This window comes from Aegilops tauschii, chromosome 7, assembly GCF_002575655.3.
Source record: "Aegilops tauschii subsp. strangulata cultivar AL8/78 chromosome 7, Aet v6.0, whole genome shotgun sequence".
Taxonomy (NCBI): domain Eukaryota; kingdom Viridiplantae; phylum Streptophyta; class Magnoliopsida; order Poales; family Poaceae; genus Aegilops; species Aegilops tauschii.
The window spans coordinates 61,412,866-61,484,954 of NC_053041.3; the positions used below are offsets into that span (position 1 = coordinate 61,412,866).

At 46.1% G+C, this 72,089-nt stretch overlaps 1 protein-coding gene across 1 annotated transcript; it reads left to right on the plus strand.

Moving 5' to 3' along the window:
* Positions 1-26,495: 26,495 nt before the first annotated feature.
* Positions 26,496-28,466, plus strand: LOC109770884 (uncharacterized). Its single transcript, XM_020329602.4, has 2 exons — positions 26,496-27,681; positions 28,064-28,466. The coding sequence occupies exons 1-2, from the start codon at positions 26,611-26,613 to the stop codon at positions 28,139-28,141; spliced, it is 1,149 nt and encodes a 382-aa protein (XP_020185191.1). The 5' UTR covers positions 26,496-26,610; the 3' UTR covers positions 28,142-28,466.
* The last annotated feature ends 43,623 nt before the right edge of the window (positions 28,467-72,089 follow it).

The following is a 72,089-nucleotide window of genomic DNA, read 5'->3' on the forward strand; positions in this document are numbered from 1 at the left end:
TCATAAACAACAACATATAATCATAATTTATAAACTACAACACATAATAACATCAATACATACTTATAAGCAACAACACACCATAAACAAGAACACATTCTATAAACATCAACACTTTCAATACATAGTCATAAACACTAGTGCAACGTCATATATATTAAATTCACAAACTCATAACGAAGTGTAAAGGTAACTTTTCCGTACTTGTTAGATTTTATAAGAGTACATGTGTATGCGGATATGGGTTATATAATCTCATACCCATACCCGCTCTACCCAATGGGTTTGAGAATTTTCTATTTATATACTCATGGATAAATTTTTGTCCCATACCCTTTCCCTAATAGGGTTTTTACCTGCAGGGTACATGGGTAATGGATACCCATTACCATCCCCATTCTTGATGGCCAGAATGACCCAGCTTGCCTTGAAGCTGTAGCATGCAATGAAGGCCTCGCACTAGCTCAAGATCTGAACATTGGTACCGTGTGTTTGGCTTCGGACTGTTTAGAGATGGTGACAAACTACCACAAGAAGGCGGTATGCCCTTACTTGGCGATCTTACGGGAAGTGGAGCAGCGAGCCTCGCATCTTCGTCAAGTTGACCGTTGTGCATGAGAAGCAGGAGACCACTGCCGAAACTCATATTTTAGCTAAGGCAGCATCATCTTTGGACGCAGGCTGTTATGTATGGTTGGTTTTTGTACCTGATATTTTTTGTATTCCCTTGAACGTTTCAGTTGAATAAAGAACCCTATTCCACTCCAAAAAAAGGATAGGGGTCAAATCGCCTGAAGGTCCTATATTCAAAATAAAATTCCCCTCTTCTACAAAAAAATGCAATCAAATAATCATTGAGTGATTAGAAAATGTTCCTGGATAAAAACTATTTATGTATTTAGAAAAAGAGTTCGCGCTCTTTGGAAAAGGGTTATTTGCGCATATATCGTTATGTATGTTCACATACTTTGGGAAAAACGTTCATGCTTTTATCCCAAGAAAGAAAGGAAAAAAAGAAACAATATACCAGAAAATAATTAACAAAAATTAAAGTAAAACAGAAAACTAGAAACACATAGGAGAAAAAATAAAAGAAAATAAACAATGAAAATTACAAATCACGCGCCACTACTTTATGAGTTCATGTAACTATCATGATTTCGAGACCACGATCCTTGTCCTACATTAATTCTTGTGGGCTCGCCCGACGGTCCGGCCTCGAAAGCCCGGTCACCAGTCTAGGTTTAGCCTTAACTATCCCGCCAAGGCATAGCTCAAAACTCTAAGAAAAGTTGAAATGGGTGAAACCTATTTTACTTGAAATTATATATTGTATAATAAAATATTTTTATATCCTAAAAAATATTACGTCAAATGAAAAGGTATTGTTTATTTTGTTTTGTGATTGGCTTGATATTATTTTTAGACCGGGCTTTGGTAAAAGCATCTACAACCGGACCCCTCAAACCCTCCCCAAACATCCACGTCGCAAGCCATTTGACAGAGAAAGAGAAGAGTTGTTTCTTAAAGTAAAGACGGGGATGTGGCGGACAACCCTGCCTGGTCACGAAATTGCCATCCAACCGGACCCCCAAAAGCTAGTCCAAACTTCTAAGTTGTCCAACGCCCATCAACCCCGAGCTCATATGTGGGGCAGATTTGGGGCCGCTCTAGCGCGTCTGCCACGTTGGACTGGCCCACCCCGACCCCACATATATCATATGTCCCTATCCACATTCCAGACCAAACCCTAGCTACTTTTGCCAGTCCACCCCACTTCCAGTTCGATCCGCCCAGCTCCTCTCCGGTGATCTCCGGCCATTTTCGGCATGACGGGCAGCGGATCAGAGTCCGATAAATCGAGATCCGTCGACTGGGACCTCGTCCCCTGCATGGACGAGGAGGGGATGGCTATCCCATTGGCTCTCCACCGGCCCCAGGAGGATACCCAAGCTCCAACGTCGGATCCGTTCTAGCTTGAATCAAATGTCGAAAGCTCGCGATGAGTCAAGCAGCAGGCATGCGCCGATTGGAGGGCCAGACATTCCCTCACCCATGCCTCCGTGAAGTACGATCCAGTGGGGTTTGGATTCGGTGACGTCAATGAGTCCATCGGTGGCTTGAGGCGCGTGTCAGCTTCAGAGCCAGAGCAAGCGGTGATGGCATCGGCCGAGCAACCCCTACGATGGTCCTTGTCCCCACGGTCCCGGGCTTCGAGTCCGAGGAGCGTTGTGCCCGCCGTGAGATGGCCAAGGGGCATCGTGCCGCGAAGGGCGAGTTGCACCGGGCCACGTCGGACAAGCCTGCGGAGGACAAGGCCGTGGATGATATCTGTGCTCGATTCTTAGCGAAGCGACAAACCCAGTGGCGCGTGTGCTCACGGTGGAGCAAACCCGGGCCGTCTGTGCCCTCATCGGCTTGCCTCCCAAAGAGGAGGTGGAGGATACTGGTGCCACATTCGACACCTCCAGCTCCGGCGCCAAGCAGATCTGCCTCGACCTCTATGTCGTCTTCAAGCGCTATAATCTCTACCAACCAGACAACGCAATGGCAAGGGCATGAGTGAGCAAGGGCGGCGCTGGGTGAACTTCCTTTATAGCCCGAATTTAACTAGTAGACCGACGGCAGGTACGATGAACTTCCCTATGCTATACCATATAGTTTGTTATGTCTCTTATAAACTATGTGCTATGACTAATTTGTGTCATTTGATCTACGTTGCATGATATTGTATGGATTTGAAGGTTTGTGTACGAGGGAGATGATTGTTGACGCGGACGAATAAGGGGTGATCGGGCACTTGTAATTAGAACATTGTGGTTGTAGACGATCTAAGCCCTACATTGAGTACGATCAGGTGTAATATATTCTTTTGCGAAAAAACTTTCAATTTATTCATCATCAATCATGATAATACAACGAATACCGAAAATAATAAAAATACATCCAGATCCATAGATCGCCTAGCGGCGACTACAAGCACTAAAGCAAGCCGAAGCCACGCCGCCATCATAGCCCCTCCCTCACTGGAGCCGGGCAAAACTTATTGTAGTTGACAGTGGGGAAGTCATCGTGTTAAAGCCATAAAGAACCAACGCACCAGAACAGCAACCGCCGCCATTGAAAAGAAGTTTAGATCAGAAGGATCCAACCTGTAGACACACGAACAAAGAGCGAATCCACGCGGATCCACGGAAGACAAACGCCGACCGAATCCCGCGGAGACAAATGTCCACCCACCCTCCAATGACAATAGAAGCACCACGAGACGAGGGCTAGGAGGGAAGAAACTTATTCCATCTTCAGAGAGCCGCCGTCGTCTCGTCTCTCCGAGCAGGACACAAACACTAAGAAAACTCAGAAAAACATCCAAAAACAAAGCCTCCCGCCCGCAAATCTAGTAAGAAAAACAGCCATTTCAGCAGACCTACAGCTGCCTAGGTAATGCTCGGAAAGAAACTGTCGGTGCAGGGACGGGACTGAACGATCGCCCGAACTTACCTCCTCTGGGTTGCTAGATTATCGCACGACAGTGACGCTACGCAAAGACGTGCATGCAGTCCAAATCATACGATCAATCAACAACACAACAAACAAACCAATATTTGGACGCCGGTCCATCCTTCTTCTGCTGGATGGAAAGCGACGCTCCTACTCCCGCTGCGTCCGTTGCGACTCACCGATCCGGTCATTCATCGAGTCCATAAGATCAAGGCTGCCGTTTCAGAGTAGACGTCATGCGTAGCTGTTGGAGCTGCAGGTTGAACGAAGCTCTCAATCCACACGCTGTGGAAGGGGCCCTTCTCAACTGTCCAACTTGATTAGCATGCATGCGTGCATGCATCAGTGTGTGTTGTAAGATCCGTGTCCCTATGTATTATTTTATTCAGCGTATGTGGCGAGAAGCTCTTGAGAACTGCACCGAATAGTTAGCTCGATCGATCGGATGAGCACCTAACTCCTGCGGTTGGGCACATAACTACCCTAACGATCAAAAGAAAATGAACAGGTAAGACACGAGGAGGAGCTCAGTATTATCTTGTCTTGTAATCTGTCCGAGCAATTACAGTACCATTATAGTATTATCTACTTCCTCCGTCCAAAAAAGCTTGTCCCAAGCTTGTCCCTTAAATGGATGTATGGTGCTAGATACATTCATTTGAGAGACAAGTTTTTTCGGACAGAGGGAATACATCAGAATAGCATAGGTAATCCCTTCAGTTCAAGATAATAAGTCTTTGCATCGCATCAAGCAGAAGGGGCTAGCTAGCAGATGCATTTCACAGTCAGTTGGTCCTGCATGCACAATGTTGAACAGAGCTTTTGTTGGGAAGAAGAATTGTGGCTCTTAATTGGGAATGTAGGTAGGGTCGCATATGTTGGGGCACGAGACGAGTGATCCTTCTTTTTGACCACATGTCTTCATTCCATTTACATATTCCCCGTTGACAGTAACGGTTTAACGACTACCGCCGATCCTTCTAGCGGGTCTTCTTTTTGGCCCTTTTGATTTCCACTTTAGTCCACATGGTAATGATGCGTGCAACAACTACCCTAAGATCAGTTTTTCTACGGCTAGAGCTTATGTGGATCATTATTATACAGTTTCCTCCACGGTGACTATCTTTTTCCCGTAACATTGACGTTTCACCCGACCAGCGGCTACTACTATTTGATTATGACTAGCTCTGGTCCATTTGAAATGTGCCTAGCCAGTAGCAGTTGTGATGAGGCATGGCCGGCCATGCCAACTAAGAAAGCGCCCTACTTCATTAAGCATCCCCTGATTGGAATCGGAGCCAAATCTCCTCTGATGGACACAAGTGCGTTCGTAAAAGTTCTCCAGCTAGTGTACGGTAGATCTCAGAATTTGATCAGAAGAGTGTGGACCGGCAGCAAAGCTTGCCCTTTTTGTGGGAGGGCTGAGTCGATTGATCATCTCTTCATGCAATGTTTTATTTCCAGGATGCTTTGGAATATTTTTCAAATGTGCTTTCAACATGAGGGATGTGCCTGATAACATTCAGGATTTGTTTGATAGTTAGATCAAAATTCTTAGTAAAACTGAGGAACAATTGATGATGGCTGGTGTTTCGCCCTGTTTTGGACAATTTTTGGAAATTAATCCCTGCGTTCCTAAATATAAGTCTTTTTAGGGATTTCAATACAAACTACGTACAAATGTATATAGACATACTTTAGACTGTATATTCATTCATTTTGCTCCGTATGTAGTCCCATATTGAAATCTTTAAAAATACTTATATTTAGGAACGGAGGGAGTAAGGAATAGTGTTGTGTCTCATAAAAACAAGATAAATGATCATTGTGTTTCAGTTAATATGATTGCGAGGTGACTTAATGATTGGCTGATTTTGCAGAAAAAACAGAAAAGTCAAGAAACTTTGAGGTGGGGAGTAGGAATGTTCAAAATGATAGCAAGTGAAGTCTTCAAAATGGTGCATGACTGGCAGGTGGGGGTGAACATGGATCATGGCATTCAACAGTGTTGTTTTCCCCCTGCTTTGCCGATTACAACACCATTGCCGTGGTGTTCTCCTTTTGGGTTTAAGTGTGGACGATGTATGTAGCAGTATAGCTTGTCATGAAGGTTGGTAAGAGGTAGCTTACAAACTGGGATTTCCTAGTGAAAATGCTTATCTCTAGATGTTTGGAAGAAATGGATTGGGTGGATCCTATCTCTTCTACAACAGATGTTCTTTTGTGTTAGAATTGATGATGAAAATGCCCTTTGTTTGCAGGAGGGAAACAAGGGGACCCTCTGTCACCCAAGCTTTTCAACCTGGTAGCTGATGTGTTTTCACGAATGCTTGTCAAAGCTGCTATAGCTAATATCATTTTTGGGATTATTCCCCTATTATCCCGGGTAGGTTAATCAGCTTGCAATCACGAGATGGTCTATGGACCTGAATATAATTTTGTTACTTTTGTTGTCCTTTGTAGTGTCATGATATTTGATTAATAGATCAGAAGTTCCTCTCCCCCCCCCCCCCCCCCCCCCCCCCCCCCCGCGTGAAAAAATAGAGTTGAAATGCATGATTGTTTTTTTTCACGAATACACTAGATGCGTATCTTTGCATTGATAGAAGGGGTGAAAACACTGAGTGCAATCCTCAGGCAACATACATAGGGAGGCGTGACGCACCGAGGATGCAAAGTGAGCGGGAAGAAGGGTGTGCTCAGACCCGAAGGGGTACGAATGAACGGTTCAGTACAATCAATTGCACAATTTACCACTACTTCCTCTGTATCTAAATATAAGAAATTTTTATGGTTAAATTTAAACTGCAAAACTGCCATACGGAGGGAGTAGTTTTTTATGGAGTATATAAAACGTGCACCACGTTTTGCGACGCCGATCGAGCAAATGCGTGCATATCTATTTACTCCCTCTGTCCCATAATATAAGAACGTTTTAACACTACACTAGTATCAAAAACGTTTTTATATTATGGGATGGAGGGAGTATTTGGTAACTCCATGTCGTACCGACAAACAACATGCATGAGACACGAGACATGATCGGCTGCCACTAGTAGAAAAGAGGGCTTTGGTACAGGCCGGGTCAGCCCATTAGTCCCGGTTCAGTCCAGAATCGGGACCAATGGGGGCACTGGTCCCGATTCGTGAGGCTAGGGGCCTGCCGGGCCTCGTGGGGGCATTGATCCCGGTTCGTCTGGCCCCTTTGGTCCTGGTTGGTGGGACGAACCGGGACCAATGGGCCTTGCTCCTGGCCCACCACCATTGGTCCCGGTTGGTGGCTTGAACCGGGACCACAGGCTGCCCTTTAGTCCCGGTTCATGCCACGAACCGGGACCAATGAGGTGCCTATATATACCCTTCGCCCGTGAGCAGAGCACTCCAGTGCTCTGTTTTTCTCTGGCTGGCGAGGGGAGGGCTTTGTGGTGCTCTAGCTCACCTCCTATGCACATGAGGTGTTCGATGAAATGCCCGAGCCACACTAGTTAAGCTTTCTCCTCTCGAAGCTCGACCTCAAAGCTCCATTTTCCTCGAGATTTGTCTAGGTTTAGCGGCCCGTCACGTCCCATTCCCGTCTTCACCGCCGTCGATCGCCTGCGCCGATCTCGTCGCCGGCACCACCGTGGTGAGCCTCTTGTTCTTATCTTATTTCTGAAAGAAAAAAATTCTTACTTTATATAGATACTTGTCTAATTTTCTTACTATTTTATTGCTTGTTATTATATAGTGCGATGGTTTTGGTATCCGCCCCCGTCGGCCCTCGTCCTGTCTATGATTCGGATATGGTATATATTATCTTTATAACTATTGGTTCATTTATTGTTTATGAAAATTATGCCGACCAACGTGACATAGATTTTATTTATCTAGGAGGTATGTGAACCGGAAATTCCAACCGACCCTATTGTCGAGAGGTTAAATTTAGTTGAAGAAGAAAATAATTTCTTGAAGGAAAAAATAAAAAAAATTGAGGAGGAGAAGATGATATTGGAGTTGCATGTTGCGGATGTCGTCGATGATCACAAGATCAAGATGGATGCAATGCGCTTGAAGATTAGAAAGATTAGAAAATATGCCATTCATACCGAGGCTTGGTATCATTATGCCGTTGGATCAATTGTTACCTTGGTTGCGATTATGATCGCATTTGTTTTCGCATTGAAATGTTTTACATAGTTCCAATGTATGGTTTAATTAATTAGATGCTTTGGAGAGCTATATGTTGTTAGATGAGTACTATGTATGTACTTTGGTTTTAATGTGATGATGAACTTCTATTAATTTGGTCACTTAATTATCTATTCATGATGTTCTGTAATGGTTTTTGACACACTTAATTATATATAATGCACGCAGATGAACCGACAATGGATGTACGGTGACAGACACACCTCCGAGTACATTAAGGGCGTGCATGATTTTCTCGAAGTGGCTGAGGCAAACAAGCAGAATGGTTTTATGTGTTGTCCATGCCCTAAATGTGGGAATACGAAGTCTTACTCTGACCGAAAAATCCTTCACACCCACCTGCTTTACAAGGGTTTCATGCCACACTATAATGTTTGGACGAGGCACGGAGAAATAGGGGTTATGATGGAAGACGGCGAAGAAGAAGAGGACGATGACAACTATGTGCCCCGTGAATACGGTGATGCTGCAACGGGGGAAGCTGCTGAAGATCAAGAGGAACCAGACGATGTGCCCAATGATGCTGCAACGGGGGAAGCTGCTGAAGATCAAGAGGAACCAGTGCCCGATGATGATGATCTCCACCGGGTCATTGTCGATGCAAGGACGCAATGCGAAAGTCAAAAGGAGAAGCTGAAGTTCGATCGCATGTTAGAGGATCACAAAAAAGGGTTGTACCCCAATTGCGAAGATGGCAACACAAAGCTCGGTACCGTACTGGAATTGCTGCAGTGGAAGGCAGAGAATGCTGTGCCTAACAAAGGATTTGAGAAGCTATTGAAAATATTGAAGAAGAAAGCTTCCAACGGATAACGAATTGCCCGATAGTACATACGCAGCAAAGAAGGTCATATGCCCTCTAGGATTGGAGGTGCAGAAGATACATGCATGCCCTAATGACTGCATCCTCTACCGCTGTGCGTACAAGGATCTGAACGCATGCCCGGTATGCGGTGCATTGCGGTATAAGATCAGACGAGATGACCCTGGTGATGTTGACGGCGAAATAATATGCAGGGACGGGCATTCTTGGTCTCAAGCGCACTACACAGTTCTACAGAACTCTACCTTGGTGACCCCGTATGTCGATGAACACAAGAACAATCTGCGCTCCAAACACCCGGAGCAGTGCGACGACTGGATTACATGTGAACACATCAGGACTTTCAGCAGTTGGTTGGAAACACGTCTCAGAGGTGACACCACTGTTTGTGATGAGTTGTACTCGTTGTCCAGGGACCATCTTCGACTGTATTGACTTACAAAGGATACGAGAGAAATGGGAATACATTTTACACGATCGCCCAAGATCAAAAGAGCACCAACCAAAACACGGTGTCCGCTTTGATGCAGCAACCGAGAGGGGAAAGGACACATATTATGGTTACATAGTGGACATATGAGAACTTGACTACGGACATGATTTTAAGGTCCCTTTGTTTAAGTGCAGATGGGTCAATCTGTCAGGAGGCGGGGTACAGGTAGACCCACAGTACGGAACGACAACAGTGGATCTGAAAAATCTTGGGTACACTGACGAACCGTTCGTCCTAGCCAATGATGTGGCACAGGTTATCTATGTGAAGGACATGTCTACCAAACCGAGAAAAAGAAAAGATAAGGAAGCGAATACATCATACGATGAGCCAAAGCGCCACATAGTTCTTTCAGGAAAAAGGGACATCATGGGAGTGGAGGGCAAGACAGACATGTCTGAAGATTATGAAAAGTTTCATGAAATTCCTCCCTTCAAAGTCAAGGCTGACCCAAGCATCCTGATAAATGTGAAGATTATCCATGGTTACGGCGCAATAAGCAAATGACACAAGCGAAGAAAAAGTGAAGACTTTCTCCCGCAACTATTATGATGATACCATGCCAACTTTGTAACAGACGAGTATGATACCATTGTCCGTTTTGTACACGAAGTGCATCCAGTTTTTGCTGTAACCCTCTCAACTTTCTTGCACATGCTATGTGGATGAAATGATGATACCATGCCAACTTTCAACCTTTTCAGAGTTCATTTGAAATGCTTTTCAATTTCAGGGTCTTATAGCTCAAAATAATCAATAAATGCATGAAAAATAAGAAATGAAGTCAGAAAGGGTTGAAAATTGATGATGTGGCTTTGAATGGTGCATTTTGAACACACAAAAAGTCAGGAGTTCAAATAAGTTTAAAAAAATAAAATCCCTTTGTAACAGACGAGTTTCTGTATGAAATCCTGATACTTCGAAAGAGATTGTCCGTTTTGTACACGAAGTGCATCCAGTTTTTGCCGTAACCCTCTCAACTTTCTTGCACATGCTATGTGGATAAAATGATGATACCATGCCAACTTTCAACCTTTTCAGAGTTCATTTGAAATGCTTTTCAATTTCAGGGTCTTATTGCTCAAAATAATCAATAAATGTATAAAAATAAGAAACGAAGTCAGAAAGGGTTGAAAATTATGATGTGGCTTTGAATGGTGCATTTTGAACACACAAAAAGTCAGGAGTTCAAATAAGTTTTAAAAAATAAAATCCCTTTGTAACAGACGAGTTTCCGTATGAAATCCTGATACTTCGAAAGAGATTGTCCGTTTTGTACACGAAGTGCATCCAGTTTTTGCCGTAACCCTCTCAACTTTCTTGCACATGCTATGTGGATGAAATGATGATACCATGCCAACTTTCAACCTTTTTAGAGTTCATTTGAAATGCTTTTCAATTTTAGGGTCTTATAGCTCAAAATAATCAGTAAATGCATGAAAAATGGTGCATGAAAAATAACAAATAAAATAAATAAGTAATTAGAAACAAAATAATATAAACTTTAATAAAATATATAAGTACAAACAAAATAAAATAAACTTTAATAACATAAATAAAATTTATGAAACTAAAATTATCAAAGTATTTTCTGTTCAAAACATTATAAGCAACCTCTAGTATTATTGAAACTAAAATTATATAAAATTGATGCGACTAAAATTATCGAAGTATCTTCTGTTCAAAATCATTGAAAGCAAAAGGAATTTTCATAAAGAACTTTTTTTGTTAGAAACTTTAATTGCAAAAAGAATTATCATAAAATAAAATAAATAAGTAATTAGAAACAAAATAAAATAAAATAAATAAGTTTTTTGTTGTAAGTAGAAACAAAACAAAATAAAAAGCAAAAAAGAAAACAAAAAAATAGGCAAAAAATAAAAAATATGCCACCTACTAGGCCACCATGGCCTGAATACGACTAGGAACCCATCGATGGGCCAGGATTCAGGCCCGCAGAAGGCCCAGTAGGCCCATCAGGCATAGCAGTGACAATTAGGTCCGTAAGCCTGCAATGGGGAGGAGCTCGAGAGGGGAGCGGCAGTGGGGCTTATAAACCACTGCGCGCCCCTCTCAACTAGCGAGGTGGGACTAAACTTTCGACGCGGGCGCAGCAGCACAAGGCCTTTGGTCTCGGTTGGTGGCACCAACCGGGACTAAAGGGGTGCATTGGTACCGGTTGGTGGCACTAACCGGTACCAATGCCCCCCCTTTAGTCCCGGTTGGTGCCACCAACCGGGACCAAAGGCCGCCGCTTCCCGCCCTTTGGGCTGCTGAAAAAAGACCTTTGGTCCCGGTTGGTGGCACCAACCGGGACTAAAAGGGGCATTGGTCTCGGTTGCTACCATGAACCGGTACCAATGCTCTCCGTATATAAGCAGGACTTGTAAATTTTCCAGTTCCATCGAACATTTGCCCCCCGGCGACGCCGAACTCATCGACACCGCCAGGCTGCCCGTGCTCGCCGTCGCCGCCCCACCGCCCGCTCCTCGTCACCGCCCACTCCTCGTCGCCGTCGCCCTGCGCCGTTGCCCTGCCCCGACGCGCCGCCCCGGCCCGCACGCCCCTGCCCCGACGCGCCGCCCCGGCCCAAGCCCCTGCCTCGACGCCGCCCCACGCCCCCGGCCTGCCCCGACCACACACCGCCGCCACGTTCGGTCCGGCCGCCGGCCTTCCTCTCTGTTTTTTCATATATATGATATTTTTTTTCAGATTTTTTGTTCATATATATGATGATTTGTTTTTTGCATTTTTATAAAAATGTATATATGTATGTATGTTCTCTGTGCATATAAAAGTTAGATTTTTAGTACATTTGGGTACATTTTAGGTTAGTTTCATTTTTAGAAAAGTTTTATATATTTAGGAAAAGAAGGAAGAGAAGGAAGAAGGAAGAAGAAGAAAAAGTTTTATATATGCAGAAGTTACATTTTTAGAGAAGTATTATATATCTAGCTAGGAAGATAATGAAGAAGAAGAAAAAGAAGGAGAGGAAAAAGGAAAATAAGAAGAAGAAAAAAGAAGAAAAAGAAGAGGAGAAGAAGAAAGGAATAGAGGAGAAGAAGAGAAAATAGAAAGGAATATTTTCTCTTCTTCTCATCTATTCCTTTCTTCTTCTCCTCTTTTTTTTCTTCTTTTTTTCAATCTTCTCCTCTATTAACATCTTCTTCTCCTATTTTTATTTATTCTTCGTCTTCTTATTTTTTATCGGATATGTCGTTGTCGATATACCCCGTGTCCCGATAACTTCAACACGGGGGGGGGGGGGGGTTCGACCTACTCCCTCCCCGATAACATTATTTTCCCATGTATGTATGTCGTCGTTGTCGATATAACCCCCTCCCGGATAACTTCGACCGGGATAACTTATACCACGGGAGCACCCCCCGGCCCTCTCGCTCGACCAAAACTCTCGAGGACACCCAAACCCTAGAAAAAAAGATGTCGATCTCCTACCCCTCCCGCCGCGCCCCTACCCTTGAAGCGTTGCCGAGGCCACCCCAAACCCGGAATAAGCTAGGTCTACGTTTGCACTAATATATCCACCTGCTGTCATGTTTGTGTAATAATTGTCATGTTGTAATATTTGCAGAAACAATGGAGCACGGACGAGACGAGGAAGCAGAAGAGGTGTTGGGGGACATAATCTTAGCCGGAGGTGATGTCTTGTCGTATCTTAACGACAATGATGGTCTGGAAGAACAGGGTGAAGAAGCAGGCTACGGTGATCGAAGAGTGGAGGAGGAAAGACATGGTTATGATGGCTCCGGTGACCCAATGCTGGTGCAAGAAGGAGCCCGTGGTGACGGCTCCGGTGACCGAACAGAGTCCGGCCAGGTAAATATATTAGTTAAGCCTGTGCTGACTAGCTAATTGATGCATTCATTGTTTTGGTATGTACACATATTAATTAACTCTCGTCTTTCTTCTTTTTTCTAGCCCTCCGGATCGAGCACAACTTCGGTAAAGAGACGAGGCCCGAAGAGAAAGTTGTGCTCGGATGAAAGGTTTGAGATCACAGCAATCGCGCGCGACGGCCAACCGATTGAACCCATCCGGACAAAGGAAGCATTTGCTGCTCAGTGCGGGGTTCTTGTTAGGGACAAGATCCCGATCAGCATCTACCAATGGTATAAGCCTAAGAAGGAAGACCCTGAGGTGTCTTATGTCAATGATATGGAGAAAGATGATCTTTGGACTGAGCTGAAGGCAAATTTCACCCTACCGCCAGAGGAGGATCCGGAGAAGCCAGTTAAAGAGCAATTAATCAAGTCTCATGCTCTTAAGAAGATGGCAGACCTATTCAAGAGGTGGAAGAATGAGCTGAAAACGTTTGTCGACAAAGAAGAGACACTAGAATTCATCGGCAAATATGAGAAGATCAGAGATCACTGGCCCGCATTTGTGGCCCACAAGACATCGGAAAAGAGTAAGAAGTTGTCAGCGACAAACAAGAAAAATGCTGCGAAGAAGAAGCTTCACCATCGCACGGGGTCAGGTGGCTACCTCAAAGCCCGGCCTAAGTGGGCCAAGGCTGAGAATGATCTGCTTGATAAAGGGATCGAACCAGAGACAATGAACTGGCCAGGCCGTTGCCGGACTTGGTTCTTCGGGGCTGGCGGAACCTTGGACCCTGTATCAGGGAAGTGCGTTTGGACGGACGAGCAAATGAGAATACCAGTCAAGAGGCTTCAGCACTATATCGATGCAGCGCACCAAGGGACGTTTGTTCCAGACAGAGAGAACGACGAGCTCACAATGGCCCTCGGGAATCCTGAGCACCCTGGACGGACACGAGGCATGCCAGGCTCCGTTCCGTGGAAGGCTGGTTTTCCGGACGCAGGCGGTTACAAATGCCAGGAGAGGAGGAAAAAAGTGGAGCAAACCCAAATTCAGAAGCTGCACGAAAGGGTTCAAGCGCTAGAGGAACGAGACGTAGCTCGCAGCAATCGACCTGCCGAAACTACCCCCGAAGCTACCCCGCCATCTCAGCGGAGAAGCAGCGTGGCTTCCACCGAGCTTCTTCAGCCGGAGCATGTCTTGACGGCTCCTGCTAGCTACCCCGTGGATGCTATCACGGAGTCTCAACATTGCCACCTTATGACGCGATGGGAGAACTTCAAAGTCAAGGCGGCTGTCGGCTCTGTTCGACCTCCTGAACCCGGCGCAACTTTTCACTGTCGTCCGATTCTAGAAGGATATGCTAGGGTGACGGTGGACGAAATAACGGAGGGATTTGAGGACCTCCAGCTTGACCACCCTACCGGTGAAGGGGAGACTCGGCTGCGTTCTGCTTTGAAGACTCCATCCCTATGGCGGAAGGAGCTCATCAACCTTCCTAACTGGACGCCCCCAGCGAGTAAGGGCACTCCGCCTCCTCCTCCGCCTCCTTCTCCGGCGAGTGATCAGTGTTGGAAATATGCCTTAGAGGCAATAATAAAATGGTTATTATTATATTTCCTTGTTCATGATAATTGTCTGTTGTTCATGCTTTAATTGTCTTATCCGGAAATCGTAATACATGTGTGAATACATAGGCCATAACATGTCCCTAGTGAGCCTCTAGTTGACTAGCTCGTTGATCAATAGATGGTTACGGTTTCCTGACCATGGACATTGGATGTCATTGATAACGGGATCACATCATTAGGAGAATGATGTGATGGACAAGACCCAATCCTAAGCATAGCACTAGATCGTGTAGTTCGTTTGCTAAAGCTTTTCTAATGTCAAGTATCATTTCCTTAGACCATGAGATCATGCAACTCCCGGATACCGTAGGAATGCTTTGGATGTACCAAACGTCACAACGTAACTGGGTGGCTATAAAGGTGCACTACAGGTATCTCCGAAAGTGTCTGTTGGGTTGGCTCGGATCGAGACTGGGATTTGTCACTCCATATGACGGAGAGGTATCTCTGGGCCCACTCGGTATTGCATCATCATAATGAGCTCAATGTGACAAAGTAGTTAGTCACGGGATCATGCATTACGGAACGAGTAAAGTGACTTGCCGGTAACGAGATTGAACGAGGTATTGGGATACCGACGATCGAATCTCGGGCAAGTAATGTACTGATTGATAAAGGGAATTGTATACGGGATTGCTTGAATCCTCGACATCGTGGTTCATCCGATGAGATCATCGTGGAACATGTGGGAGCCAACATGGGTATCCAGATCCCGCTGTTGGTTATTGGCTAGAGAAGTGCCTCGGTCATGTCTGCATGATTCCCGAACCCGTAGGGTCTACACACTTAAGGTTCGATGACGCTAGGGTTATAAGGAAGGTTTGTATGTGATTACCGAATGTTGTTTGGAGTCCCGGATGAGATCCCGGACGTCATGAGGAGTTCCGGAATGGTCCGGAGGTAAAGATTTATATATGGGAAGTCACCATACGGTCACCGGAAGTGTTCGGGGGTATGCCGGTATTGTGCCGGGACCACCGAAGGGGTTCCGGGGGTCCACCGGGAGGGTCCACCTGCCCCGGAGGGCCTTATGGGCTGTAGGTGGAAGGGAACCAGCCCTAAGTGGGTTGGGCGCCAACCCCCCTAGGGCCCATCCGCCTAGGGTTTGGGGGGAACCCTAAAGGGGGGCGCCCCCCCTGCTTGGGGGGCAAGCCACCTCCCCCTGGCCGCCGCCCCTCCCACCAGATGGGATCTGAGGGGGCCGGCCCCCCTCTCCCTTGCCCCTATATATAGTGGAGGGGTGGGAGGGCAGCCATACCTTTCCCAAGGCGCAGCCCCTCCCCTCCCCAACACCTCTCCTCCTCCGCGTGTGCTTGGCGAAGCCCTGCCGGAGAACTGTCACTCCACCACCACCACGCCGTCGTGCTGCTGTTGGAGCATTCTTCCTCAACCTCTCCCTCCTCCTTGCTGGATCAAGGCGTGGGAGACGTCACCGCTCCGTACGTGTGTTGAACGCGGAGGTGCCGTCCGTTCGGCGCTTGGATCATCGGTGATTTGGATCACGACGAGTACGACTCCATCAACCCCGTTCTCTTGAACGCTTCCGCTCGCGATCTACAAGGGTATGTAGATGCACTCTTCCCCTCTCGTTGCTAGTAAAATCCATAGATTGATCTTGGTGATGCGTAGAAAATTTTAATTTCTGCTACGATCCCCAACAGTGGTATCAGAGCTAGGTCTATGCGTAGTTTCTATGCACGAGTAGAACACAAGTTGTTGTGGGCGTCGATTTTGTCAATTTACTTGTCGTTACTAGTCTTATCTTGATTCGGCGGCATCGTGGGATGAAGCGGCCCGGGCCGACCTTACACGTACGCTTACGTGAGACAGGTTCCACCGACTGACATGCACTAGTTGCATAAGGTGGCTAGCGGGTGTCTGTCTCTCCCACTTTAGTCGGATCGGATTCGATGAAAAGGGTCCTTATGAAGGGTAAATAGAAATTGGCATATCACGTTGTGGTTTTGGCGTAGGTAAGAATCATTCTTGCTAGAAACCTATAGCAGCCACGTAAAAGTTTACAACAACAATTAGAGGACGTCTAACTTGTTTTTGCAGCAAGTGTCATGTGATGTGATATGGCCAGAAGGATGTGATGAATGATATATGTGATGTATGAGATTGATCATGTTCTTGTAATAGGAATCACGACTTGCATGTCGATGAGTATGACAACCGGCAGGAGCCATAGGAGTTGTCTTAATTTATTTATGACCTGCGTGTCAACTGGAACGTCATGTAATTACTTTACTTTATTGCTAACCGTTAGCCATAGTGGTAGAAGTAATAGTTGGCGAGACAACTTCATGAAGACACGATGATGGAGATCATGATGATGGAGATCATGGTGTCATGCCGGTGACGATGATGAACATGGCGCCCCGAAGATGGAGATCAAAAGGAGCAAAATGATATTGGCCATATCATGTCACTGTTTGATTGCATGTGATGTTTATCATGTTTTACATCTTATTTGCTTAGAACGACGGTAGCATAAATAAGATGATCCCTCGCTAAAATTTCAATAAAGTGTTCCCCTAACTGTGCACCGTTGCGAAGGTTCGTTGTTCCGAAGCACCACGTGATGATCGGGTGTGATAGGTTCTAACGTTCGCATACAACGGGTGTAAGCCAGATTTACACACGCAATACACTTAGGTCGACTTGACGAGCCTAGCATGTACAGACATGGCCTCGGAACACAAGAGACCGAAAGGTCGAACATGAGTCGTATAGCAGATACGATCAACATGAAGATGTTCACCGATGATGACTAGTCCGTCTCACGTGATGATCGGACACGGCCTAGTTGACTCGGATCATGTATCACTTAGATGACTAGAGGGATGTCTGTCTGAGTGGGGGTTCGTTAATAATTTGGTTAGATGAACTTCATTATCATGAACTTAGTCTAAAAACCTTTACAATAGGTCTTGTAGATCAAATGGCCCACGCTAATGTTGCCCTCAACTTCAACGCGTTCCTAGAGAAAATCAAGCTGAAAGACGATGGTAACAACTACACGGACTGGGTCCGTAACCTGAGGATTATCCTCATAGCTGCCAAGAAAGCATATGTCCTTGAAGCACCGCTAGGTGATGCACCTGTTTTCCCAGCAACTCAAGACGTTCTGAACGCTTGGCAGTCAAGTAGTGATGATTACTCCCTGGTTCAGTGCGGCATGCTTTACAGCTTAGAACCGGGGCTCCAAAAGCGTTTTGAGCAGCACGGAGCATATGAGATGTTCCAAGAGCTGAAAATGGTTTTCCAAGCTCATGCCCGGGTCGAGAGATATGAAGTCTCCGACAAGTTCTACAGTTGTAAGATGGAGGAGAATAGTCCCGTCAGCGAACACATACTCAAAATGTCTGGGTTGCACAACCGCTTGTCTCAGCTGGGAGTTAATCTCCCGGATGACGCGGTCGTTGACAGAATCCTTCAGTCGCTCCCACCTAGCTACAAGAGCTTTGTGATGAACTTCAATATGCAGGGGATGGAAAAGACCATTCCTGAGGTATATTCAATGCTGAAATCAGCGGAGGTGGAGATCAAAAAGGAACATCAAGTGTTGATGGTGAATAAAACCACTAAGTTCAAGAAAGGCAAGGGTAAGAAGAACTTCAAGAAAGACGGCAAGGGAGTTGCCGCGCCCGGTAAGCAAGCTGCCGGGAAGAAGACAAAGAATGGACCCAAGCCTGAGACTGAGTGCTTTTATTGCAAGGGAAACGGTCACTGGAAGCGGAACTGCCCCAAGTACTTAGCGGATAAGAAGGCCGGCAATACCAAAGGTATATGTGATATACATGTTATTGATGTGTACCTAACCAGCGCTCGTAGTAGCTCCTGGGTATTTGATACCGGTGCGGTTGCTCATATTTGTAACTCAAAGCAGGAGCTGCGGAATAAGCGGAGACTGGCAAAGGACGAGGTGACGATGCGCGTCGGGAATGGTTCCAAGGTCGATGTGATCGCCGTCGGCACGCTACCTCTACATTTACCTATGGGATTAGTTTTAAACCTCAATAATTGTTATTTAGTGCCAGCTTTGAGCATGAACATTGTATCTGGATCTCGTTTAATGTGAGATGTCTACTCATTTAAATCCGAGAATAATGGTTGTTCTATTTATATGAGAGATATGTTTTATGGTCATGCCCCGCTGGTCAATGGTTTATTCTTAATGAATCTCGAACGTGATGTTACACATATTCATAGTGTGAATGCCAAGAAATGTAAGGATGATAATGATAGTCCCACATACTTGTGGCACTGCCACCTTGGTCACATTGGTGTCAAACGCATGAAGAAACTCCATGCAGATGGACTTTTGGAGTCTCTTGATTATGAATCATTTGACACGTGCGAACCATGCCTCATGGGCAAAATGACCAAGACCCCGTTCTCCGGAACAATGGAGCGAGCAACCAACTTATTGGAAATCATACATACTGATGTGTGCGGTCCAATGAGCGTTGAGGCTCGCGGTGGCTATCGTTATGTTCTCACCCTCACTGATGACTTGAGTAGATATGGGTATGTCTATTTAATGAAACACAAGTCTGAGACCTTTGAAAAGTTCAAGGAATTTCAGAGTGAGGTTGAGAATCAACGTGACAGGAAAATAGTTCTTACGATCAGATTGTGGAGGGGAATATTTGAGTCACGAATTTGGCACACACTTAAGGAAATGTGGAATTGTTTCACAACTCACGCCGCCTAGAACACCTCAGCGTAATGGTGTGTCCGAACGTCGTAATCGCACTCTATTGGATATGGTGCGATCTATGATGTCTCTTATCGATCTACCGCTATCATTCTGGGGTTATGCTTTAGAGACTGCCGCATTCACTTTAAATAGGGCTCCGTCAAAATCCGTTGAGACGACACCGTATGAATTATGGTTTGGAAAGAAACCTAAGCTGTCGTTTCTTAAAGTTTGGGGATGCGATGCTTATGTCAAGAAACTTCAACCTGAAAAGCTCGAACCCAAATCAGAAAAATGCGTCTTCATAGGATACCCTAAGGAAACCATTGGGTATACCTTCTACCTCAGATCCGAAGGCAAGATCTTCGTTGCCAAGAACGGGTCCTTTCTGGAGAAAGAGTTTCTCTCGAAAGAAGTAAGTGGGAGGAAAGTGGAACTTGATGAGATGACCCCTCTCGAACCAGAAAGTAGCGCAGCACAAGAAAATGTTTCTGTGGTGCCTCCACCGACTAGAGAGGAAGTTAATGATGACGATCATGATCAAGTTACCACTGAACTTCATAGGTCCACAAGGACACGCTCCGCACCAGAGTGGTACGGCAACCCTGTCCTGGAAATCATGTTGTTGGACAACGGTGAACCTTCGAACTATGAAGAAGCGATGGCGGGCCCAGATTCCAACAAATGGCTTGAAGCCATGCAATCCGAGATAGGATCCATGTATGAAAACAAAGTATGGACTTTGACAGACTTGCCCGATGATAGGCGAGCGATAGAAAATAAATGGATCTTTAAGAAGAAGACGGACGCGGATGGAATGTTACCATCTATAAAGCTCGACTTGTCGCTAAGGGTTATTGACAAGTTCAAGGAGTTGACTACGATGAGACCTTCTCACCCGTAGCAAAGCTGAAGTCCGTCCGAATCATGTTAGCAATTGCCGCATTCTACAATTATGAAATATGGCAAATGGACGTCAAAACGGCATTCCTTAACGGCTTCCTTAAGGAAGAATTGTATATGATGCAGCCGGAAGGTTTTGTCGATCCTAAGAATGCTGACAAAGTATGCAAGCTCCAGCGCTCAATCCATGGGCTGGTGCAAGCATCTCGGAGTTGGAACATTCGCTTTGATGAGATGATCAAAGCGTTTGGGTTTACGCAGACTTATGGAGAAGCCTGTGTTTACAAGAAAGTGAGTGGGAGCTCTGTAGCATTTCTCTTATTATATGTGGATGACATACTATTGATGGGAAATGATATAGAATTCTTGGAAAGTATAAAGGCCTACTTGAATAAGTGTTTTCCAATGAAGGACCTTGGAGAAGCTGCTTACATATTAGGCATCAAGATCTATAGAGATAGATCGAGACGCCTCATAGGTCTTTCACAAAGCACATACCTTGACAAGATATTGAAGAAGTTCAATATGGATCAGTCCAAAAAGGGGTTCTTGCCTGTATTGCAAGGTGTGAGATTGAGCACGGCTCAATGCCCGACCACGGCAGAAGATAGAGAAAAGATGAGTGTCGTCCCTTATGCCTCGGCCATAGGGTCTATTATGTATGCCATGCTGTGTACCAGACCTGATGTAAACCTTGCCGTAAGTTTGGTAGGAAGGTACCAAAGTAATCCCGGCATGGAACACTGGACAGCGGTCAAGAACATCCTGAAGTACCTGAAAAGGACTAAGGATATGTCTCTCGTTTATGGAGGTGACGAAGAGCTCGTCGTAAAGGGTTACGTCGATGCTAGCTTCGACACAGATCTGGATGACTCTAAGTCACAAACCAGATACGTGTATATTTTGAATGGTGGGGCAGTCAGCTGGTGCAGTTGCAAGCAAAGCGTCGTGGCGGGATCTACATGTGAAGCGGAGTACATGGCAGCCTCGGAGGCAGCACATGAAGCAATCTGGATGAAGGAGTTCATTGCCGACCTAGGAGTTATTCCCAATGCATCGGGGCCGATGACTCTCTTCTGTGACAACACTGGAGCTATTGCCCTTGCCAAGGAGCCTAGGTTTCACAAGAAGACCAGGCATATCAAGCGTCGCTTCAACTCCATTCGTGAAAATGTTCAAAATGGAGACATAGATATTTGTAAAGTGCATACGGATTTGAATGTCGCAGATCCATTGACCAAACCTCCTCCACGAGCGAAACATGATCAACACCAGAACTCTATGGGTGTACGATTCATCACAATGTAACTAGATTATTGACTCTATTGCAAGTGGGAGACTGTTGGAAATATGCCCTAGAGGCAATAATAAAATGGTTATTATTATATTTCCTTGTTCATGATAATTGTCTGTTGTTCATGCTTTAATTGTGTTATGCGGAAATCGTAATACATGTGTGAATACATAGACCATAACATGTCCCTAGTGAGCCTCTAGTTGACTAGCTCGTTGATCAATAGATGGTTACGGTTTCCTGACCATGGACATTGGATGTCATTGATAACGGGATCACATCATTAGGAGAATGATGTGATGGACAAGACCCAACCCTAAGCATAGCACTAGATCGTGTAGTTCGTTTGCTAAAGCTTTTCTAATGTCAAGTATCATTTCCTTAGACCATGAGATCATGCAACTCCCGGATACCATAGGAATGCTTTGGGTGTACCAAACGTCACAACGTAACTGGGTGGCTATAAAGGTATACTACAGGTATCTCCGAAAGTGTCTGTTGGGTTGGCTCGGATCGAGACTGGGATTTGTCACTCCGTATGACGGAGAGGTATCTCTGGGCCCACTCGGTATTGCATCATCATAATGAGCTCAATGTGACTAAGTAGTTAGTCACAGGATCATGCATTACGGAACGAGTAAACTGACTTGCCGGTAACGAGATTGAACGAGGTATTGGGATACCGACGATCGAATCTCGGGCAAGTAACGTACCGATTGATAAAGGGAATTGTATACGGGATTGCTTGAATCCTCGACATCGTTGTTCATCCGATGAGATCATCGTGGAACATGTGGGAGCCAACATGGGTATCCAGATCCCGCTGTTGGTTATTGGCTAGAGAAGTGCCTCGGTCATGTCTGCATGATTCCCGAACCCGTAGGGTCTACACACTTAAGGTTCGATGACGCTAGGGTTATAAGGAAGGTTTGTATGTGATTACCGAATGTTGTTCGGAGTCCCGGATGAGATCCCGGACGTCATGAGGAGTTCCGGAATGGTCCGGAGGTAAAGATTTATATATGGGAAGTCACCATACGGTCACCGGAAGTGTTCGGGGGTATGCCGGTATTGTGCCGGGACCACCGAAGGGGTTCCGGGGGTCCACCGGGAGGGTCCACCTGCCCCGGAGGTCCTTATGGGCTGTAGGTGGAAGGGAACCAGCCCTAAGTGGGTTGGGCGCCAACCCCCCTAGGGCCCATCCGCCTAGGGTTTGGGGGGAACCCTAAAGGGGGGCGCCCCCCCTGCTTGGGGGGCAAGCCACCTCCCCCTGGCCGCCGCCCCTCCCACCAGATGGGATCTGAGGGGGCCGGCCCCCCTCTCCCTTGCCCCTATATATAGTGGAGGGGTGGGAGGGCAGCCATACCTTTCCCAAGGCGCAGCCCCTCCCCTCCCCAACACCTCTCCTCCTCCGCGTGTGCTTGGCGAAGCCCTGCCGGAGAACTGTCACTCCACCACCACCACGCCGTCGTGCTGCTGTTGGAGCCTTCTTCCTCAACCTCTCCCTCCTCCTTGCTGGATCAAGGCGTGGGAGACGTCACCGCTCCGTACGTGTGTTGAACGCGGAGATGCCGTCCGTTCGGCGCTTGGATCATCGGTGATTTGGATCACGACGAGTACGACTCCATCAACCCCGTTCTCTTGAACGCTTCCGCTCGCGATCTACAAGGGTATGTAGATGCACTCTTCCCCTCTCGTTGCTAGTAAAATCCATAGATTGATCTTGGTGATGCGTAGAAAATTTTAATTTCTGCTACGATCCCCAACAATCAGGGCACTCAGCCTCCTTCTCCGGCGCGTGGCGGCACTCCGCCTCCTCCTCCGGCAAGTGATCAGGGCACTCAGCCTCCTTCTCCGGCGCGTGGCGGCACTCTGCCTCCTTCTCCGCCTGCGCCGGCGCGCCAGAGCAGCTAGCCTCCTCCTTCTCCGCCTCGTCAGCAAGGGCGGAAGAGACCTGCCGCCGCTCCGGCTGCTCCGGCGCGTCGTAGTCCTTCTCCTCCGCCTCGTAAGCAAGGAAAGAAGACAGCCGCAGCCGCTCCGTCTGCTCTGCCGGCGTCTAGCAGTACAGCCAGAGGCGGGAGGCAATACAGATTCGGTCCTTCTCTGAAGACTCCAGAGAAGTTACCATACGAGAGGACCGATGAGGAAACCACGAAGATCGTGCGAGCCGAAGTGAAGAACTTCTTTGAAGGGGTGAAAGCAAAGAAACATCCACCTCCGGAGGAGAAGGTAGATCCGGTGAAAGCGAAGCGCACTCTGGCTGCCCTGACAAAACCACCAAAGTCTCCGCCGAAAGGCAACTATGAGCGCATTATTGGAAAGACATTTGCCGAAGCGGAGCGGTCGGGAAGTACTGTCAGTGATCAAAGGTTAAAAGAACGACAAGCTGGGAAAAAAATTGCCCAGCTCGGCGAACAAGCGAACCAATCGTGCCCCCCGCTCAAGGTGTCTAGCGACATCGTCGCTAATGATCCGAGGATGGTGGCCGGTTATAGCAATCTTGGAGATTACCTGCCCGACGATGTACATTATGATTTCTTGGAGGTGGACGAACACAAATACCATTACGGGAAGCCTCTCGTCAAAGATGAAAGATCTCTAACAACGATGATGCGAAGATTACATGATTGGTACATGAAAACCTGCAGAGAGTCTGGGGGAGGGATACTTTGATGCTGAGAGTTAAAGAGGAGCATGACCTCGTTGGAATTGAACTGTTGAATGTTCCATTTGAGGAGTTCTTCCAGTTTTTCAATCAAAAGGCCCTCGATAAATCAACGGTCACTTGCTACTGTCTGTAAGTAGTACTACTTCTGTCATTAAGTCTCTCTATATAGGTCAGCTCTTTCATTGCATGTATTTATAATTATCCTCACTATATTATGCAGATTGAAGATCGCCGACTTGAAGAAAAGACAAATCGGTGATATTGGATTCATTAACACAAATCTCATAGATGCAACTGAGGTTAAATATCATGCCAAAAATACCGAGGCCAACTTGCTACGATCGTTGGTAATAAATGAAAACAAAGATATAATACTCTTTCCTTACAACTTCAAGTGAGTGTTACTGTCTTGTGCATATTCGGTTTCCCTTATTAGTCCAGGTTATAGTAATGTAATTGATGACTTATGCATGCGTGCGCAGCTTCCACTATATTCTGCTAGAGATTAAGCTTGAGCAGGGAGTAGTAACCGTCTTAGACTCGAGACGAAAAGATCCCCAGGACTATGCTCGAGAAGTAAGTTAAATCGATCATTATCCACCATATCAGCAACTTTGTTCATTTCCTGATATTAAGTAATTGTTTTCTTTATCTGGTAGGATTTGGAGAAAATTTACCAAAAAAGCTCCGGGACTGCCGAAGAAGCTGCAATTTAGATACCCGAAAGTAAGTACTATAGTAGCATGTTCCGCGCATCTCCTAGTGATTCAAGCGCTAGTTTCATCAATACCATTTAGCATGCTTGCTTATCAGTTTGATTGACCTCTATTTCTTGTAAAGTGGTTTTGCAGGAACAAGGGAATGGTTTCTGTGGATACTACGTTTGCGAGTCCATCCGCCACACGACCTGTGAGCAGGGCTACTCTGACGAATAATATGAAGTGCGTAAGCAATAATATTCACAATTTTATTTTATTACCATCATTTGTGTTGAGTTTCATTTATTCATATATATATATATATATATATATATATATATATATATATATGTATATATTGACCCCCTTCTTCAAATTAGATCTTTCGGATGCGGAACGAACTCCTAGCACCAGATCATTTGCGAGCAATTCAAGAGGAATTGGCGGCATTCTTCCTTGACCAGGTGATCGCTGAAGACGGAGAATACCATGTGGACCTTGACTTCGTATATAATTAGGAGATTATATTGTAAGAGATAATTATTGTATATATGTAGCCAGTAGTGTCGGATAGATATACGAGAACTTATTGTTCGACCAATCTCTCGGAGAAGGAGAGGTGGTCGATATCACTTCTCTCTGTATGCATATGTTCATGACGATCTTCTGTTTCCTTCATTTTCTTACTAGCTAGCGTGTCTAGTCCTCTCTATATGTATATAGTACGTAGCGTCGATCAAGCACGGGGATAAGAGAGGACACTTTTCTCTATTAATTAGCTAGCTAACACAATATATGAAACACCTAAATTAACCCCCCAAAACCCCCAACCCCCTTTCAAAAAAACAAAAAAAAACAAAAACTGCAGCACCTGAAATGCTGACGCGTGGATGCCTATTGGTCCCGGTTCTAACCGGGACCAAAGGCCCTCCTGCCTGGGCTCGCCGCATCGGCCACGTGGAAGCCCATCTGTCCCGGTTCGTCTAAGAACCGGGACTAAAGGGCTAGGGCATTAGTAACGACCCTTTAGTCCCGGTTCAAAAACCGGAACAAAAGGCACCCTTACCAACCAGGACAGATAACTTTTTCTACTAGTGTGCCATTGCCAATGATGCTTGGAAGCTAGTCCAACGTATCGGCGTCCCAGCCTTCGGGGCCAAGTGATTTCGCGCTTTCCCGGATTTGCGCGCGTATGATCCCTTCTAGCGTCGGTATGAAAGTACTGCTACTGCCGAGCTTTCACCTCACGACGATCAATCGACGACGAAAGAGAAGCCGAAAGCTCGGCTACTCGATGGATCGATCATCGCGTGGCTGGACCTGGACTCCCAACCAGAACTTGACGCACCGACACGCCTCTGCCTGTACACGTAGGCATACCCCTACGACGCACGCACAACAACCGCCAGTAGGCCGATGCGACGCCGCACCGGCCCGGCGACGATGCTCACGTACCACGACGGCGCACGCCACTGTACCTCACCAGTTACTTGCCAAGTAACCGAACGCGTAGCGGCTTCACTTCACCATCCGCGCGCACGGCCGGCGCACGCACCGACGAACGGGACGAGAGCGCCCGCCATTGCGTCGGCCAGCGAGCGAGCCAACGGCACCGGACAGACAGCCGAGCCCGGCCCCCGCGCGCGCTGCGCCCCGGCCCCGCCGCACCCACCGCCCCAACGGCACGCTCCAGAGCGCGCCTCCTTACTCGGCGGGAATGCGACGCGGAGCGGAGGCCCTATTTATACCTCGCGCCACGCCGTGCCACTTCCATCACCAGCAGCCCGCGCCTCCTTCCTCCTCGTCTCCCACACTCACACTCCCCGACTCACACTCGGACAAACCGGCAGGCACACAAAGTTGGCAATGGCGCCACGGGCTGCCACCGTCCTCCTCTGCGCCGCGCTGCTCTGCCTCCTCTCGGCGACGCACTCCCTCGCGCAGGCGCCCGCCCCGGCCGGCAACGCCCCGCCCAAGTCGCCCAGCGCGACGCCGGCCCCCGCGGCGGCCGCGGCCACGCCCACCGCTTCCCCCGCCCCGCCCGCCGCCGACGCGTCCGCAGCGCCCACTACCACCCCATCTGCCCCCGCGCCCAAGTCTTCCCAGGCCACCCCCGCGCCCACCACCGCTCCCGCCACGCCGGCGCCGGTGAAGGCCCCGGCCGCCCCCGCGCCGACCAACACTCCCGCCACGCCGGCGCCGGTAAAGGCCCCGGCCACCCCCGCGCCGACCACCACTCCCACTCCCACAACGCCGGCACCGGTGAAGGCCCCGGCCGCCCCGGCGCCGACCAACACTCCTGCCACGCCGGCGCCAGTGAAGGCCCCGGCAACACCCGCCCCGGCGGCCGCGCAGACTACCCCGGCGCCAGTCAATGCCCCGGCCACTCCCGCCCCCGCGGCTGCGCAGACCACCCCGGCGCCGTTCAAGGCGCCGGCCACCACCGCTCCTGCGGCCGCGCCGCCCACCACCCCCGCCGCACCGGCACCGGTCATCAAGGCCCCGGCCACCCCTGCGCCTGCTGCCGCACCGCCCACCACTCCAGTTGCCACTCCCGCCCCCGTCACTGCCCCCGCCGCGGCTGCTCCCACTCCCGCACCGAAGCCCAAGGCCAAGGCGCCCGCGGCCGCACCACCAGCCAAAGCCACCGCCCCTGCCCCCGCAGCACTCCCTCCCACCGCAGACGTACCCGCGGCCGCCGCGCCAACGCTCGTCCCCGAGGTACCTGCCGCCGCGCCGGCCCCGTTGACCAAGCCCACCGACGCCCCCGCGCCGGCGCCGTCCAAGAAGAAGCGCTCCTCCAAGAAGAAGACGAAGGCGCCCGCGCCCGCCCCAGCCGCCGCGGCCCCCGTCAAGGCCAAGGCCGTGGCGCCCACTACCGCCCAGGCCGCCGCGGCTCCCGGGCCCAGCGGCGACTCCACCGCCGCCGACACCGCGGTACGTCCTACGCTCACTAACTTGCCAACCGTGATCACTGGGTTTGGGGTCCAAGCCATGCACACTCCATTAAGCAAATTTACGAGGCTGCCACCCGGACGGCATGGCCACGGCGGCCAGTGTGTCGGCGCGCACTGTTGGGTCAGCCCGACACGCACGTGCTCCTGACTGGCTAATTAACTTGCCTGACATGACATTAGTTGGGGCATTAACTTGCCTGACATGAGAATCAAATCAAATCACACCGTTGACACCAGCATGGAGGGCTGTCCCTGCTGGCTGCTGCCTGGACCATGCACACTATTGTTTACTTCATCGTCGGCTCGCAGTTTTGCATCCAAGCTACTTAACGTGTGCATTGTTGTCCATGGTTGTTTTGCAGAGCGCACCGGGGAGGAGCACCGGGATGGCGGCGGCCGTGATCGTGGCGGCGCTCGGCGCGGCGGCGATGCTCGCCTAGACCGACGATCCCCGTCGATCGGGCCGTGATGATGCGCGCGTCGGCCATGTCACCCTTTTTCTCTTTTGGTTTTGTGTAATTATTTACGAGGGGTGATGGGCTTTGAGTCTTTTTCCTTTCCTGTGTCGTGCACTAGAGCTCACATTCACAGTGTCGCGATTCTTTTACTTTGCTTTTGTGTTGAGAGAGACGGGAGAGAAGCCAGAGTGTCACAGATGATATGGTACGAGAGACAGATGCGAGGGGGAGGGGACGCTGCCTGTGTATTATTGTTAATTTTATTCATATTTATAACGTATTTATATCACAGTTACCATTACGTTTTCATCGTTGTCATTGTTACAGTTGTTGGTACCTTGACATGACTGTGAAGCAGAAACATTCTTTTGGTTTTGGTTTTGGTTTTCGTTTTTTCATCTTTTGCCTGTTGATTGTGAAAGAAAGGGAAAGCTGGGTTGATGCCTTTCGCCATGATTAGACACGGCCGACCATCCACTAACCCACAAGCTTACAAACTGAAAACTTATGCAAATAGTATTTTAATTAAATGAAAATTAGTGGGGTTGATTTTCTGAAAGTAAGTTTGCAGTGATTAGTGACACTAGTCCATAAATTACTCAACAGCTAGCTAACTGTCTGTGTTAGTAGCTTAGCTCACCACAATCACCGTACCGCCGAAATGGGGCTGTCAGGGCAACAAACTATGCCAATCGTTTTCATTTGTCTGCATGCATCCTCGCGCATGATAACGTATTCTTACCGCACCGACGGTGGCGGTCGACGATTCTCCAAGCGTGTTTGAGATTCGCGCCGGGACTCGATGGTCCGAACGTGCTTTTCTTCATAAACTGAAGAAAATTTAGGAGACTTTGCGGGTATTCGGACCACTGTCACTTCTGCTTCTGACTGTTCTGGCCAACCGAAAATATCCTTCCTTGTCCACGCACGCTTCTTGATCGGCATCATCTACACTCATTCATGCTGTTGTAGACTGTCTGCTCTGCATTGAGGCTGGCCCAGAGTGGCTGCGACCTCTCACTGGCGCCTGTATTGAAGCGGCGCGCTGGCCGAGAGAGCGCCTCCCTTGCACGCCCGGCTGAACAAGCCTCCTAGCCGCATTCAACCGGCTTTAGACTGCCCCGCCTACCTTCATTGAACACATGCATTCGCCAAGAAACTTACTCCGGCCACACGTCTGTCCGCTAGCCAGCCGGCATTAAACACAACGCCACTTGGCTCCTCGTGTTCGCCTCGCCACCGACCACTTTTGACGATCTGCCGCTGTAACTTGCCATCGATGTTGGAGCGAAATTTGTGATCGATAGATGCCTCTATTGTTACGTGCCTTGAAGCACTCATAGATACACTCCCAATAACTTGACATTTGTTCCTCAACGTCGATGACTAGATCAAGGCCATTTTTCTGCCATGCATCCACTACAAATACATACACATCACATGATAATTGCATACATAATGAAAACACCCACGAAAAATCAATGAAAAAACAAAAAAGAAAATTCCATCTACCTCCCAGTCATTTCATCGAACACGTTGGAGATGCTAAAAACTATGGCGACGTGTGACGCCGGCTCGTCCTCGTGTTGTGGTGGGAAGGGAGATCAAGTGGCCCAGGCGATGCTGGAGGAACCAGTGCCGCCATGTGAGGGATCACCGCTGGCACAGTCGCTGCCTTCTTCTTCGCGCCGGCCGCAACCGCGATCGTGGATCCCACGGCGGCTGCTATGGTGGGGTCCTGGGGCGCTTCCCCGGCGGTCGCGACAACGGTTTGTGGTGGCGCATGCCCTTGGCAGCGGACGGGCTTCGACTTCTTGCCATCGACAATGTGAAAACGATAGGTGGGTGACTGCTAGCCTAGTGTGGGAGCCGTGGGGAGGCTGGCGGCAGTAGTGGTCGCGTCAGGGATGCCTTCCTTGGCGACCCGATGGCCGGTGGTGGTCATGGCGGGAGGCGATACAAGTATGGAAAATTTTCAGACGGGACAGTTAGGGTTTTGCGGTACAAAGGCTCCCACCTCCCACCGCGGTGCTGACATCACCACCGGCGATCTCCACCATCCTCCACTAATCTGTGGATCCCTTCCGATCATCCTCTCCGGCGTCTCTTCTGGATCAAGGCAATACCCATCTCCTATGGGTTCGTCTGGTGGATCTACCCTTGGCTTGGATTTCTCCAAGGGTAGGGCTTTTTCTGATGAGGTTTTCAGATCCACTGGTCAAACGATCCATCCAATGGGACGAAGGAGGGCTTTCACATTGATTGTGTCCTTTAGCTGCCATGCGTTCCGGTTGTCGGAGGATTCGGTGGTGGCAGCTTTGGAGGCTGCAATTAGTGGATCGGCAATCGATCTACGGGTTCTTCACGTCAAAGACAAGGTTTTCTCTTTCCAAGTATCATGCAAGCAAGTTGGTTTTATTATTATGGATCTGCGTTCATTTGCTTGCGATCTGTTCAAATGTTATTTCAATCTTTGGGGCAATGGAGGGCCTAATTGGGTTCGGGAACTTAAGATCTGGCGTAAGGAATGTGATGCTGAGTGGATTCTTATTAGTCCTACTAAACATAGATCTTCTTTGGGTCTTTTGGCGATGCATAAGCCTCTGGTTAGATCTTCTCTTAAGTCAGCTACCACTGTTCGGAAGAAATTGTCTTTTGCCACATCTGAACAGTATTCTGCCTGCAAAGGTTATAGATATCCTGCTTCTCAAAATTGCATTGATACTATTATGGATGGGGGTTATGATCTATCTGCTCATGAGCGTGTTGTTATTAGACAAGCGCCCCCCCTTGACTTGCATTGGACGGTGGCTCGGCCACCTATCGTGTTTGGTACTGTTCAACCAGTGCCGGAGTTGCACCGGTCGACCACGTCGCCCACACCTGATCTGGTAACTATGGATCCGCGGCCCGTGGTTTCTGGTAATCTTTCTGCACAATTTGCGGAAGAGGGAATTTCTCCAGTTCAAAATGGTAGCTTTGAATCTAGCCCATCATCTTTGGAAGCACACCTTTCTGGCCCAGTGTCCCCAGAAGTATCTGCTGGGCCAATCTCTGGTCCTGTGGTTAATGGGCCTGCCCCGTCGCAGAATACCCCACTTTCTGAGATGTTGGATGCATCTACTATCCCAAGCCCACCAATCCCTCTACAGGAAATACCAACCACGCAAGAAGCAGCACAACAATTTGATGCCATGGTCAATGACATGGTGGACCGGGTTTTAACTTGTACCGTCTGTTCTCTCAGGGGCCACCTTGAAGCCTCTTGTGGAATGCGAGTGGTCTGCTCGGCTTGCTCACGCACGGGTCACTTTAGCAGGGATTGTAATGATTTCGCGCGCACCAATGGATTGGCTTGGAGACCAATTTCTCTGCAACAAAGCACGAGTATTTCGGAAAACCCTGCCGGTCAGGGGAACGGTGCCGGAATTATTGGGATAGCTTGCCCAGTCACATCGTCGCCGCCCACATTGCACCAATCCCCCCCTCCTCCTTCCGACGAAAACCCCATCCCCTCCTCGAAGCGGCCGGCTATGGCGAACTATGAGCTTGATCCACAACGTTTCGTTCCGGTAGGCCATCACATCATCGATGGTGGAGACAGGCGGCTTCCTCGCACCTTCATCACGCCTGCGGCTCGTCCTCCTCGCCGCCATGAGGATTACATGGTCGCTGAGGTCATGCCTGCTCCGGAGGGACCGCTTGGACCGGTCAGGGAAGAGATAGTTCAGTTCCTTCAAAACAGAGGTATTCTGGTTCGCTCCGCTTAGCCTTGGTTTCATGGGGTAGGGTTATTCCATGTCAGGGATCCATCTGTCAGATATACGTTGATTCAGCATGCCCCTTTTCCTCTGGGTAATGATCGTTTTGTTAGATTTATGAAACATGATGAGGGAGAGAATTTTAAGGGGAGTCATGGGTTCCGCAAGGGTTGGCTTATGTTCATTGGGATTCCTCTTGATTATCTCAATACGGAGTTCATATCACAGGCGGTTGGCACTTTTGAGAAATTTCAGTCATGGGATAGTGAAGATCCATATTTGGTTCGGACTCTAGTGGAGGCAAGTTTCCCTGACACGCCATTGGTGCCACGTGATGTGGTCTTTGGAGACTATGCAGAATGGGGAGGAGCTCAGGTTTCGTGGACTGCTGCTTGCTATGTGTTGGGCGCTGACTTCACTGATCAGATGCCAAATGATGAGGATCCAATGCCACTGGATGGAAATCCGCACCCATTGCCTAGAAATCTACTGCAAGATAATTTGATGTTTGTTCTTCCGCCATACCCGATGCTGGGGTGGAACGATGCGCCTATAGCACCTCCAGTGCCTCAGGACAATAACAATGGTGATGCTGGACGGGGAAATGCAAACTGGGGGGATAATGAGGATGAGCATCAACAGCCGCCTCAACCTGTGGTGCCAGAGCAGGACCAGGTCTCTATTGTCATTGATCAGCCGGAGGGCTCTGGGTCTGTGGAACAGCATGTGGAGATTCAGTTTGAGGAGCAAAATGAGTTGCAGCAGGATCAGCAGTTACAGGACAAGGTGCAGCCGGCTGTTGAGGAAAATCCTTTGGCAATTGTTCCATATCAACCTCCTGTCATTCAGCAGCATCAGATATTCATTGGCATGGCAAGGATTGTGGCTGGGCCACCGCTTCCTCCAGAGATGATCTGGAAGAGATCTTTTGAAAATCTGCTGCCTGAATTTGTTGTCAAGGAGGTGCCTAGACCTATCTTCTTCAAGCCAATTGGGACAGTGACATACTCCAAGCGCACATGGACCATTGCCTTTGATGATTCACAGAGGATGTCTTCTTTGGTGCCAAGCTTGCCCAGCAGCCTTGTTATAAGGAAGCCAATTGTGGCTAAACGCCCAGTTGCCAGAGCTCTTTTTGGAAGTTCATCTGAAGAGGTTCTCAGTGCTAATGATAATGTAATGTCTGATTTTGATGGGTCTGGAGAGATGCACCCTCAAGAGGTTGTGTCTGGCAGCCTGGAGGACAACTCCTCCTCTTCTGTGGTCTTTTCTTCTGCGCAGGTCAATGACAAGAAGCAGACAAGAAGAAGGAAAACCGTGGCTCCTTTAGTGGATATTTCTGTACGAAGATGTACAAGAAGCGCGGCAAAACTAGATGGGTTTAAACCTATGAGTTTTGAGCAGCTTTCCCTCCAGCCCACCAAGAGGCGTCCGCGGTCCAAGCCCATTCAAGTGAAGGCCCAGCCCAATCCTGACGATGCTGGCGATAATGGCAAGTCTGAAGATGCTCCTCCACCCACGCCTCTCAATGTGCTACAAGCAATTGGAGCTGAGCTGGAGATCGACCCCAACCTGCTGTCCAAGGAGAAGCTTATGGCTAATCCCAAGGATGATTCCTCCTCCAGTGGTGTTTAAATGTTGCAGTTTAAAACTTTAGCTAGGTGTAGCAAGCCTATTAAATTCGTTGTCGTTTATGTTGTTCTAAACTTTATGCTATGCGGTCAGAACTGGATGCCTTTTGTTTCTTATGGCGTGGGGTGTATGGCATTGTATGTCATGCAGTGGTTGATACCTCGATTTTTGGTTATCTCATGAATCAAAGATCTATGCGTAATTGGAAGGTGCTTTGTTGGAATGTTCGTGGTCTAAATTCTGAACCACGACAGCGTTCTGTTAGAGAGAAAATTTCTGAAAGCCAATGTGCGGTTGCTTGTTTGCAAGAAACTAAGTTATCAGATTGTCCTCGTTCATTAATTAAGAGCATTTGTCCTATGGGCTTTGATCAGTTTATTGAATCACCCTCGAGAGGAGCCTCGGGTGGTATTCTGACAGTGTGGCGTTCAGATATTTTTAAGGGTGTCTTAATTGAAGTAAAGCCTTTTGGAATTGTCATCAGTTTCACCTCGGTGCATAATAATGACCAATGGTTTTTAGTAAATGTTTATGGGCCTTGTCAGGGTGTTATGAGGGATGAGTTTGTTAGCTGGCTATATAATCTTTAGGTGGAACCCGAACAAAAATGGTTGTTAGTGGGACATTTTAATTTCATCAGGTCCATGGACAATCGTAATCTTCCGGGAGGGGATGTTAATGATATTTTTATCTTTAATGAGATCATTGGTCATTTAGGACTGCTGGAACTTCCTTTAAAAGGTAGAAGGTTTACCTGGTCAAACATGCAGGATGTTCCACTTCTTGAGCAATTGGACTGGTTTTTTACTTCTGCTAGTAGGATAAATATATATCCCATGACACAAGTTGCACCTCTTGCTAGAACTGCGTCTGATCATGTTCCTTGTGTAATTTCTATCTGCACCACAATTCCTAAAGCTCATATCTTTAGATTTGAAAACTATTGGGTGCATCAACCTGGTTTCATGGACTGTGTGAGGGAGGTTTGGAACAAACCTTCACAGAAGGCTCATATAACTGCAGTTATTATGGACAAATTGAAATCCTTGAGGTATGCACTCAAGAAATGGCAGAAGGGGCTCTCACACATTAAATCTTTGATTGAAAAGTGCAATTGGGTAATTCTGTGGCTGGATGATTTGGAGGATTGGAGGCCTCTTTCCATACCTGAGCACAATTTCAGGAAGATATGTAAGATGCATCATGAACACCTTTTACATTTGCAGTTTTTATACTGGAGGAAAAGGTGTACTATCAGATATATCAAGGTGGGAGAAGAAAATTCAAAATTCTTCCAGGCCATGGCAACAGAGAGGTATAGGAATAATTCTATTGCTAGTCTGCAACTGTCTGATGGAACAGTTTCTTCAGATCATGGGGAAATAGCTAAGGAATTTTTGGTTGCCTTCAAGGGTAGAATGGGAACTCTTAAACCATTTTATTGGGTAATGAAATCCTCTCATTAATCCCAAAAGTGCAAGGCCTTGAGGTGCTCACAAAACCTTTTGAGCTGCAAGAGATTGAAAAGGTCATAAAAGAAATGCCCATTGATAAGGCACCAGGGCCAGATGGTTTTAATGGCCTTTTTATGAAGAGATGCTGGTCAATTATTTCCAATGATTTTATTCGGTTGGTTAATGAGTTTCATGCAGGAACTGCTCTTTTGGAAAACCTCAATGAAGCTTTCATCACTTTAATCCCAAAAAAGCAATCACCTGAGGGTGTAGGAGATTTTAGGCCAATCTCTTTGACAAGTGTGGGACTGAAGTTTCTGACTAAACTAGCAGCTAATAGGTTTTAGGAGGAAATCACCAACTGTGTTCATAAGAATCAATATGGCTTCATTAAATCAAGAAAAATTCAGGATTGTATTGCTTGGACTTTTGAGTATATTCATCAATGCAACCATTCCAAGAAGCCAATTATATTGCTCAAGCTTGACTTTGAAAAAGCTTTTGACTCTATTCAGCATGAGGCAATCTTGAAAATTCTTGTGGCAAAAGGTTTTGATAGCAAATGGATCAAATGGATTCAACAACTATTATCTTCTGCAACCTCCTCTATCTTGTTAAATGGTGTGCCTGGAAATCATTTCAAGTGCAAATGTGGTGTTAAGCAAGGAGATCCTATCTCTCCTTTGCTTTTTGTGATAGCTGCTGACCTTCTGCAAACCATGATCAATGATCTTTTGTATAGGGGCACTAGTAGAAAAGGGGGTTTTACCCCGGTTGGTAAGGGCCTTTTGTCCCGGTTTTCGAACCGGGACTAAAGGGTCGTTACTAAAGCCCTAACCCTTTAGTCCCGGTTCTTACACGAACCGGGACAGAAGGTCCTCCACGTGGCCGCTGCTGCCAGCCCAGGCAGGGGGGCCTTTGGTCCCGGTTGGTGACACCAACCGGGACCAATAGGCAGGGCCTTTTGTCCCGGTTGGTGTCACCAACCGGGACCAATAGGCATCCACGCGTCAGCATTTCAGGGGCTGGGGTTTTTGTTTTTTTTGAAAGGGGGAGGGGTTGGGGGGTTTTGGGGGGGGGGTTAATTTAGGTGTTTCATATATTGTGTTAGCTAGCTAATTAATAGAGAGAAGTGTCCTCTCTTATCTCCGTGCTTGGTCGACGCTACGTACTATATACGTATGGAGAGGACTAGACACGCTAGCTAGTAAGCAAATGAAGGAAACAGAAGATCGTCATGAACATATGCATACAGAGAGAAGTGATATCGACCACCTCTCCTTCTCCGAGAGATTGGTCGAACAACAAGTTCTCGTATATCTATCTGACACTACCGGCTACATATATACAATAATTATCTCTTACAATATAATCTCCTAATTAAATTGTAAGAACACAGGGTCCACATAGTATTCTCCGTTATCAGCGATCACGTGGTCAAGGAAGAATGCCGCCAATTCCTCTTGAATTGCTCGCATACGATCTGGTGCTAGGAGTTCATCCCGCATCCGAAACATCTAATTTGAAGAAGGGGGTCAATACATATATATATATATATATATGAATAAATGAAACTCGACACAAATGATGGTAATAAAATAAAATTGTGAATATTATTGCTTACGCACTTCATATTGTTCGTCAGAGTAGCCCCGCTCACAGGTCGTGTGGCGGATAGACTCGCGAACGTAGTATCCACAGAAATCATTCCCTTGTTCCTGCCACAACCACTTTACAAGAAATAGAGGTCAATCTAACTGATAAGCAAGCATGCTAAATGGTATTGATGAAACTAGCGCTTGAATCACTAGGAGATGTGCGGAACATGCTACTATAGTACTTACTTTCGGGTGTCTAAATTGCAGCTTCTTCGGCAGTCCCGGAGCTTTTGTGGTGAATTTTCTCCAAACCCTGCCAGACAAAGAAAACAATTACTTGATATCAGGAAATGAACAAAGTTGCTGATATGGTGGATAATGATCGATTTAACTTACTTCTCGAGCATTTGAGTCATGTCCGCATAGTCCTGGGGATCTTTTCGTCTCGAGTCTAAGACGGTTACTACTCCCTGCTCAAGCTTAATCTCTAGGAGAATATAGTGGAAGCTGCGCATGCATGCATAAGTCATCAATTACATTACCATAACCTGGACTAATAAGGGAAACCGAATATGCACAAGACAGTAACACTCAATTGAAGTTGTAAGGAAAGAGTATTATATCTTTTTTTGATTTAATACCAACGATCGTAGCAAGTTGGCCTCGGCTTCTTTGGCATGTTTTTCAACCGTATATGCATCTATGAGATTTGTGTTAATGAACCCAATATCACCGATTTGTCTTTTCTTCAATTCGGCGATCTTCAATCTGCATAATATAGTGAGGATAATTATAAATACATGCAATGAAAGAGCTGACCTATATAGAGAGACTTAATGACAGAAGTAGTACTACTTACAGACGGTAGCAAGTGATCGTTGATTTATCGAGGGCCTTTTGATTGAAAAACTGGAAGAACTCCTCAAATGGAACATTCAGCAGTTCAATTCCAACGAGGTCATGCTCCGGTTTAACTCTTAGCGTCAAAGTATTCATCCCATCAGACTCTCTGCAGGTTTTCATGTACCAATCATGTAATCTTCGCATCATCGTTGTTAGAGATCTTTCATCTTTGACGAGAGGCTTCCCGTAATGGTATTTGTGTTCGTCCACCTCCATGATTTCATAATGTACGTCGTCGGGCAGGTAATCTCCAAGATTGCTATAACCGGCCACCATCCTCGGATCATTAGCGACGATGTCTTTAGACACCTTGAGTGGGGGGCACGATTGGTTCGCTTGTTCGCCGAGCTGGGCAATTTTTTTCCCAGCTCGTCGTTCTTTTAACCTTTGATCACTGACAGTACTTCCCGACCGCTCCGCTTCGACAAATGTCTTTGCAATAATGCGCTCATAGTTGCCTTTCGGCGGAGACTTTGGTGGTTTTGTCAGGGCAGCCAGAGTGCGTTTCGCTTTCACCGGATCTACCTTCTCCTCCGGAGGTGGATGTTTCTTTGCTTTCACCCCTTCAAAGAAGTTCTTCACTACGGCTCGCACGATCTTCGCGTTCTCCTCCTCGGTCCTCTCATATGGTAACTTCTCTGGAGTCTTCAGAGAAGGACCGAATCTGTATTGCCTCCCGCCTCTGGCAGCTGTACTGCTAGACGCCGGAAGAGCAGACGGAGCGGCTGCGGCTGTCTTCTTTCCTTGCTTACGAGGCGGAGGAGAAGGACTACGACGCGCCGGAGGAGCCGGAGCGGCGGCGGGTCTCTTCCGCCCTTGCTGACGAGGCGGAGAAGGAGGAGGTTGGCTGCTCTGGCACACCGGCGCAGGCGGAGAAGGAGGTGGAGTGCCGCCACGCGCTGGAGAAGGAGGCTGAGTGCCCTGGTCACTCGCCGGAGGAGGAGGCGGAGTGCCGCCACGCGCCGGAGAAGGAGGCTGAGTGCCCTGATCACTCGCCGGAGGAGGAGGCGGCGGAGTGCCCTTACTCGCCGGAGGCGTCCAGTTCAGAAGGTTAATGAGCTCCTTCCGCCATAGGCATGGAGTCTTCAGAGCTAAACCGAGCCGAGTCTCCCCTTCACCGGTAGGGTGGTCAAGCTGGAGGTCCTCAAATCCCACCGTTATTTCATCCACCATCACCCTAGCATATCCTTCTGGAATCGGCCGGCAGTGGTAGGTTGCGCCGGGTTCAGGAGGTAAAACAGAGCCAACAGCCGCCTTGACTTTGAAGTGCTGCCATTGCGCCATAAGGTGGCAATGTTGAGACTCCGTGATAGCATCCACGGGGTCGCTAGCAGGAGCCGTCAAGACATGCTCCGGCTGAAGCAGCTCGGTGGAAGCCACGCTGCTTCTCCGCTGAGATGGCGGGGTAGTTTTGGCATGTCGATTGCCATCTCGTTCCTCTAGCGCTTGAACCCTTTCGTGAAGCTTCTGAATTTGGGTCTGCTCCATTTTTTTCCTCCTCTCCTGGCTTTTGTAACCGCCTGCGTCCGAAAAACCAGCCTTCCACGGAATGGAGCCTGGCATGCCTCGTGTCCGTCCAGGGTGCTCAGGATCCCCGAGGGCCATTGTGAGCTCGTCGTTCTCTCTGTCTGGAACGAACGTCCCTTCTTGCGCTGCATCGATATATTGCTGAATCTTCTTGACTGGTATTCTCAAAAGCTCGTTCGTCCAAACGCACCTCCCTGATACAGGGTCCAATTTTCCGCAGCCCCGAAGAACCAAGTCCGGCAACGGTCTGTCTAGTTCATTGTCTGTGGTTCGATCCCTTTTTCAAGCAGATCATTCTCAGCCTTGGCCCACTTAGGCCGGGCTTTGAGGTAGCCACCTGACCCCGTGCGATGGTGAAGCTTCTTCCTTGCAGCATTCTTCTTGTTTGTCGCTGACATCTTCTTACTCTTTTCCGATGTCTTGTGGGCCACAAATGCGGGCCAGTGATCTCTGATCTTCTCATACCGGCCGATGAATTATGGTGTCTCTTCTTTGTCGACAAACGTTTTCAGCTCATTCTTCCACCTCCTGAATAGGTCTGCCATCTTCTTACGAGCATGAGACTTGATTAATTGCTCTTTAACTGGCTTCTCCGGATACTCCTCCGGCGGTAGGGTGAAATTTGCCTTCAGCTCAATCCAAAGATCATCTTTCTGCATATCATTGACATAAGACACCTCAGGGTCTTCCTTCTTAGGCTTATACCATTGGTGGATGCTGATCGGGATCTTGTCCCTAACAAGAACCCCGCACTGAGCAGCAAATGCTTCCTTTGTCTGGATGGGTTCAATCGGTTGGCAGTCGCGCGCGATTGCTGTGATCTCAAACCTTTCATCCGAGCGCAACTTTCTCTTCGGGCCTCGTCTCTTTACCGAAGTTGTGCTTGATCCGGAGGGCTAGAAAAAAGAAGAAAGACGAGAGTTAATTAATATGTGTACATACCAAAACAATGAATGCATCAATTAGCTAGTCAGCACAGGCTTAACTAATATATTTACCTGGCCGGACTCTGTTCGGTCACCGGAGCCGTCACCACGGGCTCATTCTTGCACCAGCATTGGGTCACCGGAGCCATCATAATCATGTCTTTCCTCCTCCACTCTCGATCACCGTAGCCTGCTTCTTCACCCTGTTCTTCCAGACCATCATTGTCGTTAAGATACGACAAGATATCACCTCCGGCTAAGATTATGTCCCCCAACACCTCTTCTGCTTGCTCATCTCGTCCGTGCTCCATTGTTTCTGCAAATATTACAACATGGCAATTATTACACAAACATGATAGCAGGTGGATATATTAGTGCAAACGTAGACCTAGCTTATTATGGGTTTGGGGTGGCCTCGGCAACGCTTCAAGGGTAGGGGCGCGGCGGGAGGGGGTAGGAGACCGACATCGTTTTTTTCTAGGGTTTGGGTGTCCTCGAGAGTTTTGGTCGAGCGAGAGGGCCGGGGGGGGGGGGGTGCTCCCGTGGTATAAGTTATCACGGTCGAGAGGGGGGGGTATAAATATCGACCGTCCATCATGTCGAAGTCATCTGGGAGGGAGTTATATATATCGACAACGACGACATACAAACATGGGAAAATAATGTTATCGGGGAGGGGGTATATCGACCCCCCCCCCACGTGTTGAAGTTATCGGGAGGGGGTTATATCGACAACGACGACATACGTACATGAGAAAATAATATTATCGGGGAGGGGGTATATCGACCCCCCTCGTGTTGAAGTTATCGGGAGAGGGGTATATCGACGACGACAGACCCGATAAAACATAAGAAAACAAAGAAGAAATAAAAAGAGGAGAAGAAGAAAGGACTAGAGGAGAAGATCGAAGAAAAAAAAGAAGAAAAAAGAAGAGGAGAAGAAGAAAGGAATAGAGGAGAGAAGAAGAAAAAATAGAATTTTTTCTACTTTTTCTTCTTCTCTTCTATTCCTTTCTTCTTCTCCTTTTCTTTTTCTTCTTTTTTCCTCTTCTTATTTATTTCTCCTCTTCTTCCTCTCCTCTTCTTCTCCTTTCTTCCTCTTCTTATTTTCCTTTTTCCTCTCATTCATAAAAAAATGTTCAAATAGAAAATTTCAAAAAAATGTAAAGGTTTTGCCTAATGCATTGTTCATATGAATATACAAACATTTGCATATTCTACAATAATTAATATCACCAAAAAAAATCTATGAACAGAAAAAAATCCCAACTTTTCTAAAAATCTATCTTTTGCATATATACATGAACATATATATACACAGAGAACATATATACATACATATATACATTTTTATAAAAATGCAAAAAAAAGATCTAAAAAAGACATATAAACAGATATACACACATACATATACTCATACATATACATATAATCAGGAAAAAAACATCATATATATGTGCAGAAAAAACAGGGAGGAAGGGGGCAGTGCCGACCCTGACCAAAGGATGAGAGGTGCGGCGTTGTCGGGGTAGGGGCAGGGGCACGACATGCGTCGGGGTAGAGGCGACAGCGGCGTGGTCGGGGCAGGGGCAGAGGCGACGGCGGCGTGGTCGGGGCAGGGCGAGGCAGAGGCGACGGCGGCGTGGTCGGGGCAGCTAGGGCGACGACGACGTGGTCGGGGCAGGGCGCGCGGCGTGGTCGGGGCGGGCCGCCGGTGGCGTGCTCGGGGAAGGGGCGGCTGCGCGTCGACGAGGCAGCAGAGGGCGGCGACGACGTCGACGGGGCGAGCTCGGGCAGCCTGGCGGCGTCGTAGGGGCGGGGGAACTGATGCAGAGATGAATCTGAAAAACGCTAAGTGCTTTCTTATATACTGAGAGCATTGGTACCGGTTCGTGGCACCAACCGGGACCAATGCCCCCCTTTAGTCCCGGTTGGTGCCACCAACCGGGACCAAAGGCCTCTTTTCAGCAGCCCAAAGGGCGGGAAGCGGCGGCCTTTGGTCCCGGTTGGTGGCACCAACCGGGACTAAAGGGGGGCATTGGTCCCAGTTGGTGCCACGAACCGGGACCAAAGGGTGGCATTGGTCCGGGTTCGTGCCACCAACCGGGACCAACGGCCTTGCACAGCGGCGTGGTGGTGGGAGTTTAGTCCCACCTCGCTAGCTGAGAGAGAGCCGCACCTGTTTATAAGGTGCGGTGCCCCTGAGCTGTCGAGCTCCTCTCTAAAGCAGGCTTACGGGCCTAACCTCTCTGTACATGCCTGTGGGCCTACCGGGCCTTCTGCGGGCCTGAATCCTGGCCCATGGATGGGTTTCTAGTCGTATTCAGGCCGTGGTGGCCCAGTAGGTGGCATAATTTTTATTTTTTGCCTGTTTTTTTGTTTTCTTTTTTGCTTTATTTATTTTGTTTCTACTTACAACAAAAAACTTATTTATTTTATTTTGTTTTGTTTCTAATTACTTATTTATTTTACTTTATGATAATTTTTTTGCTATTAAAGTTTCTAACAAAAAAAGTTCTTTATGAAAATTATTTTTGCTTTCAATGATTTTGAACAGAAAATACTTCGATAATTTTAGTTGCATCAATTTTATATAATTTTAGTTTCAATAATAGTAGAGGTTGCTTATAATGCTTCCTTCTGGCCTAGCGCGGTTACAGACATATTTCTTTAGGACTCCCATGAACCTCTCAAAGGGGAACATATTGTGTAGAAATACGGGTCCTAGAATGACAATCTCGTTGACTAGATGAACTAGGACGTGCGTCATGATATTGAAGAAGGATGGTGGGAACAACAGCTCGAAACTGACAAGACATTGCGCCACATCACTCCTTAGCCTTGGTATGATTTCTGGATCGATCACCTTCTGAGAGATTGCATTGAGGAATGCACATAGCTTCACAATGGCTAATCGGACGTTTTCCGGTAGAAGCCCCCTCAATGCAACCGGAAGCAGTTGTGTCATAATCACGTGGCAGTCATGAGACTTTAGGTTCTGGAACTTTTTCTCTGGCATATTTATTATTCCCTTTATATTCGACGAGAAGCCAGTCGGGACCTTCATACTGAGCAGGCATTCAAAGAAGATTTCTTTCTCTTCTTTCGTAAGAGCGTAGCTGGCAGGACCTTCATACTGCTTCGGAGGCATGCCGTCTTTTTCGTGCAAACGTTGCAGGTCCTCCCGTGCCTCAGGTGTATTTTTTGTCTTCCCATACATGCCCAAAAAGCCTAGCAGGTTCACGCAAAGGTTCTTCGTCACGTGCATCACGTCGATTGAAGAGCGGACCTCTAGCTCTTTCCAGTAGGGTAGGTCCCAAAATATAGATTTCTTCTTCCACATGGGTGCGTGTCCCTCAGCGTCATTCCGAACAGCTAGTCCGCCGGGACCCTTTCCAAAGATTACGTGTAAATCATTGACCATGGCAAGTACGTGATCACCGGTACGCATGGCGGGCTTCTTCCGGTGATCTGCCTCGCCTTTGAAATGCTTGCCTTTCTTTCTACATTGATGGTTGGTCGGAAGAAATCGACGATGGCCCAGGTACACATTCTTCCTGCATTTTTCCAGGTATATACTTTCAGTGTCATCTAAACAGTGCGTGCATGCGTGGTATCCCTTGTTTGTCTGTCCTGAAAGGTTACTGAGAGCGGGCCAATCGTTGATGGTTACAAACAGCAACGTGTGCAGGTTAAATTCCTCCTGTTTGTGCTCATCCCACGTACGTACACCGTTTCCATTCCACAGCTGTAAAAGTTCTTCAACTAATGGCCTTTGGTACACACCAATGTCGTTGCCGGGTTACTTAGGGCCTTGGATGAGAACTGGCATCATAATGAACTTCCGCTTCATGCACATCCAAGGAGGAAGGTTATACATACATAGAGTCACGGGCCAGGTGCTGTGATTGCTGCTCTGCTCCCCGAAAGGATTAATGCAATCCGCGCTTAAACCAAACCATACGTTCCTTGGGTCAACTGCAAACTCAGCCCAGTACTTTCTCTCGATTTTTCTCCACTTCGACCCGTCAACGGGTGCTCTCAACTTCCCGTCTTTCTTACGGTCCTCACTGTGCCATCGCATCAACTTGGCATGCTCTTCGTTTCTGATCAGACGTTTCAACCGTGGTATTATAGGAGCATACCACATCACCTTCGCAGGAACCCTCTTCCTGGGGGGCTCGCCGTCAACATCACCAGGGTCATCTCGTCTGATCTTATACCGCAATGCACCGCATACCGGGCATGCGTTCAGATCCTTGTACGCACCGCGGTAGAGGATGCAGTCATTAGGGCATGCATGTATCTTCTGCACCTCCAATCCTAGAGGGCATACGACCTTCTTTGCTGCGTATGTACTGTCGGGCAATTCGTTATCCTTTGGAAGCTTCTTCTTCAATATTTTCAATAGCTTCTCAAATCCTTTGTCAGGCACTGCATTCTCTGCCTTCCACTGCAGCAATTCCAGTACGGTACGGAGCTTTGTGTTGCCATCTTCGCAATTGGGGTACAACCCTTTTTTGTGATCCTCTAACATGCGATCGAACTTCAGCTTATCCTTTTGACTTTCGCATTGCGTCCTTGCATCGACAATGACCCGGCGGAGATCATCATCATCGGGCACTGGTTCCTCTTGATCTTCAGCAACTTCCCCCCTTGCAGCATCATTGGGCACATCGTCTGGTTCCTCTTGATCTTCAGCAGCTTCCCCCGTTGCGGCATCACCGTATTCAGGGGGCACATAGTTGTCATCGTCCTCTTATTCTTCGTCGTCTTCCATCATAACCCCTATTTCTCCGTGCCTCGTCCAAACATTATAGTGTGGCATGAAACCCTTGTAAAGCAGGTGGTTGTGAAGGATTTTCCGGTCAGAGTAAGACTTCGTATTCCCACATGTAGGGCATGGACAACACATAAAACCATTCTGCTTGTTTGCCTCAGCCACTTCGAGAAAATCATGCACGCCCTTAATGTACTCAGAGGTGTGTCTGTCACCGTACATCCATTGCCGGTTCATCTGCGTGCATTATATATAATTAAGTGTGTCAAAAACCATTACAGAACATCATGAATAGATAATTAAGTGACCAAATTAATAGAAGTTCATCATCACATTAAAACCAAAGTACATACATAGTTCTCATCTAACAACATATATATAGCTCTCCAGAGCATCTAATTAATTAAACCATACATTGAAACTATGTAAAACATTTCAATGCAAAAACAAATGCGATCATAATCGCAACCAAGGTAACAATTGATCCAACGGCATAATGATACCAAGCCTCGGTATGAATGGCATATTTTCTAATCTTTGTAATCTTCAAGTGCATTGCATCCATCTTGATCTTGTGATCATCGACGACATCCGCAACATGCAACTCCAATATCATCTTCTCCTCCTCAATTTTTTTTATTTTTTCCTTCAAGTAATTGTTTTCTTCTTCAACTAAAATTTAACCTCTCGACAATAGGGTCGGTTGGAATTTCCGGTTCAACCACCTTCTAGATAAATAAAATCTATGTCACGTTGGTCGGCATATTTGTCATAAACAATAAATGAACCAAATAGTTATAAAAAGATAATATATACCACATCCGAATCATAGACAGGACGAGGGCCGACGGGGGCGGATACCAATACCATCGCACTATGTAATAAGAAGGAATAATAAAAGTAACAAAATTAGACAAGTATCTATCTAAAGTAAGAATTTTTTTCTTTCAGAAAGAAGATAAGAACAAGAGGCTCACCACGGTGGTGCTGGCGACGAGATCGGCGCGGGCGATCGACGGCGGTGAAGACGGGGACGGGACGTGATGGACCGCTAAACCTAGACAAATCTCGGGGAAAATGGAACTCGGAGGTCGAGTTTCGAGAGGAGAAAGATTAACTAGTGTGGCTCAGACATTTCATCGAACACCTCATGTGCATAGGAGGTGAGCTAGAGCACCCAAATGCCCTCCCCTCGCCGGCCAGAAAAAAAAGCACTGTGGAGTGCTCTGCTGTGGCGATGGGGTATATATAAGCAACTCATTGGTCCCGGTTCGTGGCACCAACCGGGACTAAAGGGGGGGCATTGGTCCCGGTTGGTGCCACGAACCGGTACGCATGCCCCCCTTTAGTCCCGGTTGGTGGCACCAACCGGGACCAAAGGCCTTGTGCTGCCCCGCGTCAAAAGTTTAGTCCCACCTCGCTAGTTGAGAGAGCTCGAGAGTGGTTTATAAGCGCTGCTGCGCCCACCCTCTCGAGCTCCTCTCAACTGCAGGCTTTCGGGCCTAACCGTTCTCTTTGCCTGTGGGGCCTACTGGGCCTTCTGCGGGCCTGAATCTTGGCCCATGGATGGGTTTCAAGTCGTATTCAGGCCGTGGTGGCCCAGTAGGTGGCATAATTTTTCCCTGTTTTTTGTTTTCTCTTTTGCTTTATTTATTTTGTTTTGTTTCTACTTACAACAAAAAACTTATTTATTTTATTCCATTTTGTTTCTAATTACTTATGTATTTTACTTTATTTATTTTATTTTTATTTATTTTACTGCTGCTATTTTTATTTATTTTACTGCTGCTATTTTTATTTATTTTATTAAGATTTATTTATTTTATTTACTATAGTTTATTTTATTTTATTAAGGTTTATTTATTTTTATTTATTTTATTAAGGTTTATTTATTTTATTTACTATAAAAAAATGAACATAGATGCGCCTATAGAGAAAATTCAACCTAAATTCATAATAAATTTCTATGAAATTCAAAGAAATTTACTCTGGATTTAGGTCAAATTCCCTGTATAAGGGCATCTATTTTCACTTTGAGAGGAGCTCAACAAGGCAGAGAGGGACGGGCTTATAAACGGGTGTGAGCGCCCTTCGGTTGGCGAGGTGGGATTAAACTCTGACCGCTACTAGGACCAACCCTTTAGTCCCGGTTTCTGGTATGAACCGGGACTAAAGGGTGAGCCTCTGGTCCCGGTTCAAGCCACCAACCGGGACCAATGGTGGTGGGCCAGGAGCGAGGCCCATTGGTCCCGGTTTGTCCCACCAACCGGGACCAAAGGGGCCGGACGAACCGGGACCAATGCCCCCACGAGGCCCGGCAGGCCCTTGGCCGCACGAACCGGGGCCAATGCTCATACTAGTCCCGGTTCGTGACTGAACCGGGACTAATGTGAATATTGCCCTGTGACCAAAGCCCAGTTTTCTACTAGTGGGGCTTGCTTGCCTTGCCATTGCCAACACATGATCCTGATTATCCAGTAGTTCAGTATGCATATGATACTTTGCTGTTTGTGAATGCTGATCCAGCTCAGTTGGAGGCCCTCAAATCAGTGCTCAACTCCTTTTCCTTGGCAACTGGACTGCAAATCAACTTCCATAAGTCTTCAATGTACCCCATCAATGTGGAAGCCTCTGTTGCTTCTGCACTTGCTGCCCTATTTGGCTGTCAGCTTGGTTCTATGCCTTTCACTTATTTGGGACTTCCTGTTGGAACCACTCGGCCCAAAATTGTTGATTTGCTACCTTTGGTGGACTGCATGGAAAGAAGGCTAACTGCTAGTTCCTGGTTTTTACCACAAGGCAGTAGGTTGCAGTTGGTAAATTCAGTGATATCTTCACTGCCCATATTCTTCCTTTGCAGTCTATCTTTGCCACAAGGTATTCTAAAGCAGTTAGAAAGGATTCAAAGACAGTGCCTCTGGAGGAAATATGGTCAGGAGAAGGGACACTCTTTGGCTGCTTGGCCCCTTGTCTGCAGGCCCAAGATGAAGGGTGGGCTTGGAATTCTGAATTTGGGACTACAGAATGATGCTCTGCTCCTTAAGTACATGAATAAATTCTATAATAAAGCAGATGTGCCATGGGTCCGTTTGGTGTGGGACTCATATTACTTTCAGAGAATTCCTCATGACACTATTCTTTGTGGCTCATTCTGGTGGAGGGACATTTGTAAATTAATGGACAAGTATCGGGCTGTTACCTCTGTCACTGTTGGCAAAGGAGATTCTGTTCTATTTTGGTCTGATCATTGGGAGATTGACTAGTCTTGCATTCCTCTGCAAGAAAGGTTTCCAAGGCTTTTCTCTTTTTGCCTGCAGAAGAATCTTTCTGTCATGGAAGTGATACAGGCAGGAAATTTGCAGCAAATGTTTTCATTGCCACTGTCTGAACTGGCTTTTAGGGAGTTCAATCAGCTTTCAAGCTTGTTATCTGGGACTTCCTTAGACAATGGTTGTAATGATATCTGGGCTTGGAGACATGGGAAAAAGGCGGAGTACTTGGCAAAGAAGTACCATGATTTTGTCCACCAGCCTGTTATTGCCAATCCTATACTAAGCTGGGTCTGGAAAAGCTGCTGTACCATGACAATTAAAATGTTTGCTTGGCTGGTAATTATGGACAGAGTTAACACCAAGGATATGATTCATCGACGCCATTGGAGAATTAATGATGGACCTAGTTGTGTCCTATGCCCGACTGGAGTAATTGAGGATAGGAATCATCTATTCTTCCGATGTAACTTCAGTATGAGAATCCGGAACTACCTGCAAGTTTCCTGGTTAGATAGCAATGATATGGTGCAAATTGCCTTACATGCCAGGAAGGAGTTTAATAAGCCTTTTTTCTTAGAGGTGGTTTTTCTTGCATGGTGGAATATTTGGGAAGTTAGGAATGACAGGGCTTTTAGGCATGTCAACCCAACTTTTAGGCAGTGGAGAAATGGGTTTATTCATGATATTACTCTGCTTTCACATTGGATCAAGACCAGATACAAGGAGGATATGCTCAAATGGATTGATTTCCTGCCTCCTTGAAGGCCATCTATTTTGTAACTTCTTTCTTTCCTAGTTGTAGTTTTTAGTGCTTTCTTTAATTTCTTAGAGTACTATAGCTTTTCTTGTATAGCCTTTCTTTCTTTTTGTTCCCCCTCTTGAGGAACTTTGTACTTATTCTTTGTTCTTTATTAATAAAATGCTATGGGGTGTAAGCCCTGCAGTCTTCCAGGTAAAAAAAAAAATGAATGTAACTATTTGTATTCCAAACAAATTTTACATAGTGAGTCAATATGAATGTAACTATTTGTATTCCAAATGTAATTTATTTATGAAGTGATCGTAAGATTACCTCGGGTGAAGAATAACTTATTCTGCATTCTGGGTGATCGTAATATATAAGCCCCATTATGGATCTGAACATGAACCATGTGACTGAGAATAGTGCAGTTTACATAAGCAACGACATAAGTTTAGCATCTTCAAAAGCATGCGATAAGAGGGCCCAAAAGCAAACCACAGATTCATCCTGGGATAGAGCATAATTAGGAGTACTTGGTGCTCGATTATATTGACACAGGGGTTGCGGTGTCTTCGATGGTGCATCTAGAGGCGATGCACAATGAGAACCAGGCAGCGCTTTGAAGCGATCCTGAAATGAAAAGCATAGATGTCTCCTTCGTGAATGTTGGCCCGGCGACAAAACTCAGACCAGTTGGTGGTTATAGTGGCCCTTTTGTCAGTTCCTAGCATGATGCGACATTCGGCGAGAAGACGTCCATTTGCAAGTCTGACATGAGTGTATCATTGTTTGGATCAATGTAGTCCAGCAGGTTCTCTTCAGTATAGTGTACCTGAAAATACTGGTACAAGAAAGCAAGTGATTTACATGGACATAAATTGTTGTGTGATATGGAAGATAAGATTGTGTTTTTAAGGTTACCATGCGCTGGCTTGGCTTGGCAAATGTTCTGTTGATTGTGCACACATAGTACTTGATGTCTGGCTCTTCGAAACGGTTGCCCACGCTTTGGTGAACAACGAGAATTTTGGAAGGGTAGCCTTTGGTAGCCATCCAAACAGGACCTTAGACATGAGGTCATATAAGTAAAAATTGAAGATTAATTTTTAAAATAGAGAAGTGAAGTTCTAAAATATAGCGGATGGTGAAAGCAGTTTGTAGAATAGAGAAAACACAAACGATTGCATACAGATTCAGATCAGCATTGTCTGACATGCTGAAAGTAATGACTACAAAAGGAAACAAACATTGAGCAAGAAAAAGTAGAACAGAGCAGTGTGATTGCAAATTTTGTGAGAGATGTATGGTGAGACCAATCAGTAGGAAAGGAAATAAATATTAATCTAGCAGACTTAGTAAATAGCTGAAGGCAGTCCATAAAGAAATCCATAAAGAAATACAATGATACATGGTGGGTTATGAAGCTGTGAGTTTGCTGTTTCACATATAAAAAACAAAAAAAATAAGTCATGTGCTCACCGCGGATGATGTACTCTTGCTGCTCATTCTCTTCGGTCTGTTCATCGTATGATAAAATATAGCGTTAGAAATACGAAATGTGATTATTGCCACTGGAGATGGTGAAACATAAGAATGAAACTATTAACTTCGAAAGAAGAGTAAAACGGAAAGCGGCAGTGAAGAATGTTAAACATGTTTTGTTGCTTATAAAATTGCACAGAAAGCTAGTGAGCTATGTTCTCTGAATTAGGTTGAATTAGTCTGTGTAGTGGGCGACGTTCATACAATGGGACAGGCAGGAAATAAGCAAGCATGATATGTACTCCATGGCGCTATAGATGTCGCTGAAGCAATTGATAAAATGGCGATATAATCGATATGGAAAGCTGGTGGTACCATTTAGAGATAGCTGTGATGAATGTATAGGGTTACAGATATATCATTTATTCTTATAGTTGTTGTACATCCACATAACGACTGAGACAGCACATGGTGGTAGAGCAGAGTACAACCCCCCTCCCCCCCAATAAACGTAGAAGGGGTGGAATTGTCCATACTAAATTTCGTATTTGTGTACCGCCGTCCGTCGTAGGGCCGTCCGCCCGTGTACGTCCCGCCCCGTACGCCCGCGTCGTACGCATACCGTGGCGTTCAGTAGTTCGATCGGGAAAGGAAAAAAAAACGACACCTCACCCCGACAGTGATGAGAATTATGTGTGCAGGTGAGCATGTATGTGATTAATCGGGAAGGCAAAATATAAAACAGTTAGTAAAATAGATTAATATATAATCAATGTAGTGATGACAAAGATATTTATGTAACTGAAACAGTAGGCGAAACTGAATCTTAATGTGCATACAGGAGATTCGAAGTGTCAATCGATTCATGTGATGTATGAGCAGCGAATCTGTACTTTTTGATGTAAAGTTCAATGATTAGAGAGTTGAATGACCGTACCTGATGGTTGACGGCGTCGTTGAGTGCGACCGGCGCGATCGGAGCGTGTTGCCGGTGCCGGTGTGTTCATTTCTTGCGGATCTGGTGGCGGTCGAGTTTCGCGAGGTGGATGCCGAGGTCGTGGTCTTTGTGTGACCGTGTACCTCCGTGAGGTGCTTCTCGTACAGCCTGCATCGCTCGCAGCCGCGCATGGCGGCGAAAGGAAACCCTAGAGGGCTCTGGTCGGAAGTGTGTAGAAATGCCCATTGCCAAGACGTGTGGGAGGAAAGCCAATTACCATGATATTTTGGAGCTGGTTTGAGAAGGAGGACATGTATCTAACAGCAAGCATACAAAGTCTGACTAGCTTGTTGATCATGTCAAAAGCTTCATCCAGTTGAAGCTTTCGAAAACCATTCTCTTGTTGCATTTTCTCTAGTCGTCCATAATTTAGGTCCTTCACAACAATATATACCTGTAGCGCGTTCCATGTATCTAACAGCCTCCATCGCAGCGGAATCCTCTGCTATCTCTTCGTTGGCAGATTGACCCCTGTAATCACCATTTGTGATGGAGAGGCACCAGCGCTGTACATCCTTCTCTGATAAACAGCTTTAGGAATCCGAGGATTCTCCAACATAATATCAAGAATCATTCTTGCAGAAATTGTCAAAGTGGTATGGTCAACCTGGATGTTTGTAAATGGTTCAGACACGGAAAAATATGTAACTGATAAATGAGCAGCAAAGGGATGTCTAAGCATAGGAGAATATATCAATTTTAAATGAGCTGCGAGATATAAAGCGTATTGATAAGTTTGGGCTAACCTTTGTAGGTGGAGACAATTTTTTGTTGGTGGATGAAGCAGAGCCAGGTGAACCTTGCTCGACAAGTTCATCCAAGTCCATCACAGCCACAGTCGTCGGTTTTACACACAAGCACTCTAGGAGCTACAGGGATAAAATAAGATACCAAGTAAGAACGAGCAATAACATGCAATAAGGTTGATTTGATGTGGCAATGTGTGGTCAATATAATCAAGAAAGAGTGAATAGAAGGTATGGGTGATAAATAAATATTTAAACACTAATTTTTGTATTAAACATTTCAAAATCCAAACCTTTTAAGTTTCTGTAAATAATAGAGATGTAAAGGACATAATCATAGCAGATGGCATTGCATACAAATTTATGACTCATATATTGATACACCGGATGCTTTGTAGGGCAGTGTTCGAAAGTAAACAGAAGTACATAGTATTGGATATAGTTACACTTAGTGTTCAACTTAACTTCTGTCGATACATGCATCGACAGGCATCGACAGGCGCAAACAGTACATGCCTTTAACAGGAGATACATATAGCCTAGGAGCCTCGAGATTGAAAGAGCTACTCGTCTGTATCGTAGTAAGGTTCATCGGCAAGGCAGCTTGGTCCAGTGTATTCATCTTCTGGTCCAAAGTATGGTGGAAACTGATCGGCCTCGCTATCGTCAGACTGTGATTGATCCTCGTAACCACCAACGGACTGCACTTTCTCAGTTGCTTTAATGATCAGACACTGAAGATCTGATGTGAGCTTCTCCAGTTCCATGAAACACGAGCCGGAAGGTGTGGCAACCTCTGCTTCTCTATTCGATTGGTTGTCTGCTACAAGTGTGTGAATTTCTTGGCAATGCAGTGTTGACGTGGCTATGAAGGTGCGAAAGGCTGTTGTGAGCTGCCCAATTCTTCTGTTCTTCGCGCATAGTATACCATTTTTTGTAGCTAACCGTTTGATGAGCTTTTTGTTAGAATCTTCCATGCTCTTCAGTTTTACATAGTTGTGGTCCTTCATTTCCTTTTTCCTCAATTGATAGCACGTATCTTATAGCCTTAGTTGCTGCTTCGTGTTCAGCAGCTTCCGGTGTCGTTGACGGACTGCTTGATAGGCGTACCTCACAGGAAGGACAAGGCATGGTGGACCTGGATGGGTAGAAATGCACACCTACTGTTGTTTTCCCATTGACATCTCCATGGCTGGGTTATGTTGGTGGAGGTAACTGGAGTTTATTCATTATGGTCTCAAAGATGACCCTAGGTGGAACTTCAATCGTATCCATTGTACGATGCTGATAAGATATTAGGGACCACGTATGTTAGTATACACTCATTTCATAATTTAGTGGGCCAATGATAGGTATGTGAGCTGAAATAGAATTTTATCTGAGCTGACTATATACTGCTTTTCTCAAACAAACCAAAGAGTGTCCTGTATGTAGTATTAAACAGTATACAAAGCTCTCGAAGTTACCTTTTAAGAATTCTGTGTAATCGGAAGAAAACAAAGAGCGTGTGGTAGATGTAATAGGGTAGGGGTAACCTTCATACATGAGTGTCGTATGTACACGCACCTATTCAATTCATCTCACACCCTATTTCTTTTAGCAGTTCTAAGATTTTGTTGCAAATGGCAGTAGCATATTTTATGGTCTGCATCACAACACTTCTGATTTGACATGAATCTTCATGAAACCAAATACAACAATCTTGCTCAAAACCACATAAAACAAAAAGCAGAGTTGACCGCCATGCTAAGAAAGGTATTGCAAACAGTACCTGAATGAGAGACAAACAAACCAAATCTGATGATGATCCAAGAACTGTGATTTCTGAAGAAAGGAAAGAAAATCCAAGGCGTCACACGGAGTAGACATAACAACAAACACGTGATGAGCATGAATGAAGCGATATAGCCAGGAACCGAAAATGAACACACGGACACACATCAATAGAGATGAACAGAGCACGAAACGTACCTCGGCGGTGATGAAAGGCGCAGCGAAGAGGGAGGAACAGGAAGAGCGATCGATGAACATCAAGAGATCTGGCAGTCACTTAACACCAACCTGGCAAAAGAACACCATAGAGGAGCAGTAAGAAGAATAAAAGACAGAGTACCATCCGACGATCAATCATTGAGCAACCATCAGTGCAGAGCAGAGTTGGGGAAGTATTGAAACCCTTACATAAGCAAAAGATTCAGTACATGAATTTAGTTACATAGGAGAAAAATCAATCAACACGAGGGGCTCCACTGTGAGCTCTTCTGCGTCACTGCCTTTCTAGCATTTCTGGCTTCCCCCGCAACAGAAGAGGTGAACATCGTGGACCATAAGACACGTCAGTTTCATTAATCCTCTGCTGCATAATGTGTTTCTTTTTGTGACAATAAATAAGTACAAGCTGCGTCTCCATCCTCCTCATAGCCATTGTCCTGAGCTCACTCCGAAACAAAATATAGAAGGCTAAAACATTAGTAAGAGCATCGGATACATACAAATACGATAGGAAGAAAATGGGGTAGTATTGATAAATAATACATGCAGCAGATGTCTCATAATCCTAACTGAGTGCAGTGTTACCAATTTTCTGCACTTATTAACTCTGTTCAATATATTTCCATAGATAAAGTGTTGAAGAAAAGAAATAAAGAACTCTGGCGCTGGGTAATGTCTAAAAAATAAATACGACTACGAAACTCCTCTTGGCATCCAGGCAGTACAGAACTTCAAAACGTTAACTGAATATAACCAGATAATGAGACAGAAACTCAAGGAGTTTTTTATATAGTTGTGGAAGCTATTGAAGACCTCCACGGTCAGTAATTACGATCATGGAAGCGAAGGCTTAAATGAAATTTTTCTAATTGTTTAAATATATGTGTCTGCCCATGGTGTGGATCAATACAGTACTCCAGTAAGGTAAAGCAAGACGAAATAAACAAATTATGTTCTTGATGTTGCTTACATCTATATTTGTCAGACCATGTAGCAAGTGCACAAGAATACTTTCTACAAACTTAGGAAATTAGATCCGGGTAGCATGAATGTCCAAACTTAGGAGATTAGATCCGGGTAGCTGAAATCGATCCGGGGATGTGACATATATCACCCAATGGAGTCAATCATGCATGGGGAAGGATGTGGCATGGAGTGAGCATAGATGGGAACAGAGAGGGAGAGAGGGAAGGGTTGAGCGAAGCTTACCTTGGCTTGTTGGCAGCAGATGCGCTCCCCGCCGGTTGATGAAAGCACGGCTCCCCAAGCCATGCCCATGATATTGACCGCCGCTCCCGCCACCTGTAGAGGCCGCTGTACTCACCGGCGCTCACCACTGTCCTGCATCGCTCGAGCCACCGCCAATAGAAACTCGTATCATTTGTGATAAAATTAAACTCAATTGCATCCAGCGTGATAATCAAAAGAACAAGTATGAACTATCAATTGTGGCGAACTTAATCAGCACCTTAAAATTGCTTTGTCACCTGAATCAAAAGGAAAATAAAAATACATTCAGAACACTGAACACATACAAATCAGCCGAACACATACAAATCAGCCGCCGGGGACAAACGGACAAAATAAATATTAATTGTGATATGGCTGACCTCTGGGAGCCAGAGCAATCATCATCGTCAAGCAGAGTGATCTAACTCTTTGGAAGTGAAAAGCAATGGGCCTTACGTGTACATGCTCTTCCTGCAGTCCAATCTGTGTTAGAAACCGTTCTCCCTGTACACTGTAGTATGTTTGCTGCTCTAGGGCTGTGTTGAGCTGCTGGTTGGTTGAGAATGATCGGTCGGTCATACACTCAGTACCTGAATGTCAATGCAATGTATTAGCATCCGATCACAGGCAGGTGCAGTATAATAAAAGATCGGCATTATATCTTGAAAACCATGCCTGTGCAGCCTCATTATATCTCTGACGTACAGAAATATGTAGCAGTTCGCAAGAATTTCTCGGGTAAATGATGGAAAACAGGAGTCGGGTTTTTTTCTTGATGGTTTCAGGATAGCCTCCATACACCTAAGGGAATCAATATCAGACCACCGTGTGCGATAGGCGGAAAGCGTCTTACCCTCGTATGAGGGGGCGCTGTGCATGTTTATAGGCAGGGGCGCACATCCCTGATAACAGCGCATACAAGTTGTTTAGATTACATACTTGGAGAGGAAGGGATAAGAGAGAATAAGAGGAGTTCGGTTTACAGGAGATAAGTTATCTAGCCAGCCGAAGCACTTAAACATCTATCTCTATCTATCCCTATGTCACTTACGATGATACATTTAACACCCTCCCTTAATCATAACTTTATCAAGTTAGATTATGCTTGAAGTCTTCAAAACTCCGTGTAGGCAAAGCTTTGGTGAATCCATCTGCAACTTGATCTCTAGAGTGCACAAACCGAATGTCAAGTTGCTTATTAGCAACCCTTTCTCTGACAAAGTGAAAATCTATCTCTATGTGTTTTGTTCTGGCATGAAACACAGGATTAGCAGATAGATAGGTAGCACCAAGATTGTCACACCACAAACATGGAGCTTGAGTATTTCTCACACCAAGTTCCTTAAGAATGGATTGAACCCATATAATTTCTGCTATTGCATTTGCCAATGCTTTGTATTCTGCCTCTGTACTGGATCTAGACACAATTGCATGTTTCCTTGCACTCCATGATATCAAGTTAGGACAAAAAATACTGCAAAACCACCAGTGGAGCGCCTATCATCTAGGCTGCCTGCCCAATCAGAATCTGAGAAGGCACTGACCAAAGTAGATGGTGACTTGCTGAAATTAAGACCAATGCTCAAAGTATTTTTGACATATGTAACTATATGTTTAGCAGCAGTCCAATGAACAGTGGTGGGTGCATGAAGAAACTGGCATACTTTGTTGACAGCAAAAGAAATATCAGGTCTTGTCAGTGTTAAGTACTGCAGTGCACCTACTAAGCTCCTGTATTTAGTGTTGTCTTCTTTACTTAGGGGTGTACCTTCTGTAAGAGACAGTTTCTCAGAACTTGACAAAGGAGTAGGTGAGGGTTTACAACCTTGCAAGGCAGCCTTTTTCAGCAAATCAGTGGCATATTTTTCCTGGGAGAGATGAAGCCCATCATCATGTTTCTTCACTTCAATCCCTAGGAAATAATGGAGATCTCCAAGATCCTTAAGAGCAAAATCTGCACTCAGATCCTTTAACAATCCAGCTATTGCCTCATCAGATGAACTTGTAACAATAATATCATCAGTATAAATGAGGACAAATATGGTTGTGTTCAATTTATTGTAAATGAACAATGAGGTGTCAGACTTGGAAGGAACAAAACCAAGTGTTTACATTTTATGACAGAGACGTGAGTACCATGCTCTTGGTGCTTGCTTTAACCCATAAAGTGCTTTGTCAAGTTTGCATACAAATGAACAATGAGGTGTCAGACTTGGAAGGAACAAAACCAAGTGTTTACATTTTATGACAGAGACGTGAGTACCATGCTCCTGGTGCTTGCTTTAACCCATAAAGTGCTTTGTCAAGTTTGCATACAAATGAGGGTGTATTTTCATTCTCAAACCCAGGAGGTTGTTTCATGTATACCTCCTCTTCCAGAACGCCATGCAGAAACGCATTCTGAACATCCAATTGTCTGAGACTCCAGGAAATAGCAATGGACAAAACAAGACGTATGGTTGCAGCTTTGACAGCGGGACTAAAGGTATCCTCATAGTCTATTCCATACCGTTGCTTGAAACCCTTGGAAACAAGTCTTGCCTTGTACCGGTCAATGGTTCCATCAGAATTCCTTTTTATTCTGAAGACCCATTTGCAATCAATAAGATTTTTACCTTGCTGTGAAGGAACTAGATGCCACGTGTGATTTTTCTCTAGTGCCAAAAATTCTTCCTTCATTGCCTTTTTTCCATTTTTCATCACGAAGTGCTTCCTCAAGAGTGCTTGGCTCACCTGGCTCACCTGTGGAACAAACTAAGCCATATTTTGTTACACGCTTATAATCAACAGGTTGGATCACACCTTGTTGTAGTCTTGTTCTTCGTTGTGACAGTGCAGCGGGATCAGTTTGCGCAGAAGATCTCGGAGCAGGAACAGGAGCACTGGACGCTGCGACAGCCGAGGCAGATTCGCCTCGTGCGTCTCCTGGATCTTCTGTGGCTGCATCTCGTGATCCAGGCGCTGTGGAGGCCGCAGAAGATCCCGGCTGGCCGACCGGCTCATCACGGGCGCATGATTGCCTGGGCCCGAGCAGATCAGCACCGGATCCAGCGCCCGTCAGCCGCGGCTCAGCGCGCCGCTTGTAGCAGCGCAACTCGTCGGGGAAGCGTGCGCCGCGTTGGCCACTTGGGGGCTGCCAGGTGTGAGGCGACGAGCGGGGCGGAGCGGCCGTGGGGCCACCTCCAGCAGGCGCGGGGCCACCTCCAGTTGCGGTCGGTTGCGTGGCGCGCGCGGAGTCGCTGGCGGTTGCGCGGGCGTGCGGCACAGCTGTCGGCTCTGACGCGTCAGCCCGCACCGATCCCGGTGCAGATTGCCTGCGCTGCTGCTCCTGCAGCGATCCCGAGGCGGATCCAGCGAGTTCCAAGGAAGATTTGCCCCCCACGCCATGACACATGAAATATGGCATTTGGGAAGTGATTTGTGCATCATTTTCTTCTCTGTTTTCACTGCTGTTTTCTCCTACAACATCACAAAGCTCATGGGTATGGTTAAGAGGGTTAGTCAGCATTTGATCAGCACAATTATTTTCTCCCCCATGATCAAGGCCGGATAAATGAGATGGCAAAAGAAGGATTTCTTTGCGGAGTATGGCGCCGGCATTAGGATGAAGATCAGCAAAAGGAAATTTTGTTTCATCAAAGATCACATCGCGAGAAATATAGACACGACCAGTGGAGATGTCAAGGCACTTGACACCTTTATGAAGGGGACTATACCCAAGAAAAGCACATTGCTTTGAGCGGAACATGAGTTTGTGATTGTTGTATGGGCGAAGATTAGGCCAACAGGCACACCCAAACACACGAAGTGATTTGTAGTCAGGTTTAACATGAAGTAGCCTTTCTGTTGGAGTTTCATTATTGATGACACGACTAGGAAGCATGTTGATAATGTGGACAGCTGTGAGAAAAGCTTCGTCCCAAAATTTAAAGGGCATAGAAGCGCCGGCTAAGAGAGCTAGTCCTACCTCCACAATGTGTCTGTGCTTACGTTCTGTCGAACCGTTTTGTTGGTGAGCGTGGGGACAGGACACGTGATGAGAGATGCCAAGGTTTTGGAAGAAAGAGTTTAACTTTTCGTACTCTCCCCCCCCCCCAGTCTGATTGAACAGCAATGATCTTGCTGTCAAACTTGCGCTCAACAAGGGCTTGAAAGTTTTGGAAAACTTGAAAGACCTCGGATCTTTTCTTAAGAAGATAAATCCAAGAGTATTTACTGTAGGCATCCATAAAACTCACGTAATATGTGTGTCTACCAACGGAGCTAGGGGCAGGACCCCAAACATCAGAAAAAATTAATTGCAAGGGTTTTGTAGACACACTAGTTGAGATTGGATATGGCAACTGATGACTCTTAGCACGTTGACATGAATCACAAACTGTTTCGACATTGCGCTCACCAACAAACATGAGCTTATTTTTCCTAAGCAATCTTTCAACTAAAGAAAAAGAAGCATGTCCTAATCATCATGCCATCGTGTTGATGAAAGTTTGGCAACACTGTAGGCATGTTTATTGAATCTTCAACGCTTTGGAATCAACAGGTAGAGTCCTCGAATGCATCTACCTCGATAAAGCACTTTCTTCGTTGCCTGATCCTTGATCAAAAAGAAAAAGGGATGAAACTCGAGGAATACATGATTGTCAATGGCAATTCTATGAACGGAGAGAAGATTCATACTAGCACTAGGGACATGCAAAAAATTTCTAAGATGAAGTTTGCGATGGGGAGTTTTAATAATTGTATGACCAACGTGACGAATCCTCATACCTGCACCACTAGCAGTGTGGATTTGGTCCTTGCCGCGGTATTTTTCCCGCATGGTCACCTTCTCAAGTTCGCTGGTGATGTGTTCGGTGGCGCCACTGTCGACGTACCAGTTGGTGTCGACGCCATAGGAGCCGTCCGCAGCAGCAGCCACCTTGTCCTCATCCTGGGAGTCATCATCGTCCTCATCATAGCGATACCAGCAGTCCCGGGCGGTGTGCCCGAGCTTGCCACATATCTGGCAGCGCGGCGCATCAGGACGCGCTCGGTTGGAGCCGCGGCCACCACCGCCGCCGCGTCCCTTGGAGTTGGTGGAGGAGGAACGGCCAGCCCGAGGAGTGTTGGTGTTGGAGGAGTTGCTACCGCCGCCCGATCGGTTCTTGCCGCGTGGAGGTCCGCCGCGGCGGCCGCCGCGGCCACGAAAGGCAGCGTTCGCAGATGACTTGAACCCGCCCGAACCCTGATAGAGTGCCATGCGCTGATCAAAATTGCTTAGCATGGTGAACAACTCATCTAGGGTGACGGGGGAGGTGCGGGCATCGAGGGCCGACACCAGAGGCTGGTACTCCATGTCCAGCGCGTGGATGATGTAGGAGACGATCTCGTCGTCTTGCAGCGGCTTGCCGGCTGCGGCGAGTTCATCAGCGAGGCCGCGCATGTGGGCGAAGAAGGTGGCGATCGGCTGAGTTCCCTTCTGCGCATGAAGCAAAGCCGTGCGGATGTTGTTGACACGACTAAGCGACTGCAAGGAGAACATGGCTGCCAGAGTTGTCCAGAGCACGTGCATCGTGGTGATCGCGGTCACCTGCACCAACACCTCTTTTGAGAGATTATTGAGCAGGTACCTGAGCACTTGTTGATCCTCCCGGACCCAGATTGGGTGGAGAGGGTTGGGCTCGGTGGAGTCCTTGCCGTCCTTGTCCTTGCCAGGAAGGTAGCGGGCTGGCTCCGGCGTGCTGCCATCGGCATAGCCGAAGACGCCTGCTCCCCTTAGCTGCGGCGTGATCTGGACGCGCCACAGTATGTAGTTCGTACGGGTGAGCTTCTCCGTGACCTGGCTGTTGAGGCCGATCTGGGAGGAGCCGGAGGAAGACATGCTAGGCACTAATGGAGATTGGAAAAACTAGATGTATTGGAAGAGGGATGCTCTGATTACTATGTGCGATAGGCGGAAAGCGTCTTACCCTCGTATGAGGGGGCGATGTGCATGTTTATAGGCAGGGGCGCACATCCCTGATAACAGCGCATACAAGTTGTTTAGATTACATACTTGGAGAGGAAGGGATAAGAGAGAATAAGAGGAGTTCGGTTTACAGGAGATAAGTTATCTAGCCAGCCGAAGCACTTAAACATCTATCTCTATCTATCCCTATGTCACATACAATGCTACATTTAACACACCGAAATCAGGAAGGTAACTTGAAAGGGAAAAAATGAAGCACTCACCAGGCAATAGTGCAGTTCAACTATCTCTGAATTGCGGCGGTGTCTGTAGAGCATGATGATGAAAAACAGTTTCAGAAGCTATAGATGTTAGCCATCGTTTGCCCGTGTACATAGCCTGCAACACCAGTATTTTCTTAGAGATTCGGTATCTTTATGTCACAAAGAGTACCAATCTGTCAAATTCGTTGTTGTTTTTTCAGAATATCTGATTGTTGATTGAACCCTTCAATGCAGCTGGCTCTCAAAAAATGTCCAATAAATGGAACCAAATTGGTTTCTTGACCTCCCGCGAAGATAAGACGCCCTGTGCAGGTTCACCATCTCGTTAATCACTGCTCGGCTGACGACGAGCAATGTAAGGGGCTATCTAGTGCGTAATGATTAACACACAAATGCAGCACCTAAACTGAAAATTATAAAGATGAAATTAATTTTCCGACGATAGAACCTTTCTGTTTAGTTAGAAACATACATAATAATGCTAAAAACGTGATATTTGAGAAGAAGCACAACCACAAAACTGGGACCTACAAACAGTAGATGAGATTAATAAGTCAGAACAGATGGCATACATCATTCATTCCGCCGGTACATCCAGCAGCAGCACGGAAAATATCCTCAAAAGGATTTCCAAAGCCACATCGAATCAACCACCCCCACCACCTCCAGCTGAAGCTCTCTCATATTGGTCGGCGCCAACCAGTAAAATCAGCCGAAGTTATCAATGCAGATTCCATGTTAGCATGAGATTCTGGGCAAGCTTACTCTAAAAGTTTGGTGTTTAAATTTTTTAGACAGGTTGATGACCCTGGCAAATAGTATAGGCAAAAAAATGAGACAGTTAGTCAAAAGGTATTGTTGTCTAACTATCTTAAGCTTCAAGCAAGTAATCCCTTATAATGCAAAAAGAAACAGCCACTGGTAGTCACAGGAACATAAACGTGTATAATCAGAGGGATTAAACTGTTACCTGATCATAGTGTTCTTTTTGTTCATCCTTCAAAGTCTACAGAGAAGAGGCGACAATGAATGTGTCAATACTATTCAAAGCTGTACGTACATCATCAAAATGAGCATCCACGCTGAACAAAAATCAAGTACTCCCTCAAATTGAGCTGTACCTCATAAGCTTTCTGAACCACTTGAAACATTCTTTCTGCATCAGCATTGTCTCTATGTATAAGATAGTGGCCAGCTACATACTTGCTTAGTTATAGAAAAACAGAGCAGCATTCTACCCGAATGGGATCAAGATGAAAATGAACAAGAAATAAAGAAAAACATGAATCACATAAAACGTGAGTGAGTGAGAGATAGAGATAGATGAGCACCTAGTTCATGGGGTAGCCATCTGTTCACGCCACCCATGTGCACCTCGTTGGTGATTGACCTTCTTGCTGATGCTACTGGTTTTGGCATCAGAGTGTGGGGAGGAAGAACGGGATGGCCCCCAACCGAAGTCGCGGATAGGCGTTCGCGGCTTGGCCCAGCCAGTCGCCGCCATGTCTCCCCCTTCCTTCCCCTACGGTGGCGTACTCCCCACCGGTTCCCTGTTCGGAGGCTCGCCGACGAGCATCTCCAGCGGCCCTCCCCTTCCTTGCAGATCCATGATGCTGCTCCTCCTTGTCCCTATCGTTGGCCTCTCCTCCACTCCGTCAGGCGTCCACCGCCTGGGTCTTCGGCCTCCCTGCTCCACCCCGCACCGTCTGCATCTTCGCCCTCCCCAGCTCCTGCACCCCCAGTTTGAAGACCCTACGGAGATGGGCGGAGCAGCTCGGGCGACGGTGGAGAGGACGTGCGACGGAGTTGAGGTGGCTCCGGCCGGCTGTGGTGCGGCGGCGGCGGCGGCTAGGAACCCTAGCGTCGCGGTCGACAGAGAGAGGACATTGCTTGGAAGGATGGAGGCAGAACGAGGGTGGTGGCCCGAGGAGAATCGAGGGAGAGGGGAAGAGCGAAATCACTAATAATTGAGGAGCGCTCCCCGCGCGCCAAGTGTCACGCGCGGAGCGCTCGTGAGACCTTTCCGAGGCGCTCCGCGCGCGACACTTGTCGTGCGCACGGCTTTTCCCGTGATTTCCGGTTTCTGGTTTCCATTTGTGGTTTTTCCTTTTTCACTTTAGTCCTTATACTTTTAATATTTTGTAAATCTTTTGATCTGTTTTGAGATCTGTTTCTCTCTGGTGTGGGCGAACCGTCGTCGCGCACTGTTCTCTCTTTGCCGTCGTCTTCGCCCGTCGCGGTCGCCGCTCTTGTCGCGTGGTTACGGCAGCCCCTGTCCCGGCCGCCGTGCTTGTTGCCTGCTCTTACGGCGGTCCTTCTTTAGCGTCGACCGCGCTTCCCCGTTCGTGATATCGTCGTTCCTTACCGGTTGCATTCGTGGGTTCCCTGTTTCCCTTTCTCGTTTCTCTTTTTGTTCCCATTATATTTCCGGGATATGGAGATTTATGGGGTAGTTACGGGTGGGGACTACCAACACTATCAGATGTCAAGTTTCAACTGGGTTTTGTGGGATTAGTTCTTGATAACCATTGTGTTCCTTGCAGTTATGGCTTGTCCTTTTTGCCGTATGCTTGGTGGCCCGTGTTCTTCTGTTGATTCTTCTGTAGATGGGTTCAGTGTGGTCCTGGATCGGCGTTGTTGGAGGCGTGTTGTAAGAATATCATTTTATAATTGTTTAATTTTTGGCACACACGATTATTTCTTTTGGTGCTACCCATGCTGTTTAGATTTTGATTATGATCCTTGTTTTGATTTGTTGTGCAGTATGTTCCGTGCAGTGTTAGAGCTCATCTTGCTCGTTACATCGAGGAGTGTAGGGCTTTAGCCATAAGGAGGGGTGACGAAGATACTGATGTTGCTCTTCAGTGCAATGAGGGTTATTTGTATGGTGTTATGTTTAGTCATGGTCGGGTGAGGAGCAAATTCCATGGTCCTTCCTGGGAACGATTGGTCAGTGATTATGGTGTTCGTCCTCGTGATATAATGACCATTAGGATTGAACATTATGGAACGTGGATTGGTATTGATTTTTATCGTGTTGGTCATGGAGATGCGTTGTCTCCTTTACCGTATGTGGTAAGGTTTATTTTTAAGTAAGTTTTTAGCTTGTTTTATTGTACATGATGATTTTTCTGTTCCCTTGAGCCTGTGTAATTATATTTTATAGCTCTTGATGGTTTGAGCGACTCCAAGATGGAACTTGTTGAGAGTTATTATTACACCCGTGGTGTTTTTCTTAATTATCAACAGATGTATTTCATGAGGTGTCAACTCTTTGATGATGACTACATACCCTATTGTCCTTTTGTTCACAGGATTGATTCCATGAATGTTAATGGTCATCATATGGTCAAATTTTTTTCCACTGTTTTTTCTTTGTTTCTGTTTATTTATTATTTATTTTTATTATCTCTTCTATTTATAGTTTTGAATTTTTGTTCTATTTCTGATAGCTTGATGTTTTTTGTCAGGTTATTTCTGGTATTGTTGTGAGGAGTTTGAAGGAGTTTGTGACTTTCCCTAGGACTGGCGTTTTAACTCTTGAAGTTACTTTGGAATCTGGTGATGGTGATATATATATATGTGAGCACTCCTTGCTCCTACTTCATTGTCTTGGGTAATAGAATGGTGTTCAAACAAGAAGGTTTCAGTGATTTTCTCCAGGCATCGTCTATTGAAGTAAACAGCTTGGTGTTGATAACTTTCAAAGAGCGTGATGGGAGGCTTGTTGTTATCTTCAATCTTCTGCCGCAGTGATGTTAGTTATAGCCTTTGAACATAATGGATTTTGTTTAAAAATCTATGCTACGGTTTAATGTTATTTAGATATATGAAACGATATGAACCTAACTGTTCATTGCTGTTGTTCGTTTGTAGAAGAGGTATGGCTGTGCATTTCTTTTAAAGATATTTTTTTGGACGGATATTATTTAATTGGGGTCATAGTTATAAATACAGTAGAGGCACGTGTGTTGTTTACTCTGAGGCACGGCTGTGCATGTCTTTTATGTGAGGCACGTGGATTGAAGTCAGTACATGCACGGTTCTATGGAGGAACGTGTATACTGAGAGCAGCGTATGTGCAGCACCAAAGTTGCACGGGCGATGACGCGTGCGGAGCACGTAGAATTACTGTGGGTTTCATGTGAGGCAAGTGGATTCAGAAAACGGAGGCACGAAATTGCAGTCAGTACAGGCACGGTTGTGTGGAGGCACGAGTATACTGTGAGGAACGTGTGTGCAACACCAAAGTTGCACGGGCGATCACGCGTGCCGAACACATAGAGATACTATGGGTTTCATGCGAGAGGCACGTGTGTGTAGTACGTAGAGTTACTGTTGGTTTTATGTGAGGCACGTGGATTGATCAAAAGGAGGCACGGAATTGTAGTCAGTACAGGCACGGTTGTGTGGTGGCACGTGTATACAGAGAGGAGCGTGTGTGCAGCACCAAAGTTGCACGGGCGATGACGCGTGCGGAGCACGTAGAGTTATTGTGGGTTTCATGTGAGGCACGTCAATTGAGCAAATGCAGGCACGGAATTGCAGTCAGTACAGGCACGGTTGTGTGGAGGCATGGGTATACTGTGAGGAACGTGTGTGCAGCACCAAAGTTGCACGGGCGATCACGCGTGCCGAACACGTAGAGATACTATGGGTTTCATGCGAGAGGCACGTGTGTGTAGTACGTAGAGTTACTGTTGGTTTTATGTGAGGCACATGGATTGATCAAACAGAGGCACGAAATTGTAGTCAGTACAGGCATGGTTGTGTGGAGGTACGAGTATACTGAGAGGAGCGTGTGTGCAGCACCAAAGTTGCACGGGTGATCACGTGTGCGGAGCACGTAGAGTTACTGTGGGTTTCATGTGAGGCACGTCGATCGAGTAAATGGAGGCACGGAAGTGAAGTTAGTACAAGCACGGTTGTGTGGATGCACAGTTTCGAACCCTCTTGCTGCTGTCAAGTTTATAGAGGCACGGATGTATGGCAGCAGAGGCATCGGTCCGAATATTTGGTTAGAGAGGCTCGTTTGTGGATGCACAGGTGTGAAATCTCTAGGGTCACGGGTGCGTGGCACCACAGGCATGGGTTGAGTAGACACTTAGAGAGCCACGGTTGTACATAGGTCGGTTGCACACGGTAGTGTAGTTTTGTGGCATCGTGCAGAACTGGTGTACGGAGAGGAACCTGCGTGCAATAGCAAGGATGTTCTGAATGGACGGAGCGGTGTTTGATGTGAAATGGTTGTGTTGTGTTATTTTTTTTTCAATGTGGTTAAAGTAAATGTTTTACTTTTATATTATCTCTAGGGTCACGGGTGCGTGGCACCACAGGCATGGGTTGAGTAGACAGTTAGAGAGCCACGGTTACATAGGTCAGTTGCACACGGTAGTGTAGTTTTGTGGCATCGTGCAGAACTGGTGTACGGAGAGGAACCTGTGTGCAATAGCAAGGATGTTGTGAATTAATGGACGGAGCGGTGTTTGATGTGAAATGGTTGTGTTGTGTGATTTTAATTTTTTTTCAATGTGGTTAAAGTAACAAAGTTCTTATCGCTTGTGTCTGTGTACCGAATGTTCTTCTGCTATATTTATGAATTGTTCACGCTAATGTTTAATAAGCATTGTACTGAAAGTTTACAACGATACCATCACATATTCTTGTAAATGTACGATGCATCTTGTAAAGGTTGAGTATGAAAATTATAATACAATATCATGTGACATATCTCTCGTTTCATAATCATGGATACAATATATGCTTGCTCAATACCGGGACATAATTTACTAATTGCATTTAGACATGCAAAACGTAGTATGCATTTGTACATGAGCACACCACTGTGTTCAAAGTTCAAACGTAAAATAGTAATACAATACACACATCATGTTTGAGCAACAAACAAACATATTTATAACATAGGTTCATTCAATCTAAATTATGATAATAGTAGTTCCAACTAGTTTAATGTAGACATCCATTTTCTCGCAATTTACCAACCATTGTTTCCGTTCCGGCGCTTCCAGCAGCTGGAAGATCCCTCGTCTTTGTTCTTACGTGGGCGGAGTCTTTCATTCATTGGTTGTTGGTGGAGGTGACGTAGCCCGTTCTTGATGATTAGGATTCTACGGTACAACTCGTAGCTAACATACCCGTCCTTTGCTGCGTACTCAAGATGTATCGGGGAAAGCGGTTTCCACTCCCAGAACTGGTGCTTCTCCTTTGGGAATGATTTCTTCATGTTCTTGTATGAGGGGTCGATGATGGCCGCTGCAAGATCACCCATGGAGTCCCTTTCTCCACCACCCTTGATGCAGAATAGCCTCTGGATGTCGACGTGGTGCTCGTTTGGAATTTTGATCCATGCACGGGCAAGCATGGTCTTGTCGCTCCTGGTGTCGACGCTAGCGAAAGTTACCGCTTTCCGTTGCAGGAAGTCAAGTAACGCCTGGGAGCACTCGGACCTGCAGTAGTGGTATACAAGGACATGCTCACGCATGGCAAGTTGGACGACGGCGATCCCTTGTCGTATGTAACTGCTTTTACGTGTGTACTAGAGATCGAGGCCGACGAACTTGTTCTTCTCCTCCTTTAGCCACTCCTCGTACTTTTTGATGATCCGCTCCACGGTCCTTGGGTCGTTGGTGTACACCACCACCAGCACGGTTGTACCGTGGGTAGTGATGTGTTCGGTGAGAGTTGTTAGTTTCCCGTCGTCCATGGCTGGAGGTGTGCGGTGGTGAACTGCGGCCGGCGAGAAACTTTCGAGGAAGAGGATGCAAATGGAGTCGGAAAAGTGAAAGGGATCTTTACTTTGTCATGCAAAAAAGGAAACCGCAAAAGAGCAGTTGGTAGTCACCCGGCGGTTCCAGGCATAGATTTTCGGAAACAGGCGTTTGTTTTATCTGTTTTTTAAAGATTTTCACTTATCTTGTTTATTGATTTTTTTTATTCGTTGCGTGCTGCGTGCGTGATCCATATGTGCGTATTCCATCTTTGGCCGTGAAAGTAGTTGTGTAAACGGTAGAACACTCAGCAGATGCACGGTCGTGTCTTTGTTGTGAAAACGTTTTTTTTGTTTAACAACCTTCCTTGGTCAGGGAGGCACTGTTGTTATATTATTCAGTGCAAAACTGTGTGTTTAGGAAAAGTTGAAGTAAATATAGTTTGCACTTGAAAACGGAGTCTTGTTTGGTTTTTAATTGAGATATGTTTCACTAGATGGTTTGAATAAGTTTGTTAACATGGCATTGCTATAGGTTTTGAATCAAAAACTGATTCTTGTTTCGTTTGATTTTTGAAAATGATTCTTTCTGTTTTTTGGTTTTTTGAATTTTGAACTTTTCAAAGGATAAGAACTACATTTTTTCAAATGAATCCTTCCGATAGTGCAAACAACATTTGTTGCAAAGGATCATTCCGATGATTGAAACAGCGAGTTGAGGGTCCGTTAGAGCTACATAAGTTCCATAAGATCATTCCGATAGTTCAAGTAAGCACATGGTCCAGAATAGTTACATTACTCTACCATCCTAACTAGCAAACTTATAGTAACCCGTGTTTTGCTCCTAGAGGCATCATCATGAAACGAGTGCTGAACATCCTAGAAGATACACTGTTTGCTTCCATTTTAGGTGCTGGTTCCGATGGAATCTACAGAATGCGCTGAATGATGATGGACACAGAACGGTCATGGCGCTCTTTGAAAGTGATTAGAACAACGTTCTTTTCAACAATGGATACAGCTGATATGAAGTCTCTAAAAGAAGACTTTTCTATTACCATCCTGCCGTCGTATTTGCAGATGTAGTACGACGAAGGAGTGATGACATGGGTAGGTTCATCAGGAGCTTCAAGGGTCACCCTGCCATTGGTTGGCATGTCCACCCATCTCTTCAGTGTCGAGACAACGCTCCTCGGAATTTTCTAGAAGAAATCAAAATTAAATAGAAATTAAAACCATTGATTTGCCACTTGGACAATAAATAAAAGAATGGCTGAATACGGTGAGTGCGCAAACATTAAGAAATTCCATATTGAAAGTAATATAATTGCTGGCATGTTCAGGTTTGTGTGTAAATAGATAAAACAACATATTAAGAGAACAACAAAAGTTTTGTTGTTTTAGGTTTGAATATCTTTATAATTTTACATATAAGCAAGATTACGTCAATATTGTTTATATTACATATGAGCAAAATACGTTTGGTATTTTAACAAGGACAGTTGTAACCAACCATGACATAGTCTTTGGTGTTAGTGGGAGTCAAGACGTGGATAAATGGATGGCAACGGATGAAAGTATCTTCGAAAAGGCATTGTAGAAAGAATCGTGTCTGGTTGTAGGTAAGCTCAATGTCCTTAGAGTAGATACAACAGTGAACATGGTCAAAATAGTCAGAAGAAAGATCATCGAGAGCTAGAAAAAGAACAAGATTTTAAAGTTAGATAAAGTTATATCCAACACGGGGTTAATATTATTTAGTTTGATGCATGTATATAAAATTGCAGCGAAAGAAGATAAGTTTGTAATATTAAATACCTACCAACGTGGGGTAATGGAAGCAGCCTTTTGTCATCCCGATATGTTTGTATTTCGAGATTCACTAGTAGAAAAAGGGGCTTTTGTCCCGGTTGGTAAGGCCCTTTAGTCCCGGTTTTTGAACCGGGACTAAAGGGTCGTTACTAATGCCTCTCCCCTTTAGTCCCGGTTCTTACACGAACCGGGACTAAAGGCCGCGGCCACGTGGAGCTCCACCTTTAGTCCCGGTTGGTGTTACCAACCGGGACTAAAGGAAATTTTATGATTTTTTTTGAATTTTTTTTTTATTTTTAAATTTCTGAATTATTTTAACCTCTAATCCCTAATGATCACCCCTCATCACTGCTCAATTTATCCTCTAATCTCTAATCACCCCTCATCATTCCAAATCATCTAACTTCCCGAACGGTCACCCATCCTCCCACTCCCCCAGCCCGAGCACGCTTAATTTTCGGGTTCTATTCTCCCTCGTTTCCAAGTCTGCACTTGTTGTTTTCCTGACAATAGTAAGATGTCAATCCTATTAACCCTAAGGAATTTTGCTTGAGCATGAAGTGACACATTTCACTGTTTGAGTTTGAAACTATTGTTTTAAAAAACAATAATTATTTAGTAACACTAATATTTCTTGAATAATTAGTTTGACCATTGTTTGACCACAGTTTGACCAGATTTGACCAAAATCAAAATAACTGAAATAATTATTTAGTAACACTAATATTCTAGAATAATTAGTTTGACCATTGTTTGACCACAGTTTGACCAGATTTGACCAAAATTCAAAATAACGGAAATAATTATTTAGTAACACTAATATTCTAGAATAATTAGTTTGACCATTGTTTGACCACAGTTTGAAATTTTTTCGATTTTTTCCATTCTAGATCTTAAAAGCCCCGTAACTTTTTTTCTGTTAGGGTTTTGAGGATTTTGAAAATGTTTAACGGGGTTTCCCCGGTTAAATTCGGATGTAACTTTTCGAGTAGATGATTTTTCATATAAAAAACTTTTTCATCCGAGTTCGTATGCAAAAGTTATGCCCATTTTACAAATTCCAGAGAGATTTTGCAAATAAAGTCGAAATTCATATTTGTTAATTTTCTCAACAACTAGACCACATATCACATGGGAAACTTATTTTATTTTATTTTTTTGACATTTCCATCATTTTTTTTGTTTTTTCTAAAACTGAAAAGGCGGTCCAGGGGGTAGAGTTTGGAAATGGGACCTTTAGTACCGGTTCGTGCCATGAAAATACACGACTTAATAAGTCATCAGATTAGAGTCGTGAAAGTACACGACTTAATAAGTCATCAGATTAGAGTCTTGAAAGTACACGACATGTAGTCCAAGGTCATTTCACTCTTATATTTACTAATCGGGAGCACCAATAAAGCATCCACATTGATTCCCAGAAATCATAAAACTTAACCTTCATATTCTAAATGTACGGTACAGATTTAACAAATCATCAGATTAGATTCCTGAAAGTACACGACTTAATAAGTCATCAGATTAGAGTCCTGAAAGTACACGACATGTAGTCCAAGGTCATTTCACTTCCTACGTAAAGAAATTGTAGACGCACCATCTCTCTCCCCTTGGCGGCACGCTGCGTGCTCTCAGCTGCTGCAAGCCCTCCTGCTCCCCAAGGTCTGATAATTTCTGCCTCTGCAAGCCGTCTTCCTTCCCAAGGTCTGATAAAATTCACCATGTTTCTCGCCCTTCAATCCTCCATGATGGCCCAACCTCGCAAGCCTCACATGTTCTCCCGGATTCATTGCTGCCAAAGCCTTCTCGAGGTACTGGTGGTGCGGCATGCTAGATCGGCCTCCTCCTCTGTTCTCTTCCTCATCTTACTGGATCCCTTCTCCGATCATATCTCCGACACAAATAGCCACCAAGAGTATCCAACGAGGAAACTAGGGATTAGTGCTCCTATATGCTATGTTTTTCTAATTTACATCCTATATGGACAACATCCTGAGAGTCAACGACGGATCACGGAAAGCAGCCGCAGCGTCTTTGGCCGCGTAGTGTACGTCGGATTCAGAACCGCGCGAATTGCATATCGGCAGTCAGCATGTAGGTAAGCCAATAAAAGTTGAATTTTTTTATTCGGGTGATGCA

Bases quoted from the DNA above. Each gene is read 5' to 3' on its own strand.
- LOC109770884 (XM_020329602.4), top strand. From the start codon at position 26,611: ATGGCGCCACGGGCTGCCACCGTCCTCCTCTGCGCCGCGCTGCTCTGC. The intron at 27,682-28,063 runs GTACGTCCTACG...GTTGTTTTGCAG, and splicing joins CCACCGCCGCCGACACCGCG to AGCGCACCGGGGAGGAGCAC.